At 39.5% G+C, this 72,089-nt stretch overlaps 3 protein-coding genes across 7 annotated transcripts in view; 1 reads left to right on the forward strand and 2 right to left on the reverse strand.

The window, feature by feature from the left end:
• Window positions 1-10,669: 10,669 nt before the first annotated feature.
• PLA2G12B (phospholipase A2 group XIIB) lies at window positions 10,670-29,524 on the forward strand. Of its 3 annotated transcripts, none has more exons than XM_040242486.1 (4): window positions 10,670-11,014; window positions 20,426-20,514; window positions 24,166-24,331; window positions 29,101-29,524. In XM_040242486.1, exons 1-4 carry the CDS (start codon window positions 10,804-10,806, stop codon window positions 29,220-29,222), a joined length of 588 nt encoding a protein of 195 aa, XP_040098420.1. In that variant the 5' UTR covers window positions 10,670-10,803; the 3' UTR covers window positions 29,223-29,524. The 3 variants fall into 3 exon arrangements, with proteins under 3 accessions (XP_040098420.1, XP_040098421.1, XP_040098422.1); XM_040242487.1 differs by having other exon boundaries at window positions 29,104-29,524; XM_040242488.1 differs by lacking the exon at window positions 20,426-20,514 and having other exon boundaries at window positions 10,932-11,014.
• Window positions 29,525-30,721: 1,197 nt separating this feature from the next.
• OIT3 (oncoprotein induced transcript 3) lies at window positions 30,722-56,871 on the reverse strand. Its single transcript, XM_040242492.1, has 9 exons — window positions 56,799-56,871; window positions 52,272-52,646; window positions 51,405-51,512; window positions 46,494-46,616; window positions 42,468-42,590; window positions 40,551-40,711; window positions 38,516-38,931; window positions 32,964-33,063; window positions 30,722-31,516 (listed from the first exon to the last, which is right to left on the reverse strand). Exons 1-9 carry the CDS (start codon window positions 56,857-56,859, stop codon window positions 31,343-31,345), a joined length of 1,641 nt encoding a protein of 546 aa, XP_040098426.1. The 5' UTR covers window positions 56,860-56,871; the 3' UTR covers window positions 30,722-31,342.
• Window positions 56,872-67,602: 10,731 nt separating this feature from the next.
• MCU (mitochondrial calcium uniporter) overlaps window positions 67,603-72,089 on the reverse strand; it is a 200,740-nt gene continuing 196,253 nt past the window's right edge. For 2 of the 3 annotated variants that reach the window (XR_005721363.1, XM_040242474.1), the window contains 2 exons: window positions 71,502-71,618; window positions 67,603-69,602 (listed from right to left, as the gene is read on the reverse strand). Coding sequence is in view for 2 of the 3 variants with exons in the window: in XM_040242474.1 (XP_040098408.1) it covers window positions 69,525-69,602; window positions 71,502-71,618 (195 nt within the window). In the remaining variant the exon portion in view is untranslated. The remainder of the gene's footprint in view (window positions 69,603-71,501; window positions 71,619-72,089) is intronic. The other variant, XM_040242475.1, reaches the window with a different exon arrangement.

Below are 72,089 nucleotides of genomic sequence, written 5' to 3' on the forward strand. Positions count from 1 at the left end.
ATTAAAGAAAGTTGAAATCAAATCAAGCATCTTTTCCAAACACAACGCTATGAGACTAGAAATAAACTACAAGAAAAAATTTGCAAAAAAGCAAACATGTGGAGGCTAAAAAAATATCCCACTAAACAACCAATGTGTCATTGAAGTGAAAGAGAAAATTTTAAAAATACTCGGAAACAAGTGAAAATGTAAGCATTGATCCAAAAATCTATGAGAAACGGCAAAAACAGTTCTATAAAGGCAGTTTATAGCAGTACAAGCCTACCGCAGGAAACAAGAAAAATTTCTAATAAACAATCTAACCTTGCACCTAAATGAACTAGGAAAAGAAAAAAAAAAAAAAAAGAAAGTTAGTAGCCAGGGAAGAAATAATAAAGAGCAGAGCAGAAACAAATGAAAGAGAGACTAAGAAATAATAATAATAAAGATTAAGGAAATTAAGAACTGCTTATTTGAAAATGTAAACAAAACTGGTAAACCTTTAGCCAAACTCAAGAAAAGAAAAAGAGAGGCCTCAAATAAAATCAGAAATTAAAGAGAAGTTATAACCAAACCATAGAAATAAGGAGTGTCATAAGAGAGTACCACAGTTATATGCCAAAAAAATGGACAATCTAGAAGAAATAGATCAATTCCTAGAAACACACACTATCCTAAGACTGAGTCAGGATGAAGCAAAATATGAAGATACTGACTACCAATAGTGAAAATGAGCCAGTAATAACGTGTTAGTCACTCAGTCATGTCCAACTCTTTGCAACCCTGTGGAGTAAGCCCGCCAGACTCCTCTGTCCATGGAATTTTCCAGACAAGAATACTGGAAGGGGTTGCCATTTCCTTCTCCACCAGTAATAAAAACAAACAAGCAAACAAACAAACAAAAAACCTCCTAACAAAAGTCCTAGACCAGACTGCTTCACAGATAAATTCTGCCAAATATTTAAAGAAAAGTTAGCATCTATCCTTCTCAAACTATTTCAAAAAAATGGAAGAGGAAGGAATACTTCCAAACTCATCCTATGAGGTCAGCAGCACCCTGATACCAAAACCAGAAAAAGACAACCCTCAAAGAGAAAATTACTGGTTAGTATCACTTCTGACACTCAAAGATGAACTTCCCAGATCGGTAGGATGCTGGGAAAGATTGAAGGCAGGAGGAGAAGGGAACGACAGGAACAAGATGGTTGGATGGCATTACTGACTCAATGGACATGAGTTTGAGCAAGCCCCAGGAAATGGTGAAGGATGGGAATCCTGGCCTTCCGCAATCCATGGGGTCATAGAGAGCCAGACATGACTGAACAACAACAATCACTCCTGAACATAGATGTAGAACACAGAGGAAACCAGAATTGAAAGAGACACATGTACCCCAATGTTCATCGCAGCACTGTTTATAATAGCCAGGACATGGAAACAACCTAGATGTCCATCAGCAGATGAACGGATAAGAAAGCTGTGGTACATATACACAATGGAGTATTACTCAGCCATTAAAAAGAATACATTTGAATCAGTTCTGATGAGATGGATGAAACTGGAGCCGATTATACAGAGTGAAGTAAGCCAGAAAGAAAAACACCAATACAGTATACTAACGCATATATATAGAATTTAGAAAGATGGTAATGATGACCCTGTATGCGAGACAGCAAAAGAAACACAGATGTGTAGAGTGGACTTTTGGACTCTGAGGGAGAGGGAGAGGGTGGGATGATTTGGGAGAATGGCATTGAAACATGTATACTATCATGTAAGAAATGAATCTCCAGTCTATGTTCAATGCAGGATACAGGATGCTTGGGGCTGGTGCATGGGGATGATCCAGAGAGATGATATGGGGTGGGAGGTGGGAGGGGGGTTCATGTTTGGGAACTCATGTACACCCGTGGCGGATTCACGTCAATGTATGGCAAAACCAATACAGTATTGTAAAGTAAAATAAAGTAAAAATAAAAATTTAAAAATAAATAAATAAAGTAAGAAAGAGACTTTAGATTAAAATATATATATATTAGAAAACCAAATTCAACAACACACTAAAAGTATCATACACCACGACCAAGTAGCATTTACTCCAAAAATACAAGGATGGTCCCATATCCACACACACACAAATCAATGTGATAAGACCATATTAACAAATTGAGTAATAGAAATCACATGATCATCTCAATAGATGTGACTAAAAGTTTCTGATAAAATTGAACATTCATTTATGATTTTAAAAAAGCTTACAGTGAATGTAGAAGGAACATACTTCAACATAGTAAAGGCTAGAAGTGACAAACATATAACCAACATAATACTCAAGGGTGGAAAGCTGAAAGCATTTCCTCTAAGATCTGGACCAAGACAAGGATGCCCACTATGAGCGTTTTATTCAACACAGTATTGGAAATTCTAGCCATAGCAATCAGAAAAAGAAATAAAATAAATCCAAACTGGAAAGGAAGAAGTAAAACTGTCACTATGTGCAGATGACATGGTAAAAACATCTTAAAGACACCACCAAAATATTAGAATAAATTAATTCAGTAATGTTGCAAAATATTAATATATAGAAATCTGTTGCATTTCTATACACTAACTGTAACTATCACGGGAGCTAAGAAACAATCCCATTTACGATTGCCTAAAAAAACAATAAAATACCAAGGAATAAATCTAACCAAGAAAGTATAAGGCTTGTGTTTAGAAAACTATTGTACAATGATGAAAGAAATTGAAAATGACACAAGGAAATGCACATGAAGTGGAAGAATTAATATTGTGAAACAACCATATTCCTCAAGGCAATCTACAGAGTCCATGCAATTCCTGTCAAAATACCAATGGCATTTTTCATGGAACTAGAGCAAGCAATTCTAAAACTTTTATGAAAACAGAAAAGATCTTAAATAAGCAAAAGAATCTTGAGAACAAAGTTGGAAACATTACAGTCCCTCATTTCAAACTATGCCACATTGCTACAGTAACCAAAAAAATGTGGTACAAAAAAATAGACACATAGATCCGTGGAACAAAATTGAAAGCCTAGAAATAAACCCACATTACATGGTCAGTTAATCCCAACAAAAGAGACAAGAATATACAAAGAGGCAAATACAACTTCTTTAATAAGTGGTGCTGGGAAAATTGGACAGCTGCATGTGAAGAATCAAATTGGACTACTTTATCACACTGTATACAAAAATAAACTCAAAATGAACTGCATTCAAATGTAAGACCTGAAACCATCCACTTCCTAGAAGAAACCGTAGACTGAATGCTCTTTGACAATAGTCTTAGCAATATATATATATTTTTTATATGTCTCCTCAGGCATGGGAAACAAAAGCAAAATAAACAAATGGGATTATATCAAACTAAAAAGTTTTTGCATAGCAAAGGGAACTATCAATGAAACCAAAAGGTAGCCTACTAACTGGGAGAAGAAGATATGTGCAAATGATTTATCTGATAAGCAGTTAATAACTAAAATACACAAAGATGTCATATAAATCAACAACAAAAAATAAACAACCTGATTCAAAAATGGGCAGAGAACCTGAATAGACACTTCTCCAAAGACGACATGCAGACGGCCAACAGACACAGAAAAGGTGCTCAACATCTCTACCCATCAGGGAAATGCAAACCAAATCCACAGGGAGATTGACAAACGGCTATTACCAAAAAGACAACGAATAACAAGTGTTGGCAAGGATGTGAAGAGGGCTCTTGTGCACTGTTGGTGGGAATGTAAATTGGTACAATCACTATAGAAAAGAGTACAGTTCCTAAAAATTAAAAGTAGAACTACTGTAAAAGTAGCAATTCTACTTTTGAGGATTTTTCTAAAGAAAAGAAAAATACTAATTTGAAAAGATATATGCACCCTTACATTCATCACAGGATTACTTGCATTAACTAAGATGTGGAAGCAACCTAAATATCAATCAATAGATGAACAGATAAAGAAAAGGTAGTATATGTGTATATATGTACACACACACACAATGGCATATTAGTCATAAAAAAGAATGAAACTTTGCCATTTGGAACAAGATAGATAGACCTAGAGGGTACTTATGCAAAGTGAAATTTAAATCAGGCATAAAAAGACAAATATTATATGATTTCACTTAGAACCTTAAAAAACACATGAGCAAACCTAACAAAATGGGAAGAGTCATGGATACAGAGAACAAACAGGTGGTTCTGGGGGGCAGAAGCGGGGGCTGGGTGGGGATGAGTGAAAAAGGTAAGGGAGATTAAGAGACACAAATATCCAGTTACAAAAACAATGAGTCACAAGGATGAAATGTACAGCATGAGGAGTAGAGTCAATAATATTGTGATAACTTTGTATAGTGACAGATGATAACCAGAGTTATCACAGGGATCATTTTGTAACGTATAAAAATATCAAATCACTATTTTGTACATCTGAAACTAATATTATAAGCCAATTATATTTCAATTAAAAAAACTACTCAGAAGCTGTAATCAAATCTTTAAATTGTTGACATCTGGTATCATTTAATGACAACACTAGCCATACCATTTAAAAATTTCGTATGTAGTAGAGAAATGTTTTGTGTATGGTTCCGAAACCATCTGAGCAGAGGGTCGGGGCAGGGGCTGAGAGAGGCGGCTAGCAAGCCTTGGCCTGCAGCAGAACGTGAGGGTGGGGTGCTGAGGCTCCGGCAAAGGTCCCAGGGAAAGGCTGGGGCTGGCGGCCGTGGGGATATGCTAAGAGGGCAACTCTGACATGGCCGTGGAATTAGATGCAACTGCCACTCCCAAAGCCAGAGAAGGTGCCTGAGGCAGCGGAGAAAACACCGCGGGTGCTGTTCTAGCCTCAGAGGTGGCAGTTTTCACAAGGCTGTGAGCAGGTGCAGGAACTGCTCACACCTTGCTGGGGCTTAAACAGTTTGGCCTCTCCTAGGGACCCACGAACTGCGGTCTTCTCTGGGAGAAATGGTAAAATGTCTATTTCTCACACCTTCTCTCTTAAGTTCCTGAAATATCTCTTGGAAATACTGAGAAAGGATGATGTGGAGAAAAGCGCCATCAAGGCCATCTTTAAGGACAGGGAGCCCTGGAGTGCTCTAGCCCATGGGGTCGTAGAGAGTCAGACGTGACTTAGTGACTGAACAACAAAAAAAAACCTTTAAAAAGTGAATTAAAATAAAACAATGCAAAAGTTTCATATGTAAGGAGAAATAGGTGGCTAATCAGGTGTAAACGAAGAATTGTAAAAAAAAAAATGCTTTGAATTTGCTGAGGTTCTTCTCTCTTTTGCTTATAAAAACTGAATTTTGATTAATCAGAAAAATGTTTCTTTTATCTGTTGATATATCTTACATCTGACATTGATTTGTAATGTGGTGATGTAGTCTCTTTCAGTAACTGAAATAATGAAGGAGCTGCCTTCATTATTTTTTTATTTCAGCAGAAATAAATGTGGAATCTAGCTTCCTTCTAAACCTCAAAAATACGGGGGCCTTTCCCTAGTAGTCCAGTGGTTAAGAATCCACCTTCCAATGCAAGGGACATGGGTTTGACCCCTGGCCAGGAAACCAAGATCCCACATGTCATGGGGCAATTAAGCCCATGCACACCAACTAGAGAGCCTATACACCTCAATGGCTGAGCCCACGTGCTGCAACAAAGACCCGAGCACAGCCAAGAAAAGAAAAAGGATCATACACCATGATCAAGTGGGATTTATTTGGGAGATGCAAGGATGGTTTAGTATCTGCAAATCAAGCAATGTGATACACCACACTGACAAAATGAAGGATGAATATCATGTAATCATCTCAAGAGACACAGAAAAGTAGTTGACAAAATCCAACATCCATTTATGATTAAAAACTCTCAAAAAAGTGGGTACAGAGAGAATGTACCTCAACATAGTAAAGGCCACATATGACAAATCCACAGCTAACATCATACTCAATGGAGAAAATGTGAAACTTTCCTCTAAGATTAAGAACAAGACAAAGATGCCTATGCATACCACTTTTATTAACATCGTGTTGGAAGTCCTAGCAGAGCAATTAGGCAAGAAAATGAAGTAAACAGCATCCAAATTAGAAAGGAGGAAGTAAAACTGTCACTATTTGCAGATGACATATTATATATAGAAACTTCTAGAGACTGCACACACACAAAATATTAGAATTATAGAGCAATTCAGTACATTTGTAGGATACAAAAATGAATATATAAAAATGTTGCCTTTCTATACACGAAAAACTATCAGAGAAATTAAAATAACAAACTCATATACAATTGCATAAAAAGAATAAAATATCTAGGAATAAATTTAACCAAAGCAGTGAAAGACAACTCTCAATATGGGAGAAAATAATAGCAAATGAAACAATTGACAAAGGATTAATCTCAAAAATACATAAGCAGCTCATGCAGCTCAATATTGGGAAAACAACCCAATCAAAAAGTGGGTAGAAAACCTAAACAGACATTTTTTCACAGAAGACATATAGATGGAAAAACACATGAAAAGATACTCAACATCACTCACTAGTGAAATGCAAATCAAAATTACAATGAGGTATCACCTCTCATCAGTCAGAATGGCCATCAAAGTCAAAAATTCTACAAACAATAAATCCTGGAGAGGATGTGGAGAAAGGAAACCCTCTTGCATTGTTGGTGGGAAGATAAGTTGATGCAGCACTATGGAGAACAGAATGGAGATTCCTTAAGAAACTAGGAATAAAACTACCTTATGACCCAACAGGTATGCACCCTGAGAAAACCATAATTTGAAAAGACACGTATATCCCAAGGTTCACTGCAGCTCTATTACAATAGCCAGGACATGGAAGTAACCTAGATGTCCATCAACAAATGAATGGATAAAGTTGTGGTACATACAAACACTGGAATATTACTCAGCCATGAAAAGGAACAAAATTGGGTTATTTGTAGTGATGTGGATGGACCTAGACACTGTCAGACAGAATGAAGTTAAGTCAGAAAAAGTATCGTATAGTAACATATATATGGAATCTAGAAAAATGGTACTGATGTAACTATTTGCAGGGCAGAGAGACAGACGATATAGAAAACAAACTTGTGGACACATGGAGGAACGAGAAGGTGTGATGAATTGAGAGAACAGCATTGACATGTATAGACTACCATGTATAAAATAGATAGCTAGTGGGAAGCTGCTGGGTAACACAGGGGGCTCTCAGCTTGGTGCTCTGTGATGACCAAGAGGGGTAGGATGGGAGTGGGCTAGGGGGGAGATTCAAAGGAGGGACTATATATATACTTATAGCTGATTCGTGTTGTAGTACAAAAACTAATACAATATTGTAAAGCAATTATCCTCCAATTAAAAAAAAAATTTTAAACTATAATGAGGTATCCCCTCATCAGTCAGAATGGCTATCATCAAAAAATCTACAAACAATAAATACTGGACAGGGTTTGGAGAAGAGAGAATCCTCTTACACTATTGGTGGGAATGTAAATTAGTACAACCATTATGGAGAATAGTTTGACGTTTCCTTAAAAAACTAAATATAGACCTGCCAAATGACACAGCAATCCCATTCTTGGACCTATATCCTGAGAAAACCATAATTTGAAAAGATACACTCCCTCCAGTGTTCACTGCAGCACTATTTACAACAGCCGAGACATGGAAACAAACTAAATGTCCAATGGCAAGAATACAGATGCGGTACATATATACAATAGAGCATTACCAAGCCATTAGAAAAAGGCAAAATAATGCCATTTGCAACGACATGGGTGGATCTAGAGATTATCACACTAAGTGAAGGAAGTCAGAGAAAGACAAATATATGATATCATTTAAATGTGGAATCTAATAAAAAAGTGTAACAAACTTATTTACAAAACAGACTCACAGATCTTGAAATTTACAGTTGCCAAACGGGAAACGTTGGATGAACCGATAAATTAGGAGCTTGACATTAACATACATACACTACTGCACATAAAATAGATAACTAATAAGGGCCTCCCATATAGCACAGGGATCTCTACTCACTATTCTGTGATAACCTACATGGGAAAAGAATCTGAAAAAAGAATAGTGTGTGAGTGTGTGTGTGTATACACATACATGTACACACACACATTATATATATGTGTGTATGTAAGATGGTAGAGGTATTAACTAACCCCTGTATGGCAATACTTGTACAATATAGATAGGTATCAAATCATCATGAAGTATACCTGAAATTTACATAATGTTATATTCCAATTATATCTCAATGAAGCTGAGGGAAAAAATCAGGCAAAGGAGGACTTGAATAGACACTTCTCCAAAGATGACATATAAATGACCAAAAAGCTCAAGAAAAGGTACTTAATATTACTAACCATTAAAGAATACAAGTTAAAACTGCAATGAGATACTACTTCATATTCATTAGGATGACTATTGCCAAGAAACAAAATGGAAAATCACAGGCATTGGTTAGGATATGGAGAAATCGGAACCCTCCTGTATTGCTGGGGGCAATGTAACTGGTGCAGCCACGGTAGAAAACAGTATGATGATTCCTCCAAAAGTTCAGTGTAGAATTACCACTTGATCTGGCAAAACCCATTTTAGCTAGGTACTCAAAAGAAATGAAAGCAGGCACTCGAACAGCGATGTATACTAATTTCACAGCAGCATCATATACACAACAGTAAGTACTGACACACACTTCAGCACGGGTAAACCTTGAAAACATTATGCTCCATGAAACCAGCCAGACACAAAAGGACAAACATTGTATCGGTCCATTTCTATGAGGTACCTTCTATAGACAAATTCATATGGACAGAAAGGATAATAGTGGTTGCCAGACGTTGAAGGAAAAGAATGGTTAATTATTGTTTAACATACACAGAGTTTCCTTGGGGATGATGAAAAAGTTCTGGAGATGGGGAGTGACGACAGCTGAACAACATTGTGAATGTCTTTAATGTACTTAAGGACACTGCATTATCCATTTAAAAATAGTTAAAATGGTAAATATGAATAAATAATGTCTACCATAATAATAATAAAATTTAAAGTATCAAAAAATGGGGAAGCGATACTTTTAATAACTCCAGTAACAGTTGGATCAGCAGAGCCTTCTTAAAATTAAAAATTATCAAAAAGTATCTGAGACCTTGCATTTGCCAAGAGCAACTGGCAATGTTTTCATTGTTTTCAATGTTGTATGAACTGAAAATGAAGTTACTAAAAGTATAAATTTTAATGACTTAATGAATTGGCAGAAAAGTCAAAAAAATGATCAATCAAGGTGTCATACATTAATAATAAAGTATTACATATTATATAAAACTATGACACCAAAAATATTTTTGCAATTTATAACTTTATATTGTTACTCAGCTATCACTATTACTCAATATTTATAACACAATAAAACATTTTTTTTAAAGGAAAAAGCTTTCTATTAAGGTCCTCTAATAGCAATTTCCCCCTGCTTTTTGAAAAGGAGCTCCACTTTTCATTTTAACTGGTTATGTAGCTGGTTCTGTCTCTCAGCTTTTAGCCTTGATAGCCTGTTTGTCTTTGACTGAGTCATTTCTATCTCAGTTTTCTCACCTCTCAAATGGGTATGGTATTTACCTTTCGTTGTAGAATTGATGTGAAATTAAAACACACACACATACACACAATGGTTTTTAAAAGTTATAGGTACTTTAAAATCTTGGTGGCATTGCTGCTGTTCATATGAAATATTTTATAATGAGTACCATTACTGGAGTCTTTAGACAAATACATTTCTTATCTAAAATGAAGAAATTTAATTCACTATTTTCTGTGGAGATTTCCAGACTTTTGACAGAGAAGCAAAATGACTCATTTGATCCATAGTTATTATTTTTTAGCCTAGTGATTTCATGGATAAAATTTATTTCTTCACATGACTAAAAGCAAAGTATAAACAAGATGACACCAAAACACTAGACTTCAGTCAACATTTTTAAAGCCTCAAATTTCAAATAGTGTTTCTGATAAACTCTCTTTTAAGCAACTCAACTGAGTGCTGAGTTCCCCGAGTTCTATCTCAATCTGTATACACCAGATACAGCTGAGTGTAAATACAAATGCTGCTGTCCATAAAGAGGCAAAAATGCCCCATGAGGAGCTCTGTCAGATTAGAGGACAGTCTGAGCGCAAAGCAGCCACTGACACAGAAGGTGGGGTGCTAAATCTGAACGCCCCATTCACAGACACTTAGAGCAGACTCTGACAGTAGCCAGACCATTGGTACAGGTGACACTGTTGACTCACCATCATTGGGGGTTTCCTGAGTCTTCTATACATCTTCCTGCATCTCGCTAAACACCAGCTGTAGGTGACTGGCTTAGGGGTGTGGCCAGGTCCTTTGTGTCAAGAGGCTGGTCCTGGGGGACCAAACTTGCAACCGATCTGTAGGTTAACCAGCTTGTTTGGGGTAGAATTCCAATTGCTCCACAACTTATGCCTCCAGAAGCTGGCTAACTTCCCTGCTCCAGGGCCGGGGAATCCTCTGTGAAGTGTTCGCTCTCTGACTAGCCGTTCCCCAGACAGGCCCTCCTACTGCCTAACCTTTGCCCTTTCTAATTGCCCTGATCTCATCCTAACCTCCATAGCTGTGTTTAAAGTCCACCTCTGGGGAGCACACAGATTGAGCGTTCCAGGTAATCCCTTAGTCCTGCCTGGCATCTGGCCGGTGGGCTGTGTACCTGGGCTTCCGGGGACACTGGCTGGGGGAGTTTGAGGAGGGACCTCAGCACCCACCTGGCTACAGGATGACGCGGGTCATCAGCTTTTTGATTTTGTGGCTCAGCCTGGCTGGTGGCCTGGCTCAGAGTGACACCAGCCCTGACGCAGAGGAGTCCTATTCAGACTGGGGCCTTCGGCACATCCGGGGCAGCTTTGAATCTGTCAACAGCTACTTCGATTCCTTTCTGGAACTGCTGGGAGGGAAAAATGGAGTCTGTCAGTACAGGTGCCGATACGGTGAGTGCTCAGCTTCTCTTCCCCTGAAACTGTCGCTGGTGGACCTGTGAACAGCCTGAGCAGGGCCACAATCTGTCATGCAGTTTTTCCCTGTTATCCCCTTCTTAGAGGGCAGTTGCCAGATTCAGAAAATTAAAATGTAGAATGCCCAGTGAACTCTGAATTTCAAATAAACAACCAATATTTATTAAAATATTTGAGATATTTGGAACATGCTTATAATGACAAATTACTGATTGTTTATTTGAAATATATATTTCACTGCACTTCCTGTGTTTTTTCTGGCAAACCTACTCCAAGGAGTTTTGCAATACTTGTTCCCTGGGGCCATTTCAATGGGTTTGTTTTGAGGCAGATAGATACTTAGCAAAAGGTGGCAAGGAGGAAAATGAATAGGGGATGTCTTTGTGAGGTGTTCCAAGGGCTGAAAACTGAAGCTGATCATTCAGGGAAAATTCTGCCAGAAAATTCTGAGCTTTCTCAGACACTTTGTGCCTGGCTTGGCAATGGATTCTCCTCTCCCTGTAATACGGTTCATACCTTCCTCCCAACTATGTCAGTCTCTGATCACTTTGCCTAACCCATCCCGCCCCCCACCCCACCTGGAACCAAGAGAGCTGTCCCTGCCTTAGTCAGCAATGGCAGACCTTCCGTGAGTAGGATGCGCATCTGCCAGCCGCCTCTGCCTACCAGGGATCAGGCCCTGAGTGACCACACTGTCCCTCAAGCCTGGTCTTGGATGTGGAACTGAATGGGTAGGAGTACTACCTCGCCTGAGTTGTAAAGAGGGAACATGGGAAACTGCGTGAAGGCCTAGCTGCAAAACAGCAGACCCTGAGGCCTGTTCTTGCTCTCCCCTACACTGGAATTCAGTGTAATGGGAGCAGAAAGAGGGGCCCTGGACCTTACAGCTAGGAGGCAAGGGGTAACTTCCAAAGAAAATGTTTTTGAAAGCAGACACAGTCTCCTAACAGCATCCATTTCAGTGTTTAGTTTATCAAATGTTTCAGCATGGGATTAAGAGATGAAATGGTGACTGAGCCTAGCAGGAAAACACTTGAGAAATATTTTCTCCAGACACAACAGATAAAACTCAGCTTGGAGAGAGACTCAAAAAAGCCACACGCTTGCTGGACTCAGCCAATGTCTTGCACTCCTTTCTTACCCCTGAGCAGGAGGAATCTCTTCTTACAAACTGAAAGTGACTAAGAGACTGTGGTTAGCACTCCAGAACCAAAATTTTTACAGAATAGAAGCTTCAACCTCAGAGGGAGATAGTGAAAAAAGGAAGCTGCAGCACCTCTGTGAAGATTCCATAGAGTAAACCTGTACTAGAGTAAAACTGCTAGCCACGTCTTTATCCAGGGTGTCTTGGACAAATGCAGAGATGCCTTGTCACAGGGACCATGCTCACCGAGTTTGCATGGATGGGGCAGGAAAGGGTTAACTCCAGGTATTTGATAAACACAGGTGCTCCTTTCCTTCCTAGAGGCAACACAAGACTTATTAAGTCTGTGGTTTACCAAATAGACAACACAGGATTTTTTCTTTTCTTTTCTCTTTCTTTAGGGAAACAAGACCCAAACCCTCTTTTCTAGTAAAATGGCATTAAAAGATTTCAGCAAAGTTTGGTTGCAAGTTTCCACCTGGGTCAGTCGATGTAGCAATCACTGGTGGGGGATGGGAATAGCCAACAGAGAGATTACAGGGTCGCAAGTAACTCCAGTCACTCTGTAAAATGGAACCTGTCCAAAGAGGGACCTGAAAACCATTTAGGAAAGAGGGGGTTAAGCCTTGTTACCTTTGGGATGCAGAAAGCCAAGAATCTGAAGGCTGCACCCAAACAGCACAGACTATCTTCTCAAGTTGGTTGAGAACCAAGCAGGCTTTTGAACAGATAGCATCTAATAACTAACTGTTTGTTTACAGTTTGCCTTGTGACACATTTCTTGTGCAAAACACTTTCTTCAAAGCACTGGCTCCCAAACTTGCCTGCGCTGCAAATCCCTTTAAGGGCTTGTTTAAAAAGGCTGCTTCACCTCGACTCCTCCTATACTGATTGGGAAGGTCTGGGGCGGGGCCAGAAAATCTGCATTTCTAAGAGTTCGCAGGTGATCCTGCTGCTGCTAGAGTCCTGGGATCACACTTCCGGTGGGGGAGCGGGGGAAGCTGCTTTAAAAACCGATTTTCTCTTTTTTTTCCAGAAGGAACAATTTAGCAACAGTTAGTCTACAAGAAAAATTGCCATTTGGTAGGTGCTTATCACCACTTAAAACAGTGGTTCCTGCCTCACTCAGCACTTAGAATCACCTGGGCGGCTTTAAAAAACACTTGCTGCCCAAATCAATTAAAAGGGAATCTCCTTAGGTTGGACCCAGACATCATTATTTTTAATGTTTCCCAGGTGATTACAAATTGCGGCTACAGTAGACAACACAATTTAAGGGATCATTCTGGAAGAACTTCAGCCCATAGTTGTTCAGACCGGCAATTTGTGCTTGTATCCTGCTAGCCTGTCAACACTGTTTGCTACACTTCATTTACCTACAGTTAGTTTTCCTGTTAACACACAAAATCTGAATTTACCAAAGGATTGGGCTAAAACATAGAGATTCAACACGAATCAAGAGTATACATGGTACATACACCTGGTTTAAGGAGTCTGCACGAATGTGAACACCCTCTCCCACCTCAGGGATTCTGACTCAGCAGGGCTGTGCTAGGGACAGCACAAATGGTCCTTGAACCAGGCTTTGATGGAAAAATCAAGGGTTTGATCTGGGGGTGGGGGTGCAGGACATCTCATTGCTAGTGACCTTGGACAAGTTACCTAACTTTCTCAACCTTTGTTTCCTCATGTTTATATCTAATGTTAATAATATCTATCTTGCAAGATGGTTATAAGAATTAAAGACACTGTATATAAAGAATTAGTGCTGTTAGAAAGTGAAAGGCACTCAGTTGCATCCAACTCTTTGTGACCCCATGGACTGTAACAGCCCACCAGGCTCCTCCCTCCATGGGATTCTCCAGGCCAGAATCCTGGAGTGGGTAGCCATTCCCTTCTCCAGGGGATCTTCCCAACCCAGGGATTGTACCCCCGTCTCCTGCATTGCAGGCAGATTCTTGACATCTGAACCAAGCTACAAAATGGAGCATGGCAGGTACCAAACAAATTTTATAAATGTTTGAGAAACATAGTCAACAAGTTAACTATGCAATCAGATTCTTCTGATTCTTTTTCAATATAAAATTAAAAAACACAGAAATCCCGGTGGCTGGAAAACACCCTCTCAGCTTCTGGAAGAAAGTATCAAATGATGATTTTTTCTGTGTCTTTATGAAGGTCTCTGGGGCAGAGTTTCTGTGTCTTATATATCATGATTTAAGATATTCATGCACACTGTCACACTTGGATAAAAGGATAATTTTCTTCTTGCGTTAAGTTCTAGGAAAGCAGGTATCCTTAAACATCAGCATTCTTATTTTCTAGAGAACTTTTTACCTGTTTGAGATTTTAGAGCAGAATTTTATGAACCTGTGAGTTTGTGTATTTTTCCAGGCAAAGAATTCACAGCCTTCATCAGATTCTTAGAGGGTGTATAGCCTGAAAAAAGGAAAGAGCTACTGACCTAGAGGGCAAAGGTTGTTCTCAGGAAAGGTGATGAACTGTTTGCCAGGATGAGGGGGGCGGTGGTTCCTGGGCCGAAGGACTTTAAATACTGAAACAGGGATTGTCCCAGACAGATCTCTGGGACCACTCGCTCACTTGACCTCATACAGTAACTGGATCTGTTTTAGCGACTGGAATCGAGTTCACTGCCTCAGTTCAATCGCCACAGTTCTGTTTTGCTCCTTGCTGGGTTCCTCATGCTGTGTTTGAGGGTTTCTGGCAGGAAGCAAAATGTGCGCTTAATTCGGCTCTCTGACCACCAGGTCGACCCCTAGAGGAGCGCAGAGCTGCCTCCCCTGGGACCAGCTGCGTGGGGAGAAAGTGCACACCCTCCTGTGTAGCCTAACCCTTGACCTGGGTGATAAACCCCAGACATTTTTACTGTGACAGAGAGAAAAGCCGGTTGGGCCCAGAAGGTAGTGACCTGTCTGCTGGTAGAACTCTCATTTCATGCCTGACTCCCTTATTTGTCTTTTAAGTGTTTTGTGGTGTTTCACTTTAGTCGGATGTTTTAAATCTCCACAAGTCTATCAGGACTTCATTTATATCTTCTGCATTTTTTGTCTTGCTTAAAGGACCATCCTCAAGATCAAAACAGTTTTTGGCTTGTTTTTTGTGAAAGCATCTGTGGCTAATATACTTAATGAATGAGTGTTGCTGTGTTCTGAAAAGAGTTTTTATGAGCACTAAAATTTTAATTTCAAGTTTAATATGTCACAAAATATTATCCTTGTTTTGACTTTTCCCCCAACCATTTAAAAATATAAAAATTATTTTTATCTGGCAGGTTATACAAGAACAGGCTGGACTTGGCCCAGTGTTTGCCAAGCTGATCCAGATCAGGTGGTCAGCCTCTCACTCCTATAGGTAGCCAAAACCCCAAAATAAAACTAGGTTGTGACATCGTGCATAACTGATGCCTAGACTAAAAACATCAAACTGAAAAGATGTAACACAGCTCAAATCTGCTCCAACTGTAACATGAGGATCTGGTACATAATTTCTGTCTGGACTCAAACCATCACCTTTTTTCTTAGAATTTTTATTTCAAGCTTCATTCCCCAACAGACTTTCTGCAACTATCATGAAACATTAAATACAATAAAAGTAACTGTCATCAACAGCAGGCTAGATAGGACGTGTCTGTAATTGGTGACCCATTATCTTTCAAACTGGGAGTTTTTATATTAAGTCGAAAAAAGGCAGAGGGTAACTCAGGAAACTGGACTGACTCTGCTGCAAAAACCCTTGATCAGAAAAAGAGCTAAATTTCACCATCAAATTTAGACATTTGTTTGTTTACTGAAATGTTCCTTCTGATTTCTATAAACCTAGTATAAGTAGAACATTTGTAAAATAACAACCCAAAGAAGAAATAAAATCACCATAGTCTCACTTCCGAGAGATAATACACATTTAATTGTGTGATTATTTCCATATGTATAATTTGATTACTAGTATTATTTAATACACTTTACCCATTCCCCTACTCCCAGTGCAACACACACACACACAAGTTAGTAGAGTATCAATACTAAGGTATATTTCTCAAGGCCTTTGAAAAGTGATGGAGGAATCACTGGTGGGCTGGCAGACTCCATCAACGAGTACAGGACACTTCCACTACAAATAATAAAAAAGGCTGAGTGGAAATTAAATATCAAAACAAATACATATACACTCAAGCTAGAATGAAATAAAGGGAAACCTTCAAGTTCCTGAAATGAAGAGGAAACACAAAGCCAAAGTGGTAGCAGGAGCTTGTGCTGCTGTGGTCCTTGGAGGTGTCAGTCTGGAACATTATATATAGACTCCATGGGCTGAGGAATGTGCTTTAACGCTCATACAGAGAGAGGGGAAGAACTGTAAGATTTGGGAAGTTGGAACTGAACAGTGTGCAGAAAGTTTGGACCCTGGGAAACTGTCTAGTCTGTTTAGAAGGGATCAGAAGTAGCAAGGAAGCTTTCTATCCAGCTGGGGGTGGGGCCTGCAGGAGGAATAAACACCCACTAAGAGGTCACTACCTGAAGCATATTCTATGCACAGATGAGGAATCTGAATTTCTTCAGCTGGCCTGGTGTGAGTATTCCAAGCTGAGAAATTAACAAATACCTGTGTGTCTCAATTATCCACAGTCTGCTGGAGCCACAGCCAAAGCAGCTAGGGACTACTCTGCAGTATGTGACTCAGGGCCCAGGAATTCTTTTAGAAAAACAAGCCCTTCCGAAAACAACTACATACCATTTGAAAAGATAATCCACCATGACGGAGAGTCAGTGGACATTAAAAAATGAAAGTGCATCCCAAGGATTGGAGATAAAAAATCATAACGTTTGAAATTATTAAAAATATAAAAGAAAGGATAGAAAATGTAATTAGAAAATAAAACAATGAAAACGAATACGTAGATTTGAAAGATTTAAATAGAACTCACAGAAATAAAAATTATAGTCATCAAAAGAATTCAGTGGATAGGTTACATATCAGATAATCTAGCAGCTAGTCAACCTAGAGATAATTAATAAAGTAGAAAATAAATTTGATGAAGCTAATAAAAATTCAGTACAGAGAGAAAAATAGGGAAAATATAAAAGAGAGATTAAGAGACAAGAAGGACAGGATCAAAAAGATTCACCATTCAGTAGAAAGAGGCCCAGAAGGAGAAATTATAGAGAATGAAGAAACTTAAAAATTCAGACAAAGGCTATGAATTCTCCAGAGGTGAAAGACGCAAAGCCTTCAGATTGTTCCAGATATATAGACCACTTATAGATACACTGTAGTGAAATTGTGAGGATTAAAGAAATTGGAACTTTTGTATATTTCTGGTGGAAATACAAAATAGTACATCTGCTGAAAAAAGCAGGCTGATAGTTCCTCACAACGTTAAACAGAATTACTATATGACCCAGAAATTCCACTCCTTGGGTATATAAAAATGAAAGAACTGAAAACAGATATTCAAACCAACACTTGTAGACAGTTGAACATAGCAGCACTATTCACAAATAGCCCCCAAAATGGAAACAGATACCATGTCTATTAATGGTGGATGAATAAACAAACTGTAGATCCAGAGAATGGAATATTATTCATACATAAAATAAGTACTGGTACATGCTGCAACATGGATAAACATGAAAGATGGAGATTTTTCTAAAAATGAGTATTGGGTTTCTTTCTGGGATAATAAAAATGTTCTAAAATTAGGTTACGGTGATGGTCTCACAGCTAAAACCCACAGAATTACATTACATGAGTGAATGTATAATATGTGAATTTTATCTCAATAAAGCTGTCGTAGGAAATGATGTAATGAAAAAAGATTCAAATCATAATGGCAACTGCAATAATTAAGTATTGCTGAGAAACAAGGGACCCCCAAACTTAGCAGCTAAAAATAACAACCATTTAACAACCATTTTATTGTGTCACACAGGATGGGAGATCTAGACGCTCTTCTGGGTGGTTCTGGCTCTGAGTTTCTAATAAAGGTTCTAGTCACACTGCCTGTTGATACTACAGTCTCTGAAGATATGACTGAAGCTGGAGATCTCCTTCCAAACTCATGTGGCTGTTAGCAGGAGGCTTTAGTTCTTTGCCACATGGACCTTTCCGTGACAGAAGTTGTAGTCTTTTATAATGTAATTTTGGAAGCAACATACCTCCATTTCTGCCGTATTCTATTGGTCACACAGACCAACCACAGGACAGTACACATGGGTATAAATACACCAGGACAAGGATCACGGAGGGCTATCTTGAACCACTGTCTTATAAACATGTTGTACCACAGTAACAAATACCCAAACAGACTATGGCAGAGACTGCTTATTATCCCCATTTTCTCTACATTCATAAGCCCTCCTTCCAATTTCAAGCCGGGCTCATGGCTGCCTACATTGAAAAAAACACTTCATTTCTTAGCCCACTTTTGCAAGTAGGTGTTGCCCTATGATTAAAGTCTGGCTAAAGGGAAGTAAGAGGAAGTGATGTGTGTAACATTCTGGAATGGGTTTATTAAAGAGAGGGCCTCTGACCTTTTTACCTCCTTCTTCCATTCTGCAATTTGTAATATGGATGTGTTGGCTGAAGCACCATCTTGGATCATGAGACCCAGGGCTACATTCCAGGGCTGGTAGAGCAGAAGATTAGAAGCAGCCTTGGTTCCAGAAAAGGGCAGACATCATTCCATCCTTCTGAGCCTTAATTTTAGATCCTGATATTCTTAATATATTCTATCTTGTTTAAGCATCTGAATAATATAGTTTATAGGAGATATAATAAACATATGGAGTAAATTATAACACTCTATTGAAAGACATAAGAAAGATCTAAGTAAATAGAAAGCTATATTAGGCTCATGTCTGGAAATTTAGAATATTCTAAGAAATCCAGTTGTCTCCAAATTAATCTGTATATTCAATGTATTTTCAGTAAAAATCTTGATGATGTCTTGTAGAATGTAATAAGTAGACTCACAAATTCATATGTAAGAGTAAATATCCAAGAGTAATCAAGAAAAATTTTAAGAATAAAAGGAGAGAGAGCTTTAAATCATAGACTTAGCATCTAAAACTTAAAACAGAAAGATGGGGTGTAAAGAGACTTCAACTATACTTATAACATTTAATCAAGCATAAAAATATTTATAGCAAGTTTGGCAACATTGACATTCATTGTCTCTGTGTAGTGGGTACATAGGTATTTGTTTCTCTGACTTTAGTTTTTAAATAGTTCATAACGCAAAATAATTAAGAATAAAATACCTGATAGGAGAAAATTACAGAAGAGAAAGAAGAAATGCCATGTGTCTCATTTGGAGGATTAATTCTTGGCTTATTTCCTGAGTCTTTGGCTGTCTTGGATCTCCTATAAGATGCAGAGGAATGAGGGGAAAGAGCCTGGGTTTAGGAGACAAACAGGAAAGCTGGATTTATATCCCAATTCCTCCCACTTTCTAAATGACTCAGGCAAGTCACTAAATCTCTTAGTCCCATATTTCTTATCTGGATAATGGCATAAAAATACTCACTGCAGATGACTGTTCTGAGGTCATCTAAAGTCAAGGTTATCTTTATCTATAATGACTACCCTTGATACACTGACAAGGCTTCTCTATATGTATTTGCAAGACTATAAAATAACTCAAAAGCCATGAAGGAGAAACCAAGAAATCCAAAGCTTTTCAGATAGTTTCGCCTTAGTTCTATGACACAAACAACTACAATATCGTATAGGCATGTTTTCTTTGTATTTTGGTAAATAATGGTTTGCCTACATTTATGGAATCTTGCAAAATTTCCTTCAAGTTATTCTAAAAATGTTTGTGGTATTATTTTAATTCTGATCCCTTAAGTGTATGATCAGGCGGTGGTCTTTGTGTATAGTATGTGGTCTTACAGTGGATAGAAGAATGGAAGATCTTAAGTTTTAGTTTGGTTTTGCCATGGACTTTATCTTCAAGGTCACCCATGTAAGAAATGTTAGCATTGTTAGTAAATAAATGCTCATAAAACTCTTCAAGATTGGGAGAAATATGCCAGTCTGGTCTGGAGAGTATTACTTTTTTATGATATCATCAGTCATCATCACTACCTAATTTAAGTCTGTGATGAGCAGTGACTTTTAAAGGAAAAGTTGAATATACTTTTAGACAATTTTTATTTGATGAATATTTCCAAATGCTTCATTTCTAAACACTTCTTCCTGCTTCTTTCCTCTGTTTCCCCTGCTAGGAAAGGCACCAATGCCCAGACCTGGCTACACGCCTCAGGAGCCCAACGGCTGCAGCTCCTATTTCCTGGGTCTCAAGGTACCAGAAAGAGTATGTACACCTCCATTGTTTTCTTAGTTGACTGGTTTTGACTAAGACTAATCTAAGAGGTCCCTCTAATGGAACTCATCACTTATGGAATATGGTTGAGCAATATAATTAGTATTTTAAACTGGATACAGAGAAAAGGAGATAATTTTCAAAGAAAGCATCTGATTTCCTTTTCTCAGATGCAGCTGTCCCTCAGATTAGCCTTTGGGTAGTGAACTTTGAAGTCATCAGCGCAAACATCAGCTGGGCCTTAGTGAACCAAGCATAACTTAATTTGAAATAGATCGGACAAGTGTGACCTCTTCAAATTGGTGAGACTTTCTAGAGATGTACTGGAGCAAGCTGGTACTGACCAGTGAGGGCTGATTGCTGTGTCCTCAGGACTTTTGCAAGTGGCCGACTTCATGTCTGAACTGTTAAATCAATTATGTTTGGAGTATTAGCATCATAGAAATCTGCAAACACACACACACATATCGTCCCCTGCCAACCAGCTGCCGCCTAAAACATTTTTCATTTTGCCACTGACTATTTCTCAAACTATCAGCTTCCTCTAAAAACAAGTAATAATTAATTTTTTAAAGACCTCTCAGAAACGCTTTTACCTTTTTCACTTTAGATAAGAAGCTAAAGTGATAGAAAATTTGGTAGAAGGATTTCATATCTTGTTTTGGATTCTAGGCTGGTCCTACTCTTGTGTGTTCTTGCCCCCAGTATTCACAGCTATCAGAACTAGTGTGTTTTTCTTTTGTGGGAGCTCTCAATGACCTTTTATATGTTCCATAGACACAGAGTCTGCCTGGTTGATCGTGTGGATTTAATCTGAGCTTGTACAGCTGGTGGGAAGGTTTTGGGTCTTCTTCCTTAGCCACACTGCCCCTGGATTTCAACTGTGGTTTTATTTCCACCTTGGGATATGGGTCGTCCAGTGGGGTTTGCTCCTGAGGCTGCCCTGGAGGACTGGGGTTTGCCCCTGAGAGGGCCAGGTGTGGAGGTGGTGCAGCTGCTTGGGTCACAGGGATTCCAGCAGCTCGAGGTACTCAGGGGAGTTGGCAGCTAGGACAGCAGGAAATATAGTGCTCTAGAAGGATATGAAAACCTCCAGGCAAATTCTTGCCTGGAGACCCTATCCTGCTTCCTGACAGAGAAGCCTGGCAGGCCACAGTCTACAGAGTTGCAGAGTCAGATGCTACCAAAGTGAGCCTGTGTGCACAGATGCAAGACTCTTTTTGCCTGTGGCAGCTCTGCCCCAGTGAGAATTGAGGATGAAAGTGGCACAGATGCTTGGCTTGTGGGGACCTTGGCGACGCCAAGTGTGTAGGGACACGGATTGCCTCCACTGCAGGAGTTACGGCCTTATCAGAATCTTTTTCTTGAGCCTCTTGTTGCTGGTGATCAGAAGGCCTCTTTAGCCAGTCTTTCTCCGTAGCTCTGCCCGTTCAGGGACTTAGAGGGCTCCCTTGCCTGGGGTCCTACTCTGTAGTTCTGCGCATCAGTCGCTTAAAGGAGCACCCTGGGTGGGGTCCTACTCTGTCCTTCAGTGCATCAGGTGTTTGATGGGCCAGCCTCTATCATTCAGCTGCCGATGCTGGCAGGTGGGGAGAGAGAGGCTATGGCGATGGCTCCACCACCGCCAGCAGTATCGCCTTGCTTCCATGGCTGTCTGGCTTTCCTCCACAGGCGTTTCCCACCACAGTCTCCTTCCTCACATCTGCCCCCCACCCGCTACCCCCATCTGTCTCTCCGCGGTCAACAGCAGCCCTCGCCCTGGTATTGCTCCACAATCCCTAAACTCCAGCTCCCAGCTCTATGCCTTCCAGGGGACCAGCGTCCCTGTCCGTGGTATGTATGGCTGCAGCAAGGCCTGTCTGATTCCCGTCCCCTTTAGGCTGCCACAGATCAGCTGTTTCACTCTCAGCATTAAATGTTTCTCCTACGACTCAGACAATTGCCCTGATGTGGGGACTGGACCCCTGCTTCAGTCCCCCCATTGGCCAGGGCAGGTCCAGTCCTACTAACTTCTCCCCCTAGTTCCTTCGTCCTACGGAGTTTTGCGTGGTATATATATTCTTTTCCTCGGAGAAGGCAATGGTACCCAACTCCAGTCCTCTTGCCTGGAGAATCCCATGGACGGAAGAACCTGGTAGGCTGCAGTCCATGGGGTCGCGAAGAGTTGAACGTGGCTGAGCGACTTCCCTTTCACTTTTCACTTTCATACATTGAAGAAGGAAATGGCAATCCACTCCAGTGTTCTTGCCTGCAGAATCCCAGGGACGGGGGAGCCTGGTGGGAGGCCGTCTATGGGGTCGCACAGAGTCGGACACGACTGAAGCGACTTAGCAGCAGCAGCATATATTCTTTCCTACTGGTCAGGGACTCCTGTCAGCTCTCAGCTGGTGTTCTGCATGCCTCTCTGTGTCTGAAGGTGTATTCCTGATGTCATTGTGGAGAGAGATGTTCTCCAAGTCCACCTACTCCTTCGTCATCTTATTCTTGATTACTTCTCTCTAATCACTTATTGCACCGTGTCCGTCCCCTCTTCAAGTGCATGCCAGCTAAGTTGCTTCCGTCATGTCTGATTCTTTGTGACACTATGGACTGTAGCCCACAAGGCTTCTCTGTTCACGGGATTCTCCAGGCAAGAATACACGAATGGGTTGCCATGACCTCTTCCAGGGGATCTTCCAAACCCAGGGATGGAACCTACATCTCTTAGGTCTCTGGCATTGGTGGGCAGGTTCTTTACCATTATGCCACCTGGGAAGCCCAATCAAATCTAACTTGTTACTTTGGAAGTCAAGGCCAGCTATCAACTTGTCTTTCTCCCTAATTAAAAAGTACATATAATAAAAAAACATATATCACACTGACAAGACCCTAGAATGACTAAACAAACTGGTTGACTTGCTTGTATATGATTTGCTTATTACTTCCTTTTTTGACTTGTTATATCTTAAGTATACCATCATCTAATAATCCTCTACAAAAGTTCCCATTTGATGTCTCTGCGTGTGGAAGTCTATGAACTTAGTTTATGATAGATTTATAATTGTTTATAGGATACTTTATAAATGTGTATGTGTATATATATGTTAGATGTTGTTTGATCATAGTCCCCTTGTAGGCAGGAACTATGTTCTATACCCTGCTCTGTTCCCCAACACATTACAAACAGATACATACACTTAAAACAGCGCTGCATGGAATGGGTCCCTGCAAAATCCTGGTGACCTCTTTGTGAACCAAGGCTTAATTTTTCATACTTCTGAGCCTTGGAATATTTGGTTAAAAAAAAAATCACACAAAGGTTTTAGTTGAATTTGAAAGTATTGAAGCTCTGCCCTCTTGCACTCACTTTCTGATTTTCTATTTTTAGCTCCATAGTGGCCTCTGAATTTAAAAAACTACTAAAATCTAAAAGAAAAAGCAGAAAAAGGGGCCATTCAAAGTTATTAAACTAATGACTAGATCATGATTAAAACAGCATCCTGTGACTGTCAACTTGATGTATTCTTCCCAGTCATCTGGTGCTTCTGAACTGACCTGAATCTGTAACAGGAATTTGAGAACAAGGTAGGCAAGTTTGCCTAAGGTCCTTGGTCTAAACGTGGCATTTTCTTCCTTCTCTTTTCTTCCTTCACTTTTCTCCAGATGGACTTGGGCATTCCAGCAATGACCAAGTGCTGCAACCAGCTGGACGTCTGTTACGACACTTGTGGTGCCAACAAGTATCGCTGTGATGCAAAATTCCGATGGTGTCTCCACTCTATCTGCTCTGACCTTAAACGGAGTTTGGGCTTTGTCTCCAATGTGGAAGGTAGGTATCTTAAGTGCATTGACCTGTGAGCAGAGAGTTTGGTACCTATTTTCACACAGAAATGTAATCAGAGCCCCTTTACTCAAAGGGACCATCAGAGTTCACTGATCTTTCTTTATAGAACTCTGTGACCAGTGAAGCAAGGGGGAAGGGAGACTCTGGGCAGTCCTCACTAAAGTTCTTGCTGTCCTGCCCAGGAGCTTCTGGCACCACTCCTGATGGACAGGGCCACACCAAAGCCTTCCCAGAGGATAAAAATCTATCCTCTAAGACCAGAGCAAGACTTGCCCAACTGGCTTTCATTATCCATTCCACTGTTAAATAATTTTCCATATCAGGAATTATTCTGTATAGGTCCATGTGGTTGGGTTGAAGCTTTTTTTTTTCTTATTTTGTTCTCAGTAAGAGAAATAATTTTTTAAAACCTATCTTCTTTTTGCGTAAAGTTCTCTATATCCTTGAGGATAATTATTTTAAAATGACTGCTTAGCTGCCTAACTTCTAGCAGTGATTCTATAATTTCTTTTTCCTAATTTATCTTAGGAAAATTGTAATTCTTTAGTTTCTGAAGCCCAAACAGTATATCCAGGTATTACTGTTACATACTTTTAGATGGTAAAGTTTGAAATTCAGGCTTATGAAGAGCTGGCTTTATGCTACTGGGAAAGTCAGCGGCAGGAAGAATCTTGGCTCCTATTATAGATCAATGTCTAGAGTGTTGTTCTAAAGTGAATGTGCATAGATTTGAAAATATGAATAATTAATGAGGCTCTGTAAATGGGAGTATCCTTCCATCTGTACCTATAAAAGGTGAAAAATGCCTGCTGCTAATCTAGGGTCAGGTCAAGTTACTCCCCACAATAAATTTTAGAACAATTTCATCACTCCACAAAGAAATCCCAGAGCCATTAGCAGTCTCACCCCACAATGTTCCCCTGTCTAGTTCTAGGCAACCGTTAGTCTTCTGTCTCTATAAATTTGCTATTGTAGACAATTCATATAAATGGAATTACAAATATGTGGTCTTCTGTGACTGGATTCTTTCATTTGGTAAGGGTTATCCATATTGTAGTGTGTATCAGTATTTCGTTCCTTTTTAATAGCTGAATAATATTCCATTATATGGATATAACAAATTTTCTTTCATCAGTTGATGCACATTTGGACTATTATGAATAATTCTGGTATGAACATTTATTTCAAGTATTTGTGGTGACATGTTTTCAATTGTCTTGGATATATATCTAGGAGGGGAATTTCTAGGTTATTTGGTAAGTTTGTGACAAATTGATTTCCAAAATAGCTACCCCAATTCACATCCCCACCAGCAATGTAGTAAGGACCCAATTTCTCCACATCCTTGCCAACACCTGTTATTATCTATCTATTTTATTATAAACCCTATTGGCTGTGAAGTTATATCTCATTGTGGTTTTGATTTACATTTCCCTATGGGCTAATGATATTGAGCATCTTTTCATGTGCTTATTAGCCATTAAATAATTGCTTTGGAGAAATGTCTATTCATTTGCCCTCCTTAAAATTGGGCTCTCTTTTTATTATTGAGTCATAAAACTTTTTGTATATATTCTGGATGTAAATCTTTTAACAGATGTATGACTTGCAAATGCTTTCTCACATTTTATGGGTTGATTTTTCACTTTCCTGATGATATAATTTGTAGTGCAGAAGTTTTACATTTTGCTTAAGTCTGTTTTTATCTTTTAAATTTCTTGTACTTTTGATGTCATGTGTAAAAGGGTTTTGCCGAACTCAAAGTCACTATGTTTTCTTCTAAAAGTGTTGTTTTAGCTAGCTCATATATTTAGATCTATGATCCATTTTAGTTAATTTTTCTGTAAGGTGTAAGAAAGAGATCCAGCTTCATTCTTTTGCATATAGATATACACCATTTGTTAAATAAAAGACTATTCTTTCCCACCACTTGTTCCTGCACCATTTGTTGAAAGAGACTATTCTTTCCCACATTCAATTGTTTATGTACCCTTGTCAAAAAAATCAGTTTGTCATAATTGCAGTGTTTATTTCAAGACTTTCAATTCAATTCTATTCTATTGATCTATGCCAGTACCACACTGTTTTCATTACTGTAATTTTGTAGTAAAATCTGAAATCAAGATGTGTCCTTCAACTTTATTCTTTTTCAAGATTTTTTCAGATATTCTGTATTTCTTTCATTTCCACATGAATTTTAGGTTCAGTTTGTCAATTTCTTCAAGAAATGGCAGGTGAGATTTTGATAAGACTTTTGTTGGCTCTGTAGATCCATTTGAGGAATATTGCCATCTTAAAATTATGTTTTCTGACCACTCAACATGGATGTATTTCCACTTATTTGGGTCTCTTCTAATTTTAAAAAAACTTTTTATTTTATATTAGAGTATTGCTGATTAACAATGTTGTGCTAGTTCCAAGTGTACAAAAAAGTGATTCAGTTATACATATACATTTATCTTCCTTTTCAAATTATTTTCCCAGTCAGGTTGTTACAAAATATTGAGCAGAGTTCCCTGTTGGTACCTGAGTTACAGTAGGTCCTTGTTGGTTATCCATTTTAAATATGGCAGTGTGTACATGTCAATCCCAAACTCCCTAACTATTCCTCCTAGCAGTTCTATTAATAAGAGGAAAGTTCATAGCAATAAACCTCAACATCAAGAAATAAGAAAGATCTCACATCAACAACCTAACTTTACACCCCAAAGAACTAGTAAAAGAAAGCAAATGAAGTCCAAAGATTGTAGAAGGAAGGAAGGAAGAAAGATCAGAGTGGAAATAAATGAAATGAAGACTAAAAGGACAATAGAAAAGATCAATTAGTTTTTAAAAAAAAAGACAAAATAGACAAAACTTTAGCTACATTTGCCAAGAGAAAAAAAGAGGATGAAAATAAAATCAGAAATAAAAGAGAAAACATTAAAACTAATATCACAGAAATATAAAGGACCATAAGAGTCTACTATGAAAAATTATACACCGACAAGTTAGATAGCTTAGAAGAAACAGATGAATTCCTCAAACAATCTATCAAGAATGAATCATGAGGAAATAGAAAAATTTGAACAGAACTGTTACTAATAAGGAGAATGAATCAGTAATCAAAAATCTCCCAACAAACAAAAAATTTAGGATCAGATGGTTTCACTTTTTTTAAAAAGGTGGAAATTTTCTATATATGTTAATTTAATTAGAGATAAATTTTACATGAAGTTAACAAAAAAATCAAATTTCAAAAAAAATGTTAATAAGCATTATTTCTTAAGAGAAGTCATTGAAATTTACAAAAAATTTTATTAAGACATGAAAAAACTTGCATCGTTATTTTGAAATTGATGCTTCAAATTTAGCCAAGAACATTATTCTCTACCATTTCCTCTCTCATCTCTGATTTCTGTTGTTATATCTGTTCCATGTCATACTGAAAGTATCTAACCCAAAAGATCTGGGTTATTAAAACTCTGCACATTCCCAAGAAATGGCTATTTTCTAGCCATTCTAGCTGATGACTAGCCAGCCCTTCATCAGCCCTGGGGAAGTGAATTCTTGGAAAATTCTGACTGATGAGATGTTTTGGATGCCTACGATCTTGAACCACACTATACCAGTTGGTCTGGATGGCTTATACAATCGTGTATTTTATGGTGAATACTTGCTTTCCTTCTAGGGGTCTGGGAGTACCAGTGACTGAAATCAGTCACATAAGTACCATATGCCTATGTAACTAATGCCCAATAAAATTCCTGGACTCTAGATTCAGGTGAGGTTCCTGGCTTCAACATTCAAAGAAAATCAGCTATTTAAGCAGCTTCAACATTTAAAGAAGAATTAATACCAATCCTTCTCTCCTCTGTCTATGGGATACTCCAGGCAAAAATACTAGAGTGGGTAGCCATTCCCTTCTCCAGGGAATCTTTTCAACCCAAGGACTGAACCTGGGTCTCTCTCATTGCAGGCAGATTCTTTACCACCTGAGCCACCAGGGAAGCCTTTCAAAAAGTTGAAGACAGGACTTCCCTGGTGGTTCAGTGGTTAAGACTCTGTGCTCCCAATGCAGGGAGCCCGGGAACTAGATTCCACATGCTCCAACTAAGAGCCCATAAGCTGCAACTAAAGATCGTGCATGTGGCAGTGAAGACTCTGCAAGCTGCAACTAAAACTGGGCACAGTCAAACTGAAAAAAAAAAAAAAAATTGAAGAGGAGGGAAAACTTCCAAACAAGTCTTATGAAGTTAGCCTTACCTATACCAACAGATAAGAACACCACACACACACATACACACACACACACACAAATTTACAGGCCAATGTCCCTGATGAATACCGATGCACAAATCTTTCACAAAATATTAGTAACCTAGTTATTTATCCCACACTTGAACAGGGAAAGCTATAGGAAACATAGCAATGTTATTTGAGTCCTCTGGAAAAAAAATGTAATTTTCCATGGAGTGAGCATAGTGATGTGGGAGATTCTGATTGCTAGTCATGGTTTTGACCTGGAGGCCCCATAAAAGGAGGGCATCTCAAAGTGTGTTCTGCTTTATTAGACTGGCTAGAAGCTTCTCTGAAAAAGCTTCTCATAAATCTTTATTTTTTTTCTTTTAATTCTGTATTTGGGTCACTGCTTCTAACTTTCCTCTGGGTATCATGTTATCCTTGGAAGTATGCTGCCTCTTCAACATTACTCAAACTACTACTTGGGGTAGTCTTGTATATTAACCCTTATATTTCTCTTAATCTTTTTCAAGTAGCCTGTGATTCCCTGGCTGATACTGTGTTCAACACTGTATGGACTTTGGGCTGCCGGCCCTTTATGAACAGTCAGCGGGCAGCTTGCATCTGTGCAGAAGAGGAGAAAGAAGAGTTGTGAGGAAGAGGTGATTCCTTCCCCATTTTGAGTGACACCACTCAAAGCTGTCAGTCTGGGAGATGGTAGGATGGCGGATGTACCTCATCCTTTTTCCCAAAGTTTGGATACCACAGAGCACAGAAAGGAACACTATTTTATAGCTGAAAGTGAGTCTTGACCTTTGAAAAGGAGGACTGGAAAAAAGACACCAAGTGATTTGAAAACTACTCTTCACTTTAACACCAATCTCCCCAGCCAGGACATATTTGGCTGGAAATTCAGTGCTTACTTTGAAGACTAAAATAAAGACTAAAATACTGGAATTCTTGGAATTGATCATTATATTAGTAAGTGAAATTTTGGAGAGTCCAACCATTCGAGAGGCAATGACTTTCCTCTGGTCCATGTTTCAGTTGCTAATAAGCATCTCACATATTATATAGTTTTTAGAAAATTTGAAAAGAGATGAATGAATTCCACTATCACCAATGGGCTTCCATTTCACTTAGAAGAGAACAGAACCCAACCTGGTAAGTTCCTCCAATGACGACAATTATAACCACTGGCACTGAAGAGTTAAGAACAAGACAAGGTCAGAGACTTACTTGATTAAAGCCTGTGGAGGTGCAGGTCAGACAGAGTGAGGTCTCTGGGGTTCTATTTTTTCCTTCATTGAACTAGTCCTGTTGAAATTCCCAATTACTAAGCGATGTTAGTGTTAAGATCTGAGAAGCATTTGGTAAAAACTGCTACTGAAGACAGCTAGGGAAAGTCCCTGGAAACTGAAGGGAATGAGAGACTGACTCCTGGTTGCTGATTAGAATCACCTGATGAGTATTAAAAACTGGTTCCCAGCACTGACTGTAGATTAGAATCACCTGAGGAGTATTAAAACCCTAAAGAACCTCTGGGCTGGTGCCTACACACTGGTATTTTAGAAACACTCCAATGATTCCGATGCCCTGGGAGGCCTGAGGACCGCTGAAGTTAGGGACTGACAAACAAAGGCCTGGGCCGTATCAGGCTTAGCGCCCAGTCGGGTAAAGTTCCAGCTGTTCCTGTGCTAGGACAGCCGAGCTGAGTAGTTGCGGCAGGGCCTGTGTGACCCGGGAAGCCTAGACTAGTTACCCTGCAGCCCTTTACAGAAAGAGTTTGCCAACCCCTGATTTAGATTGTTTTCTCCTTTTCCTTCCTTTTGTTAATGTTACTGGTTCCAATACAAGTTGTTGGTTGCAGCCTTTTCTAAAAAGAAAAGTAGAAAAACTGTTTTCTGATCTTCTGTAAAGCCATAAAACGAATTGGCATATTTAGCAAGAGGATTTAACTGCGGATAACATTTATCTCTGTGGTTTAGGATATTTACTTCAATAAAATGTATTAAGCACCTACAAAATAGAGTATGGTGCAGCTTTATAGCTTTTTCTATTGTCAGTCTGAGGGCGCAGAATGCCAAATAACAGGGCATATGTTACCATATTTTAATTTTGTCTACTGTTGAGTCACTGAACCACTTAAATGCATTTAATGAATTTATTAACATTTATTAATTGAAAATAGTTTACTTAAGACAACATAAAAACCCCAGAGGAAAATATTATGCAGGAGAAAATCCAAATAGTTTATTTTTAGTACATACTTACAGTGATAAACTTCCAAATCCCCTATAACTATTCTATATTTGAATGGAAATTTTAGGGTATAATTATTGTCTACATATTTAAGGCGTCAGTGGGTATTTAAGTCATAAGTTCAAGCCACTATTTCATTTTTTAAATTTCTAATTTGAAATGATATACCCAACTTCTGATTTTTAGTGGTGGTGCTACTGTATCCCACTCTAGGTGTTTTATTGCAGGAAAGAAATGGAGCATGGGAATGAGCTGTTTTGGGGGTGCATGGCACAGCTTTCCACATTAGGAGGATGAAGTTCCATCTGGAACAGGCTGGTCAGCAGTGAGGTGACTTTTCCTGACCTAGTGGGCTGGAGTCAGAGGGAGTCGGTTCTGGGGGTTTGTCTAAACCCAAAGTGTAAGGTTTAAAGCAGCATGGTATTCTAGAGTGTCAGCTGATGTTCTCAGAAGACGAGGGGAGAATTCCAGAGAGACAGGCAGTCTGCAGGAGGACTTGGGTGGTGGGTTGTCCTAGTCCTCCCAGTCGATGCTGATTGGCCCGCCTGTCAGCATCTGGCTCTGTGGACCAGTGGCATCCTCTCCTTCTCCTGCCTCACGACGCACTCGCCGGTGGCAGCCCTGAGCACAGCGAGAGCGCTCGTCTAGCATCCCGCAGACCAGGACCCGGCAGTGCAGGAACACTTCCTGGAAAGATTACAATGATAAAGAATAAACACAGTGAAGACAGCTGCCAGTTGGGGGTGCCTACTAGAAGCCAGACACTACCAAATGCTTCATATGTTTTATCTCATTTCATCTCAACCACCACCCTTTGAGACAGATGTGATCCCCGTTTTACAGATAAGGAAACTAAGAAGGTTAAGGAACTTGTCCAAATCCACACGTTTAGTAATGAGGCAAACATACTCAATCACATGGGTGATTTAAAACCTGACATCCACAACTTATGCCTCTGTGCCTGGACACAAGACAGCTTTGTGAGGACAACGTCTAATAACATTAACACCTTGATTCGTCACATCAAGGTCTGGGCATAACATGGGGTCCCACCCACTTCTGTGTAAAGTAACAAGTTCTTTCTGCAAGCTTCTTCCTATAAGTAACTTCCCAATGCATGCTGCCGAGTTGAAGAGGAAGATCAGGGTTAGCCATCATGGTTAGCAGTTATTTCGAAACAATGATGAAGCTGGATAGCACATGAATACACTTAGATGTGGTATGGAAAAAACTGTTGGCCTCAAACTTTCCTTTGCTTAAGTGTTTCAGCAATTCTACTAAAATAAAAAACCTTCCACCTTAACACAGTATTATCAATATATGGCCTCTTATAACCTCTATTTACTTATATACATTAAAAAACTGTTTCATATTCAATTTGCATTTAAATTTTTTATGACAAGAATTTTTTCATATCTCCTTTTTCTATATTTCTTTGTACATTAACTGCTTAATATTGCACCAATTGATGCACTGGTTTAATGCCTCTCTCATAACAGTACTCTATAAGCACATTCAACAAACCATGTTTTTATTTTTGTTTCTGAGAAGCTGTCAGAATTGAAATTTTTTGACTGATAATTTTATGGTTATTACACATTATCAGATTATTAACTAACTGTCAGGTTACTACACAACTTTCCAGAAAATATATCAACTTATATTGCTATTATACACATCTCCCTATAGCCTTAAAAGTTGGGATTTATAATTTTTAAAAGTTTCATATGTATAAAATAGTCATAATTATTTGAATTGGCATGTAAAACAGTGAAATGCTGTTTTCACTGAACATTTCATTATTTGTCTTTTTTGCAAATATTCTCTCCATATAGTTTGCCATGTGACCACTACACAGGCTTTTTCAATCACACCTGCTCACAAGGATTTTGGATTAGAATCACATCATATTTTCTTTGAACAAGCCTAGTTAATTTATTGGGAGGAGGCAGATGATTCTGACATTCATGGAGGTGTTAAGATTCTAGATGCCCAGTGTTATAGTATTTTTCATAAAGGTCATACAGATCCCAATGGTAGGCTTTAGAATGTGAACAAATTGGGACAGTAGGAAGGCTCAGGTTCATGAGGGGAGAGGGCAGGCAGCTCTGTAAGGTAAAGGTGTTCAGCTCACCTTGTGGTCTTTGCCCACAAACTTGAAGACGGGGACCTGAAAGTGCTTTGCGAGGTGATCCCGGGATGTGTACTGCTTTACTGAGTCATCTGAAACACAGCTGGAAGTAGGGCAGGATAGCACGTAAGACTTGATTTCTTAAACAGAAGTGGAAAAACAATCCAGTCCAACATGTTTGGTCCAAGGAGAGGCAAACGGGGTGGAGGAGGTTGGGCTGCACTCAAGATTTCTGAGAATGAAGGAAAAATGAAATCCCTTCCCTGTGAAGGCATCTCAGACACAGCTCTGCTCATTAACGCTCTCTGTCCCATCTCTCATTCACTGTACCCACAAACTGTGCACCAGGACCTCCTGTGAAGTCAATATATTGAAGTATTAGTAACAGCAACAACATTTATTATAAAGATATCTTTTGATATTGGGGTATCTTTTTAAGGCTGTAGTTTCATTTTTAATACATTGTAGGAATTCTGCATTCATGTACTTTATTACTGATTTGAGAAGGCTTTTCTTTATTTATCAGACACCTAACAGATACTCACACCTGAAGGGGATCCAAAGGTGAGCAAACCCCAATTTGTACAACAAGGAGCTGCATAACGATGTCAGTTTCTTAGATAATAACTAGACCTATGGGGGGGAAATAATTTACTTCTAAAATGTTTTAATACCTCTTTTCACAGATTTAATGCCAAATTTTAATTTTATAGGTTTTGAGATTTTAATCTCAGGTCTACCACTTGAAGTGAAACTCCTCGGCTCGCCTCAGGGTTAGCTGGGGGGAAAAGGGGGGTTCTTGATTCTCCACTTTGAGCCCAAGGATTAGAATAGATGAATCATTTTTCCTAAAGGCCAGGGCTCATACATATATTGTCTTTTCCATTCTGAATTCAAAAGGAACTTTTATCTATTTTCCTTTTCGTGGATGTGGATGCTTCATAGTTTCTGTCTACCAGGCCAGTAAAAAAGTGGTATCAGATATAAACATCTATAAAACTGGATACTTACTCCACATATTTACAGAATACTTTCTAGTTTATTGCTAATTGCTGTTTCAGGGCAGTCAAAAAATCCAATGAAATTGTTTAAAAATATGACACCTTGACTTGTATTACCATTGGTACCTTATTCCCCTAAACTGAAGAGGATCTAGAAATATAACGTGGTTTCTGTTATTTATTATATTTATGTACACACTGTCATTTTCCTGAGGTTAAATGAATCTATGCCATTCTGATTATGTTCTCAAATACCTATTGCATATCTAATCTGTGCTGCAGAGGACTTAGAGATGAATAATATGGTCTGTGACGTCAGGGAACTTAAAAGTCCAGTAACTGCCTCAGCATTTTCAATTTATCTTTACCTTAAATACTATTTTTATGATTTACAATGTTAATTTCTGATGTACAGCAAAGTGATTTAGGTATACACATATATGTTCTTTTTCATATTCTTTTCCATTACAGGTTATTACAAGATATTGACTATAATTCCCTGTGCTATAGTGTGTGGGTATGCTTAGCCATGTCTGACTCTTTGCAACCCCATGAACTGTAGCCCACCAGGCTCCTCTGTCCATGAATTTTCCAGGCAAGAATACTAGAGTGGGTTGCCATTTCCTCCTCCAAGGGATCTTCCCAACCCAGGGATCAAACCGGTGTGTCCTGGGTCTGCTGCATTGGCAGGTGCCACCTGGGAGGCCCCATGCTATACAGTAGGCCCTTGTTGTTTATTTTTTATATAGTAGTGTGTATCTGTTAATCCCAAACTCCTGCTTTATCCCTTCCCCAAATCCCAACTTACCCTTTGGTAACCATTAGTTTATTTTCTATGTGAGTCTGTTTCTGTTTGGTAAATAAGTTCATATTTTAGATTTGACATAGAAGTGATATCATATGGTATTTGTTTTTCTCTGTCTGACTTCCTTCACTTAGTGTGATAATCTCTAGGTCCATCCATGTTGCTGCAAATGGCATTATTTCATTCTTTTCTGTGGCTGAATAGTAAAAGAAATACTATTTTTACAAGAAAAAGTGTGACGGAAAGAGTTGTTGTAGGGTAGCACATTTCAGAATAGAACCCAAGACAAATTCTGGCTCTTGATTGGGTGTTGGCTGTGATTAGACAATTCTAGTTCATCAACTCCAAGTTCAGGTGCTAAAAGAAAGTAACAACAAACAGTACAGGATAAGTCCAAATAACTGATTACCCAAAAGTTGTCCAATACTGGATTTTGGAATTCAATGTTTCTTTTTCTGAAGATAAACTTTCTAATTCTACTTTGCTTAGGCTTGCATTACATTTTTTTGCCTTCTCAGAGCATATGCCAATTAAAACTAGAGGGAAGCAAATCAGATGTGTTAAATATCAGGGGAAACCAGCCTGATTTAAATTTTAAGCTGAGGACAATGAATAATCAACCAATTTACAAATATAAGTAAACAGCATTATGTTTATTTTAGGATTCTGAACTAGCCCCAAATTAGTATTATGAAAACACTCATTCAATAATTCATTAGACAAATAGTTAATGACATTTACTGTATGTAGGCAAGGCATTGAGGTCGACAAAAAGAAGATTTCTAGTTCTGGTTAGAGCAATCAGGGAAGGCTGCATGGAGGGAAAAAAAAAATCCCAGTGTGTCTCAGAGGACCAGTAAGAATCAGACAGGAAGAAAAAGGAAAGATTTCAGGCAGTGGAAATGGCAGCTGCAGAATCAGGAAAGTGTAAGGAGCAACAGAAGCTGTGAATTGCCCATAGTTCTCTTTGGCAGGAGCAGAAACCAGAGAAGGTAGAGGTCAGAGGGTGAGGCAGAGTGAGCCAAACTGAGAGCTGGATTTTATCTTGAGGGAATATCTCAAATGCACCATTACTGTTCTTAGCTAATACTGTACTATCCAATATTGCACTAGAGATGAAACTATTTGCCTATGTATAGTGGAAAAAGGTCCACATAGCTGTGTTTTTGAGTTCTGCTTCTGCTTTTGAACAATTTTAATATCTTCCATAGCATTGTTTTTGTGTGTGCTAAAGGCTGGAAAATTAAATAGCACATCTTCTTAGAACTGTATAAAATATAAGCATATAATCCTGAGGGTATGAATAAAGTTTATAAATAAACTTCACAAGCTTTATTGAGACTGTAGGTTACATGTTTTCCCAGTAAGTGAGTTAAGACTATATGTTTGCAAAAGTAAATGCAAGGGGCAGGAGAAAACTTGTGGTAAGAGAAATATTCACTGCTTTGATTGTAGTGATAGCTTCACCAGTGTGTAGACATCAGAACTTACCAAATCATACACTTAATCTTTTGGCCACACTGGGTGGCTTAGTTTCCTGACCAGGGATTGAACCCAGCTCCCTGAAGTGGAAGCGTAGAGTCCTAACTACTGGGCCTCAAGGGAATTCCCCAAGCTGTATACTTTGAATAGCATATTTATTGTATACAAACAGCACTGCAATAAACCTGTAAAAAATTTAAAAGTAACCAAAACTCACCCCCCACACAGTAAATCCATCCCCAAGTCCACTTAGCACTAATTATGTGACTGAAAAAAAAAACAGAAATAAAAATTGATGCTTCTATGTTTCATTTTAAAACCTTGAGATCACTTTAAGACGGCAAGAAACCCAAAGGCCTGTTATCTCCCATGAAACCTGCCTCTAGCCATCCAAAGCAGCTCAGATGCCTTTTCCAGATTCTTAAAACAAGCTAAGGAGGGTACAGAAATCTGAAGCTAGAGGTCCTCCTGCTAGTAAACAGCTAAATTTACCAACCAAAGAAGTCAAGAGCCATCAGTATGTTTTCAACAGGAATCTGACTATATATATAATTTGTTTTTCTTTTGACTGGATACCCAGGGCTCTGTGGAGATGAGACTTGAGAGCTGGGATGTAGGAGGCTGTGTTTGGAAGCTTTCATCTGTCCAGGTGAAAGATAATGAGGGCTGGAAATAAGGCAGTAAGAGTGGAGAATGTGCTGGGATATTGCTACTTTTTGAAAGGCTTTGCAGTTGATCCTAATGTGTATCAAAAGTTTAAAATCACTGTGCAGGAAATCGATAGCAGCAGGGAAAAGTCGCCTGTGGTGAGAGATCCAGGGGGTTAAAAGCAAAGGAGAAATTTCAGAGCCTATCAGGGTAATTAGCAAAGGGCATGAACCAGGGCACATCTGTGGTGCTCTTCACTAGGTCATTTGCCTTTCCTTAAGCGGCAGGTTCTGACCTGCTAGAGATATGTCCCATTTGACATTGAGGATGAGGAACTGATGAGATACAGCTATGAATTTAGGATGTGAGTGTAATTTTCCTGGGAATGTAAGCAGTAGATGTGGTAACTGTTAGGCTTTTAATGATACATGGACACATGCAAAGTTCTCAATCCAACAACCTCAACAAATATGGAACTCTCCTTTGTATAAAACAAGCAAACAGAAACAAAGTTCACTTGATCTCTCCTCTCCTAAAACCAACCAATTATTTCATCTCTCTCCTTCACGACCAAACTTCTGAAAGCATTTGCTGCTTCCATTTCCTTATCCTCTTGCATTTCTCATTCTCCATCTGCCACCCTTATGCGAAGAGCCTACTCATTGGAAAAGACCCTGATGCTGGGAAAGATTGACGGCAAGAGAAGGGGGCGACAGAGGATGAGATGGTTGGATGGCATCACCGACTCAGTGGACATGGGTTTGAGCAAACAGGGAAGCCTGGAGTGCTGCAGTTCACGGGGTCACAAAGAATCAGACACGGCTTAGAGCCTGAACAACAACCATGCCACCCACGCTCTACAGTCTCTCTGACCAGGTTAATCAATCCTATGTATGTATATTAAGTTGCTTCAGTTGTGTCCAACTGTGTGACCCAATGGATTGTAGCCCACCAGGTTCCATGGGATTTCCCAGGCAAGAATACTGGAGTGGGTTGCCATTTCCTTCTCCAGGGGATCTTCCCAGACCAGGGATCCAATCCATGTTCCCTGCATTGGCAGGCAGACTCTTTACCATTGCGCCACCAGGGAAGTCCAGGCATTCACATTAGATTATTTGGAATTATCATATTCAGTATTTTTACAGCAAATCTGCTTTTCAACCTATGTCCTTTCATCTTAGTTAAGGACATCTAGTCAGTCATACAAGTTAGACCCCTTGGAGTTATTCTGGACTCTGCTCTTCCTCACCAGTTTTTACCACCAAAATGTGCACAAGTGGTTTCTGAACTAATTAAGAGCAGGCAAGAGTGCTGCTTGGTTTTTATAAACTGATTGAAGTTGCTATTGTGTCCAGAAATCAAATGTGAAAGGGTTAGTCCCTCAGTCTGTCCAACTCTTTTCAATCCCATGGACTGTAGGCTACCAGATTCCTCTCTCCATGGAATTCTCCAGGCAAGAACACTGGAGTGGGTTGCCATTTCCTTCTCCAGGGGATCTTCCTGACCCAGGAATTGAACCCAAGCCTCCTACACTGCAGGCAGATTCTTTACCATCTGAGCCACCAGGGAAGACCCAGCTGAGAACTAAGGCTACTCCGTCATTCAAGAAGCCTACTTACCCATCCTGGATGAGGTAGTACTTCATGATCTCGTCGATCTTGGATGTGGGAGTGGCAAAGCAGCTCTCCACCAGGCTTTCTAAGCCATTCACGTGCACCAAGGGCTCAATACCGAAGTAGAGGGAATCTCGCAGCTTGAGAGTAGGCAGAGCTTCCCGGTAAGGCTCTTCGAACTCATGGTCCTTGAAGATCTCCAGAGTGAATGGGAAGATTCCATGACTGCGGCTCATGATTTCCAGCGGGGTGTTGCGAAGGTTGGGAACATAGCCTTCAGAAATGGTGTACAGGCGTGGAAACTCACAGGTCACGGGAATCAGCAGTTTGCTGGTTCGAATGATGATGTCACCGCTGCTCCCTGGGGTCTGCTTGGGTAGACCTGTCACCAGGTTGCTAGCCACGATCTTGTCGTTCACCACCTGAGCCAGGCCAGAGCCAGAAGAGGAAAGAATCTCTGTTTATTTCTACAGAGCACCCTACCCGCTGCCCACCATAACATTCTCCAAATTTCTTTTACGTCAAAACACATGAGAGATTCAGTTGCTAAAACCTGAAACTTTAAAAAAAAAAAAAAATCGCTTCTCCTCTTTTTACTAACATGTTTTGACTGTTAAGAGTTTTATATACCACTTCATGGTCAACCCACACATTCCTTTGGAGTATTAATCATAAAAACCTGAGCTATGCAGAATCAGCAAATTCAAAGCTCTGATAGTTTAGAAAAGAACAGCCTCTGTGTATTATGTTTTTCTGGAATCCTAGACTTGGTGATTGTGCAGCAGCATGACCTTGGGCTGAGCTCATCTGCAATGGGCTTCAGCTGTTGCATTTACTCAGATGATTTTCAGTTCTTCATCTCTAGCCTTGTCTCCTCTCCTGTGTACCAAGAACCCCTGGCTCATTGCAGGGCATTTCTATTTGATTATCCACAGATATGACGAAACACAATTTGCCTAAAGTGGGTCCTTCTCAAATATCTCCCCGATGTCTCATCCCAAGTCTAATTAGCCCTCTGACTTTTCTCTGTTTGTTTCCATAAATAAATACTTGTTTATTTGATTGCAAGGGCCTCTACACCAATCTCCTGGGTCTCGGTCCTCTTTTTTCTATTCATTTTGTCCACTTCTGATTTCATCATAACAGTGCCTGCTTCATCCCATTCCTATGGGAAAAAGCCAAATGTCTCACCCCAGCACACAAAGCAGATCTTTGAAAGCACAGTCTCCCTCCACCCACTTTTCCAGTTTCCTTTCCATTATTCATTCCTTGCCAGGCAGGTTGTGTTGCCCATTCATTCAGCATAAGCCTCAAGAATTCCCATCTCTGAGACTTGATCACTTGTTTCTCATCTGGAATGCCCTTTCTCCACCTCTCTGCCTGTATAAACCACGCATATGCTTCCACCCCAAATCATGTCTCACTTGTCTTGACTACTCCCGGGTTTGTCCCTTTCTGGCCTCCTATACCACCCGTCAACTGTATCCCTGACTCATATTTTGTGTGTATTGTCTTTTAGGAACCATGCATGTTCCTAAAAGTCAGGAATCTTATTTTGCATATATTTCACATATCGCTCAGCCTCCCCAGCACAGGGCTGTGCACAGATTCCTGGAAGGAAGAACAAATCTTTTACCTCCACCTGGTTCAATCCTTGGACTCATTTGTTATCTCATGAATTAATCATTGTTGTCTTCAAGTAAAATAATTGGTCAGAGGAGACACAGTAGGCCTCCTGGTACTGGTGCTGACACACTCAGGAAAATCTCTGTGCATATTGGAGAGATGGTATTCAATACTATTTGAGAACTGAAAGAGCAGAATTCTTTTTAACTTGCTGTCTTCCCAGTGTGAGGACCACAGCACAGCACAGATGCTCAATAACACATTTGTTAAATGAACAGCCTATGAATTTTTGAGCGCCAGACTTTTATGCAGAAATATGTCATCTATGACACAAGCCACAGCGCACACCTTCATCAACCAACTCCCAAAAAACTAGATTTGGTCATTCCCCAAGAGTCCTCCAGGAAGAACCTACATCAACCACTGTGCCACACGTCTTGAGGGAGAAGAGGATGTTGACGTGGGTGCCGTTGGACACGCCTCGGCAGGAGGTGTTGGTCAGGAAGAGCTCCAGACCGCCAACCAGGTCCCTGGGGATGCTCACTTCGATGGTGTTCGACTTGCAGAATACAGGAACTGCGGGGACAGGGGATGCTGTTAGAGCCGGAGAGCTGGACTGGGAGAAGGGGAAGGAGACTACTAGGAGAGACAGCTTCTCCCTCTTGCACTTTGAGCTTTTTTGTGGTCAAATAATGCTCATCAAATACTGTATTATTTCCCAAATGAAGAAATATTGTTCTGAAGTTTCAATTTAACAAACATTTCAAAGCGTGTCTAGCATAACTCCATGTATCAAAACACTAAAGATGAACTTTTAGCGGAAACACAATTTATAGGCAATACAGGAAAAGTACTGCTTTGATATGGGCTTAAATTACATAATGTTACTGCTTTGACTTCACCATTAATTATTGCCCCATAAAACAGTGGTAATAAAAACAGCATTAGTGTACTTGGGGAAGAGTTCCAAATCATCCTTGCATGGCTCAGTAAACCATAAACTGTGACTATAAATCCCACTTTAATTTAATATAAAAAGATTGCTTTTCTTAAGCATTCTCATCTCAAGACTGTACAAATATCCTAAAATGAGTACTTCTGAGTACTGTCAGACAAAACACGAGGGCAATATCAGTGTACGAGGGCACATAATAGCAATGACTTAGTATTAAGAAATGACAGATAGGTGCTTATTAAATATTTGCTAGATGAATAAATTAATATTCTGGACATAAATAACTAGATTTCCAGAAAAACAATGATCTGTTAGAAAAGAGGAACTCCATCTAAATTAAGTTTTGAATATTAGTTATACAACTAATAATAGAAATCAAGGTGAATAAAATCAAAAGTAAAAAGCAAAGGAAACCATATGTTCTAGCAATCCATTTCTGAGTATAGATCCCAAAGAACTGAAAACAGAATCTCAAAGAGATATTTGCATACACATATTCATAGCAGCAGGAGAAGGCAATGGCACCCCACTCCAGTCCTCTTGCCTGGAAAATCCCATGGTCAGAGGAGCCTGGTAGGCTGCAGTCCATGGGGTGGCTAAGAGTTGGACACAACTGAGTGACTTCCCTTTCACTTTTTACGTTCATGCACTGGAGAAGGAAATGGCAACCCACTCCAGTGTTCTTGCCTGGAGAATCCCAGGGACGGGGAGCCTGGTGGGCTGCCGTCTACGGGGTCGCACAGAGTCGGACACGACTGAAGTGACTTAGCAGCAGCAGCAGCATTCACAGCAGCATTATTGACAATAGCCAGGAGGAGGAAGCAATCCAAACGTCCATCAGTGGATGAATGGATAAATAAAATGTGGTGTACACACGCAGTGGAATAGCTTTATAAAGGGAAGAAATCCTGTCATACGCTACCTGCATGAAACTTGTGGACAATTTACTAAGTGAGATTAAGTCAATCACAAAATGACAAATTGTAGGAATCCACGTATATGACGTACCTAAAATAGTTGGCTTCATGGAAATTGAAAGTAGGATGGTGGTTGCCAGGGGCTGCAGGGAGGAAGGAAGGAGGGGTAGCTGTTTTTAATGGGTACAGAGTTTTAGATGCGCAAGATGAAAACGTTCTGAAGATTTGCTGCACAAAAATGTGAATGAACTTAACACTACTGAACTATGCACTTAACAGTGGTTTGAATGGTAAATTTTATGTTACATTTTTTAACTGCGATTTTTGAATGATTCCAGAGTGAACACACACTGCTGAAAGAGCCGGTATTGTAAAAGATGAGAATCTTGACACACTTGGGTGAGGAAGACAGGGAGATTTGGGGCAGAAGGAGTCAGAGCAGAGGCTAAGCATGTACTACCTTGGCAAGTGTGGTTATCCTCAGACAGCACCAAGCCCCGGGGACATTCACACTGATAGCCTCTCTCAGTTGTAAGGCAAGAATGGCTGCAGCCACCATTGTTACTGCGGCATCCTTCAATGTCTGCAATAAAAACCGAAAGAAAAAGGAAGGATCTTGTAGCCCTCTTCCCCAAGAATTCTGGTTCTTGGACTCATGGTTTGCATCAGGCATTATACTTGACTTACCATAGTATCACTGGGGCCCAGCTCAGTCAGTGAGGCATGCAGCAATGTCCACAAAGAAGTTTTGATTAAATATTAGAGCTACAAAGAGCCATCTTACAACACAAACACAGCTCTCACCATTTAAGCTGGTCATTTTGTAGAATCCCCTTCAACCCGGATTTGTCTGTTTTTCTCACAATTAAAGTATAATTTAGGGAGGAAGACCAGAAAGTCATTTCTTAATTGCTGTAACATTTAGTCCACCCAATTTTGAAATGTTTATTACTGATGTACAAGGAACTGACAGAATATAAATTCAAGCAGAGCAGCTAAATGGATCAGAGTTACTTAGAGTTATTGCCAATGGTTGGATCACCAGCCCCTCTCCTCGAATCTCTAGGAATAACAGCATTGGAGATATTTTTCTTTGGTTGACAGCACATTATAAAAATGAGACCTGGACAGCACACTGAGAGATTCCACTCTACTGAGCTCTTTCATTCTTCTCTTATGAGGTAGCTTTTTAAAGTTTTCTTTTTAAAAGTTTTGCATTTTCAAAAAGCATACTCAATCAAATGGGCAAAAAAGGAAAAATATTCAGTTGAAAAATGAAGAAACTACCACATAATGTCATAGTTAGCAGAGGAAAAATAATGACCTTTGTGAGTTCTGGATGCTATCTCCTAGATCATGGATCATCAAACTCTGGCTGCTATATGCTGTTGTACATAAAGTTTTATTAGCACACTCAGTCATGCTCATTTATTTCCCTCTTATCTATGGGGTGCCTTCTCACTACGAGGGTAGAGTTGAGTAGTTTCAACAAATTCCATATTAAATATCCACTGTTTGGGCTATGCATAAAAAGTTTGCTGCTCCTTGTTTTAGGGGTAAGGTAGTATTTAAAAGTCCTCTGGTGGCTCAGATGGTAAAGTGTCTATCAATGCAAGAGACTTGGGTTCAATCCCTGGGTTGGAAAGATTACCTGGAGAAGGAAATGGCAACCCACTCCAGTACTCTTGCCTAGAAAATCCCATGGATGGAGGAGCCTGGTACAGGCTACTGTCCATGGGGTTGCAAAGAGTCCGACATGACTGAGCGATTTCAAAGGGAAACCTATTTAAAAGGGAATGCCTTCAGGAATCCTCTGGTGGTCTAGTGGTTAGGACTCTGAGCTCTCAATCCCAACAGACCAAGTTTGATCCCTGGTCAGAACTAAGATCCTTCATGGCATGGTCAAAAAAAAAAAAAAAAAAGTGGGGGAGAATGCTTTCAATTCATTTAAGATGTTCAAGGAAAGATATTAGCCAATTTCCAGTTATAGCTATAAGTCTCAGTTCAATAATGATAAAAATATTAGTTCTTTGGAACATCAGTTAATTAAGTTGGAATGAATCTATTTTTGTGAAATAGGGAGAGAGAATAAATTTGCAATGAATTAATCTTCACAAAATTTAAGAGAAATTAGGTTATGACCTGTTTATAAATCTATAGTTAAAAAAGATAAAAGTATTCTTACAGGTTTTTTAAATAGCTGCAAATGATATATAATGATATAGAAGAAAGCATAAAATATGCTATAAAATGTTAAAATCAACATTAATAGGAAATTTTTTCTTAAAAGTGATGTTCCTTAAGTCATTTAATTTTCCTGGGTGTCAGTTTCAATAAATGTAAAATGAAAGTGTCGGATTAAATGTTCATTAAGAATATTTCCAGATCTAAGACTGCAACGCACAAAATAAGCTGAAATTCTTACTTGGATTGAAGAATTTTAAGTCTCTTACAAGGATATACCAAAATGTTTAGAATGGATATATCTAGCAAATGGGATTCTGGGTCCATATCTTTCTTTTACTTCTCTGTATTTTCCTCTATGAACATAACTCTCTCATAATAAAACAAACAATAAAAATTACTTAAAAATTAAAAAGAGCTTTTTATTTTAAAAAAGAAAATATGCTAATCTAACAGACTAGCTAAAGAAACAAATATGTTTTGACTATCAATAAAATGTAAGGATTTCCATAAAAACAAAAAACCCAAGAAAATCTCCAAAAAGGGCTTCAAATATGAATCTTAATCCTAAAGTGTAATTCATATTTAAACTCTATCTTCTGCTAAAATAATTTTCAGTTATGATTATTAGGTTTTAAAATTATATGAGGATTAACTGTAATATTTCCAATAAAATACTCATAATTACAAATGTTCCTCATGGAACATTTCATTAATATACAAATATGCAAAGATGGTTGTATAAAATAAGATTTAAGGAGGATTCAGGATATTACCCTTATCCAATAAAACTTAAAGTATATTTAGCCTTTTTATAAGAGACAGCAGTTTGATATACTGGTTAATGGACCCTGAGTTAATAATGCAAACTTTGTGGAATGAAATAAATTGTGACCACTAGCCATAATTTTTCCTTTTAGGGTAGCAGTTTATTATTTTGAATATAGATAGAATAAAGTGAACTCACAAGCAGTGTTGTAATGTGTTATACCACACATTCAGTTACCCTCTGGGACATATATGTCCTCTGTAAATAATGATAAGCAGCAGCAGCAGCATCTATCTCTTCATATAATCTGCAGAGTTTTTTTCTTTTCTTGGTCTCTCAACTCTCAATGTCATGAGATTCAGATTTATTAAAGTAGAAATTATAAAATTTCAGCCCAGATAATTTGCAAGGGCAAATGTGCCTGAGAGAAGGGATATTATCAAAGCTTCATGTCATAATAGTAGACAATTTCCATTTCAGTTATTCAACATACATTTCAAATTATTTTTTATTACTTAATTATACAAAATATATACAGAATTTTTGGACTTCCCTGGTGACTCTGTTGGTGAAGAATCTGCCTGAAATGCAGGAAACCACTGCAATGCAGGAGACCCAGGGTCCATCCCTGGGTTGGGAAAATCCCCTGGAGAAGGAAATAGCAACCCGCCCCAGTACTCCTGCCCAGGAAATCCCATGGACAGAGGAACCTGGTGGGCTAGTCAATGTCCAGCTCTACAGTCCAAGAGTCGCTCATGACGTAGTGACTAAAACTGTTGCCATACAGCATTTCTACTATCAAATCAGGTAAGTTTACTTATCTCCAAACATGTGTTAATCTCTAATAAATGCAAAGCATATGAGTAAAATAAATGACTTCATAAAAACCAGTTTCCCAAACTTCCAAGATGGTAAGACTCACGTAGGAAACTTGGCAAAAACATAAACTGTAAGGCCCCGCCCACCTCACTGAACTAGAGTCTCCAGGAGAGAGACCTGGGAAGGGCCAGCTTTAAAAGCATGCAGGTGATTCTCAGCAAGGAAGTCTGAGAAACTGCTATAAACCATTTGTTCTGCCACCTGCCTCCATTATCTTGCTACTTCAGATGTGCTCCCTGGGTCTGCAGCATAGCCAGCACCTAAAAGTTATTTAAAAATGCAGGATTTTCACCTGACCCCAGACCTACTGAATCAGAACCTGTATTTTAACAAGCTGCCAGGTGATTCGTGGGTGTATGAAAGTTTGAGAAACATGGAATACCCAATTTTTATATCCCAAACTAAAAATGCAGCTCTCTGCCTCTTGCAACATGCAACAGCTCCCTTCTGCCAAAGCTTGGAGATAAAATCAACACTGCATTCTGTCTGCAACACAAGCATTCTGCAGTGATACTCAGTGATGATGGTTTGTGGTTTCTTTACACAGCCAAATAGTTACTCTCTTCTAACCCTGGACAGTTTCATAAATGTCCAAAAAATAAGCCAGTGGCTTAGTGGGGGCTCTTGATGTGAATCCCTTCTTGCCCATCTCACCTTCACATGTCTTGCCATCACTTCTTAGCACACGGCCAACCCCACACTCACAGCGATAGGAATTTTTGAGGTTTACACATATCTCACTGCAGCCACCATTGTTTTGCTCACATTCATTTTCATCTGTAGAAGAGAACACATCATTTACACAGTGCTGAGCCATGCAGTCTTATCCCAAGCCCCTTAGCAGAATCCCTACATCTTTTCAGATCCTGTTCATAGACTTTCCACAAACCATCTCCAATATAATCACTTCTATATTAACCTGGTCTCCTCAACCAAGTCATTTGTTCCTCTGCCCTCTGCTGGCGTGGAAGGCAGCTGGTTGTTTGCCAGTTCCCTCCTCAGGGCAAAACTGCTGGGGAAATGAAATTCCCTTTTTATCTGGTTTTACTTATTTGCTTGTATTGGCGAGTCTCATTTTCTCCAATTCCTGAAACTTATAAATCAAACTGTGTTTTAAATGCATTAAATAAATTTACACTGCAAAAGGATAGTTCTGATTAACTTTTTTGTGAAGCAGTCTTCCTTAATATATATATATATATTTTACTCAAGTATAGTTGACACACAATGTTTCAGGTACACAAGGTGATTTAGTCATACATATACACATATATTAGTTTTGAGATTATTTTCCATTGGGGGTTGTTACAAGATATAGACTATGGTTCCCTGTGCTATACAGTAAAACTTTGTTGATTGTTGCATATCTATTTTTTTAAAATAAAAATCTAGCATTCCATTCATACTAAATCAAACAAGTGGAATCAAAATGTTATGAACTGTTTAGCTATGCAAAATTCATGCTTTCTAAAATATATGTATTGTGCATACTATTAGTGAGGCAGTCTTCTATTGGGTTGGCCAAAAATTTTGTTCAGTTTAAGTAAAACAAGACACATTTTTCATTTTCATGAAGAACTCTATTGACTCTATTAACTAATTGAACTAACTTTTTGACCAACCCAACATTATCAACACTGCCTTTAAAATCTGTTTTAACTATTGGAAGGGCCTTCCCTGGTGGTCCACTGGTTAACACTTTGCAGGCAGTGAGGGTTCAATCTCTGGTCGCGGAGCTAAGATCTCAGGAGCCTCGTGGCCATAAAAACAAAATATAAAACAGCAACAATGTTGTAACAGGGCTTCCCTGGTGACTTAGACAGTAAAGAATCTGCCTGCAATGCAGGAGACCTGGGGTCAATCCCTGGGTTGGGAAGAGCCCCTGGAGAGGGGAATGGCAACCCACTCTAATATTCTTCCCTGGAGAATTCCATGGACGGAGGAGCCCGGCAAACTACAGTTGAGGGGGTTGCAAAGAGTCAGACACGACTGGGCAACTAACACAATGTTGTAAAAAATTCAGTAAAGACTTCAAAATACTAAAAAACCACCTTTAAAAAAATAAACATTGGAATATTCCCATATTGTACTTACGTAATGATTGTTATCCTTTTTAAGAATCTGATAAAAGATAATGATTCTTGTTATAAAAAATGTACAGTTGGCAACAAATGTCAATCCACTTCCTTCTACACAAAAAAAATGGGGAGCCTGAAGAGCTAAAGTTGTCATGGGTTGGATATAAGATATAAACTAGGGACTGGGATTGAAATACCCACTAAATGACAGAAGGCATGGCCACGGGTCCCTGAGAGAAGAGGAGCTGGAACTGAAACCCTGCTCAAGCCCGGGACCTTGGAAAAGGCATCCCCATAGTGAAAGGGGGAGAAGAAGGGCTCTGCTCTGAGACCAGGGTAAGCAGTAAGGAGCTCTCTGCCTGAGGTTCTGAGAGAGAAAAAAGCCTTCATAAAAGCCAAGTCTGGCTCTGCCATGGTTGAAGTATGAGGTCACAATTCCCACATCTCCTGGGGATCTTGAAACTGAGAAACTGATGTGAACTTTGACCTGGATTGGTGGAACTTTTGTGACAAAAGCATCTGAAACACTGCTGTGTAGTAAAAACAAAACAAAAACCAATTTCTTCAAACCAGGTGATAAGAGTGGAGTTCCACAGAAAAAACAATCACAATAGAAGATGGTTTACCATGAAACCCTACATAGGCGGAGACGATCCGCTATGAGAAAGCTGATAAGGTAACGACTGGTAGTCTCTGAACGATAGAGAACAGAATAACCCCAGAAAATACGTAATACAAGGATTTTAAAAATTACTAAACAGATACGAGGCCAGTAACCAAATAAAAGAATGTGTAGGAAGACAAAGCAGAATTGAAACCAAATACACAGAACCTGCAGAAATGAAAAATCCAGTTGATAAGATCAGGCCCTACTGCCTGGACAGTGGGTGAATAGGGGTGCGGCAGCCTTCCTGGGTACGGCCACACCGGTGCTTGGGTCCAGTCTCTGCCCAAAGCCTGGACTGCTTACCTTGAGACTGATTCTTTTTACCAGAGAGAGAAATACACTTCTATTTATGTAAGCCATTGTTATTTGGGAGTTAATTGTCTGTTACAGCCTAACTTAGATACTCAATGCCCCAGCAATTCCAATTTTATAGGTATAAAATGAAAAAAGTGTGGAGAAAAATCTCACAGAAGAGTTAAGGTTCTTAAAACTATGTTAATTTTAAGAACACACAAAACAGGGCTATATAGTTAGTTATATATGTTATCTTGTGATTGTTATTTATTACATAAATAATAAAAGCATAAAAACAGGGACCAGAAGGACATACACTAATTTCAAAAATACTAATTCCCCTGGGGGGTAAGAGAAGTAAAAGAGATGGCATGAGATGGCTTTATCTGTGTCTGTAAAATTTTATTAAAAAAAAAAAAGAAAAATTTAACTATAAATCTGGGTACATGAGGGTCTGTTATATTATTTTTCTTTTCTCTCTCCCTCCCCCAAATACATAATTTATAATAAATAATTAAATTGTTATATATATTTTTAAAAACTAAAGTAACATTGACATAAAGATTTGCCTCTAATTTCAGGGAATTCGTGATCTCCCTGAAACCAGTAGACAGACCCCAGGTAGACACTGGCAGCTTTTCCCTGTGTCCTGACAGGCAGAAACATCCAAGGTAAGTTGCTAAGCAAGAGATAATGTATGGTGTGAATAACAGGTGACCTTTGATTTAAACAAGAGCAATAATTAAATGTGTATATTTTTATTTTTATATCTGCCTGAAGAAATCCTGGAAGCATACATAAGTAAATAATGTAGGAGTTTACTTGGGGTGGAGTTGGAGGACGGGAAATGAAACAAATGGAGGACACAGAGCTGGACGTTTCACTGTATACCTGTCATGAGCCAGGTAACCTTCAACCTCTGAGCCACCAGGGAAGCCCATTTAAATACACTGCCTATTCAAAATTTATATTAAAATAAAGGCAGAGAAATGAATGAAAAACCCCTGCCTTAAAAGGAAGTCAAATATTTTCCAATAGATACGTGTGTGTCTGTATGTGTGTGTGTGTGTGTGTGTGTGTGTGTGTGTGTGCCTGTGCAGTGTGAGAGGTTGGGGGGATTGTAGGAACCATTATCTCCCACACCCCAAATCTGTTGGCAATAAATCACATAGTCAAAATCGACCATGCAAGAGCCGTAACAGCTGTTCTGGGAGGGCCTAACCATGCTCCATAGAACAGTGGGTGGGGGTGGGGGGAAGCCAAGAAACAAAAGCTTTTCTAAAATAAGAACCCTTTGATAGCCCTTTCATCCTGATCCCTATCCCACCCTGATCTTGTTACTACTCTTCGGGAAGAGGCAGGTGTGGGGCAGTGCTTCCCTTTGTCTCTAGACTTGTTTTAAATCTCTTTGAGTCTGAATGCAAAAAGCTTCATAACATTAAACAGAAAAGAGATGACCTTCAGTCCTGGGTTTTTCAACTCTATTTTCTCCCAGTTATGGACAACAAAACATATATACAATTAGACAACTCTGCATTTCCAATGAATAACTTGACTCCCCTTTCTTGCCACTCAGACAAACCAAAATTATATCACTGAAGCTATAGGAGTATACCTGTAGGTAATTCTAAACCAAAGCTATCCAATAGAAATACAAAGCAAGCCACACATATAAAATTTCCTATTAGTCACATTAAAAATTTTGTTTAAAGGTATTGGTAAAATTGATTTTAATAACATATTTCATTTACTCTAGTATTTCCCAAAATGTTTCATTTTAATACATAATCAGTATTAAAATCATTGAGATATGTTCTTTTAACTAGTCTTCAAAATCCAGTGTATATTTTACACTTACAGCATGTCTCAATTTGGATGATAAATTTTCATCAGAAATATGTGATTTGTACTTTAGAGTCCTGAAGTTTACAGTTCACTCAAGTTGTTCCACATATTTTTATTTTCTAATGACAATCAAGTATTAGCTTTTAAATTAAAATTATGTAAAATTACAGTTCAGTTTTCCAGTCACAGAAGCCACACTTCAAGAGCTTCATAGTTACATATGGCTAGTGGCTACTAGCTGCCTTTCCCTGGTGGCTCAGATGGTAAAGCGTCTGTCTACAATGCGGGAGACCCAGGTTCGATCCCTGGGTTGGGAAAATCCCCTGGAGAAGGAAATGGCAATCCACTCCAGGACTATTGCCTGGAAAATCCCACGGACAGAGGAGCCGGGATAGGCTACAGTCCATGGGGTCACAAAGAGTCGGACACGACTGAGCGATTTCACTATTCACTATTCACTATTAGTGGCTACTAGATTGGACAACATAATCCTAGACTGTCCCAGTACATGATATGAATTTGACTTGAGGCTTTAGTTATGAACTAAAAAGGCAAACCCCATTCTGGTGTTCAGAGACACAAAGTGGAAAAATGGTGGTGCTATGAGTCAAGAAGAGTTTTTGATTTGATTTGTCCTTTTGCTCCTAATAGCCTGTTTCTACTGCAAGATGAGTTTCTTACCAAAGCATGTCTGTCTGTCGGGGCCTAGCACGGTTCCCGGAGCACACGTGCACTCGCTGGTACCCAGGCAGCTGCCATGGCAGTCGTCATCACAGATGTCATAAAAATCTATGGAAGGATAAAGATGACCTTTCATGAGGGGTGAGGGTCAGAGGACACTCTCATCCAGGAGAAAGCCTCACGAGTTCAATCATGGGGTATGAATTCCTAATCAACATCAAGAGAATTCTCACTGTTCTGGGTTTATATAACCCACTGGCAAGAGGTACTGTCCAGGGGCATGGGCATGTTCTGTCATTGAGATCCATGAGTCCTAACTTCAGATCCACAGACCCCTGGGTGACCCTGGTGTTTTCTGCAAAACCTCACCAAACATGAGCTGTAGATTAAATAGCATTATGTTCTACTCTTCTATGCAGTCTATTTTTAAACGTATACAGACTTTGATGGGATTAATAACATGAAAATTCATTTGAAAGTATTACTGATCTCAAGTAGCTTCTTCCCGTTATACATCATTTCTAAAGAGTATCAGTGGATAGTAAGCACAATGCTCCCATATGGATGTCTGAAATATATCTAAAGAGGGGGTCTTCCGTGCTCAGAAAGGTTGGAAATCCACACTAAATTACATAAAAGACAAAACTGATCAAAGTCATAGCTCCTTTCCCTTTCTATTCTTAGGAATTTTTCAGAAATCTTAAGAGCAGACCCCAGAAATCATGAGCTAGAGATATCTGTGCTCCTAAAGCAATATTCTCCAGGCACTGAGATACTACTACAACAGAATTTCCTATGGCACTATTCTCCTTGATGCCATTTCTGTGACCTTTGAGGGGAAGGAAAAGAGTCCAGGGAAGTACTCACGGCCACAGTAGACATGAAAGCAGACGCTGGGCTTGGTCAGACGATACACATAGTAGCCTCCAGGGCAAGACTTGACCTCCACAGTGGTGTTCCATAGGCAGCAGTTGCCGTTGAAGCTCGCACAGGCCTGGCGTTGCACAATGCCATCGCCTTCCAGAGGGTGGCTGCCATTGAGCCAGACAGGTGCATGGGTTCCGCAGTGGTTTTCTGGTATGCAGAAGGTGGGCATAGCATCCCCCGCCATGCCCGTGAAGCGGTACCACTCTCCGTCCACACTGTTGTCACATAGAGGGGAACCTTGAGACTCGTCGAATTGGTGCTCAGTGTTCCTCCACGGCTCGTTCAGACTGATGTAAGCAGAACAAGGGTCTAGGGCTGGGAATGAAAAGGACACCTCAGAGGCACCTTGATGGTTTTGATCACAGTGGCAATAGCCTGAGTTTACTTTCTTGATCTTAGATTTCAAGAAAGAAATAAAGTCCCTAAAAGCAGTTAAGATTCTTCAAGTTGATGTAAACATATTTCATAAATGCCTTTTACCTTTGAAAAATTATATCAAATCTACTTAAGGGTCTGTGTTTGCATTGGACTAAACCTTCTATCCACAGTATTCCTCTGATAGGATTGTTGTTCAGACCAAAGGAAGTTACAATCTTACTAAACACTGCACTGGTCACACTGGATTTTGAGTACTGTGTTCATACCTGGAGGCTATACTTTATGAAAGTAATGGACAAACTTGATGTCCAGAGGATAGTGACCAGATTTAGAAGGGAGCCTAATAATTATTTACTGGGGAAGAAGTTGAGGACTATCATTTGGAGAGAAAAAAAAAAAAAACCCTGCATATTATGTATTACTTTTCAAAAAATCTGGAAAAGGCTTGTGAAAGAGGAATTAGGTATTCTGTTACAATGACAAAACAAATTGTTATGGGGAAGTGCATTTCAGTTCAGCTATCCAGTAATGGTGGTTTGATTGCTTGTGACCCCATGGACTGTAGACTGCAAGGCTCCTCTGTCCGTGGGATTCTCCAGGCAAGAATACATGGAGCAGATTTCCATGCCCTTCTCCAGGGGATCTTCCCAACCCAGGGATTGAACAGGCGTTTCTTATTATGTTTTCTGCATTGGCAGGTGGGTTCTTTACCATGAGTGCCACCTGGGCAGCCCAGTAATGGAGAAGCTGTGTCACAGTGTGGTAAGCTCTTCATCTTTGGAAATTCTGAAGAAGACTGGATGGTCCAACTAGATGGTCATTTATAAGCAAGATTGTGGGTGGAATTTTGTACTAGTAGGTAGTTTGGCTTGATAATAAATATGTAAACTTATTCTGCTGAGAAGTAAAAGGCCTCTGGCATATGCTTTGAAATATACAGTATAGTGGCAAGGGTAGTCTCCATGTGAGTGTTCGTACATGTTCCACCAGCTTATTGAAAATATCATGAACTTTGTGTCTTCACAATTAGCCATGGCATCACTGTCTAGAATACAGCAACATTTCAAGCATGCATTTTTAAGGCATAAATAACATAGACAAGTATCTTATCAAAACCATTTTAATGACTGAAGACACCAATATCTCCAGTTTTCTCACTGCTTCTCTCAATTTCAGAAAAACGCTGAATTAACATAGGCAAATTTTGCTTATAAAGAATCTTACAATAAAATCAAGAAATTCTAGAAAGGAGACCTAGCCGGAGGATACTATCCTTCTTAATGCATGTGAGGCTGATTTAATTGACATTGTAGGCAGGGAATTCATAGCAAGGCCAGTAAACTTTGTGGACAAGAAATTCAGCTTTAGTAAATACTGCACAATAATTAAATGTGATGGGCCTTGTTGATAAGTTGTCAAGAAAATATTTTGAATTTTCCCAGTCTACATTTCCAATTCAAGTTTACTCTCAAAACTTCAGTCACATGTAGAGGAGGGCGTAGCCTAGTACCCCGCTGAGAATACGAGAGGGACAAGAAATGAGTAGAACATTGCATATTCTAAAAAAAAAAAAAACACTTTTGCAGAGTTATACATGGAAGGCACAAGCCTCCTTAAAATGTCCCTGAGGTACCCCAACTGTGTCCTAGACCATGGTTTGATGTCCCTCGAGGGGAAAAAATGTCCACATATGGACTGTCTACCCTCTGAAAAGGGAAACGTTCCCTCATCTGCTCTCCTAGCTGTGGTTCTCTTATGAAGAAAGGTTTCCAGGGCAATTTCACAGGTGATTATATATTCATAGAAATATTTGGTTCATCTCCTTGGCTCTAATTTTACAAGAAATGGTTAGGCACTCAACTGGTAATGGCTTTTACAGAAATTCCTAAACCTCCCTCAATAACTATTTAATGATTTATAAAGTTTTTCCTTAAATATAACTATCATTTCTTGTGCTATTTGTTAAAAGTTTATTTCTTCTCTTGTAGGGATATATGGCACAAATAGAAATTTACTATCTTCTGTAAAATAAACATATTAAATGTTACTCATGCAATATTTTCTAACATTAAAGAAACCCATTCCACTCACCCCCCTTTTAAGGGAGTACTTCAATCCTTTAATAGTCTGGCCGCTGGTGTCAATTCCTGTTTTCAGACTCTCAGTGTGGAGGCCAGAATTCAGTATTGTATGCTGCGTCCTGAATTGCTGATGTATGTACACACACGCATACATACGCTCCTCAAATGAAAACAGCCGGGTGGATTCCTCTGAAAGTCCAAGCCAGGGGGCCTGGCTGGCAGAGAGCCGGTCAGCCTTTACCAGGATTCTCGCCCATCAGCCCCCTGGCCAGCTGCCCTCCCGTATCCCCCGAGCCGGGAAGCGGCGCGGATGTCCGTGCGACCCGGGGCCAGCACCTCTCAGCGGCCCAAAGCACAGAGCAAAGGTCAGCATCGCCGCCCTTGCATCCCCGGGGACCAGGAGTCCTGGACCGTCCCGGTCCGCACCCCCGGCCCCGCCCCTGGGGTGGTCGCGGTTGCCCGATTCTGCGTCCTCTCTCTCTCAGGCTGGAAACCCACCCTCTCTTCTTTCCCTCTTCCCCTTCACTTCCTTCCCTGCCACCTCCCCTCTTCTCTGGCTCTTCTTTTCCTTTTTACTCACTTCCCCTCTCCTCTCAGGCAACCTCGCCCCCACCTCAAAAAGTCCCCAGCCCCTAAAGTTTTCCCTTTTTATGGCTTGGAGTCAAACGTCCTAGAAGTTCTGGGGGGAAAAAATTAATAAAATAAAAAAGATTTAAGAAGGGTTCCAGAGAGATGATATGGGGTGGGAGGTGGGAGGGGGCTTCAGGATTGGGAACTCATGTACACCCGTGGCGGATTCATGTCAATGTATGGCAAAACCAATACAGTATTGTAAAGCAAAATAAAAAGAAGAAGAAGAAGAAGGGAGAACGTGTCTGATGCGAGGGTACAGGAGGTAATGGACAGTTAAGCCAGGGAAGAGAGTGGGGAGAAAGCCGAGAGGAAGTGGAGGGAAGGACGACTTTGGCTCAAGCGACTCTTGGTTACTTACTGGCAGCAGATACAGGGTGATTAAACTTGGCCCAAATCTATCTTTAGGACTATTTTTTAGACCAGTTTTAGATGTAGAGAATAGTTGAGAAGACTGTATAAAGAGTTCACCTCTGCTGGCACCCAGCTTCCCCTCATGAAATAACCATATACTAGTATGGTCATCTTTGCCAAGGTTAATGAACCACTGTTGATACCTTAACTCAAGTCCACAATTTCGATTTCTTTAGTTTTTGCCTATACCTTTCTCGGTCCCAGGATCCGATCCTGGAGCATGACATTTAATTTTCCATGTCTCCTTACTGTCTCAAGCCTAGTTTTAATGCTTATTCTTAAAGGTACTAGAGCAAGGCCTTTGTTACCCCAAAGAAATAGGGGCAGTTAAACACTGAGCTTCCCCCAAATGCCAAGAAGTATGGTTCTCTTCATCTCAGCCTCTTCTCACTCTGTCTTCTAGTTAGAACTTAAATTCTAATGGGAAAAGGAGAGAGAAAATTCTTACTAACTGTAATGAAAACTTTGCTTTGTTGGCCTGTTTTGTAACAAAAGCTGAGTGGGGAGAGAGTTTAAGATTCACTGAGTCAGTGCGAAAGTCATATTTTAAGATGTCAACCCTAAGAAGTCTGATTTATCCAGATCTGTGCCTTTATAGGCAGTCAGTCCCTTGTATTGTTAAAGGAAAAACTCTATCCTCCACTCTGAAAATCTTTTTTTTTTTTTTGGCTCTTAAAGTTAGGACTATAAAAGTGCCTAGAAAATAAAGAGGTTAGAATTCCTTTTACACAAACTCCAAGAAATATTTAGCTCGTGGAAATTTTGGATGCCAGGTGAGAGGCTAAATGGAACATGAAATGAAATTCTCTGAAAACATGTCTCCATAGGTTATCAATGACTTTTCTTATACTATTCTAGAACCAGTATTTAAGATAGTGGAATCTTGCTCTTAATAACCTGTACATAACAGCAAATTCCTCCAAAGCCAGAAACTATTGTGCCAAATACTTGACACAAGACTTACCCCTTGGGGACACTAGCGTTACTATGATGAAGAGGCAGGCGAAAAGCAGGAACTGAGGCATCCTTCTGGACCAGCCACCAGAGACAGACTGGAAAATCCTCTTGATTTCAGTTTCCCTTTGTCTACTTCTTTTTCAAGCACTTTAAAAAAAGGCCTCTAGGCTCTTATGAAAAAGACTTTTTAGTACTGGTTGGGGCTTTATCAGAGGAAGAGGATGACTGGGATAAGGTGTCCATTGCTCTGGCCTTGACCCCAGATAGAGGCACTGTTTTACATTGTCAAGTTATTTTATTGATATTTTTCTTTAGGGGAAAAAAAAAAAACAAACCCTCACAATCCCTCATCCTCCTATTGTTTTTTTTCCCAAGACTTCCCTGCAATGAGGCCTCCAGTATCTTATCCAGAAGGGAACTCTAATAAAAGAGGGACATCCCCTCACGTCAAAATCTTGTTTTGTGACTTTAAGAAATTGATTTCACGATATTGAAGCCAGAGCATAGCATACTAAACGAGAATGTGATAAAGTCTAATTCTGGAAAATGACCTTTAGAAAATGTCTTTGTCAGATGGTCAAGGAGTTGATAATAGCACACAAAAAAGCAGTAGGATCAGTATGGAATGAGGACAATGTTCTCTTAAAGCAGGCTTCCACGTCTGGTTTATTATGGTCTTTGGTATCAAAACTTACTAAAGAAACAAAGTTTAAGCTGTGTTTGAGGAGCGGTATCTCATGTTTTCACAGAGCCTTTCCTCTCTGAATTTAAAATGGCTTAATGTTATTTCTTTTACTAATTCTCCCTAAGATAGGGGTTGTTGTTCAGTCGCTCAGTCCTGTCTGACTCTTTGTGACCCCATGGACTGCACGCCAGGCTTCCTGTCCTTCACTAACTCCCGGAGCTTGCTCAAACTCATGTCCATCGAGTTGGTGATGCCATCCAACTCTCCTATCCTATGTCATCTCCTTCTCCTCCTGCCTTCAATCTTTCCCAGCATCAGGGTTTTTTCCAATGAGTCAGCTCTTTGCATCAGACGGCCAAAGTGTTGGAGCTTTAGCTTCAACATCAATCCTTCCAATCAATATTCAGAGCTGATTTCCTTTAGGATTGCTTGGTTTGATCTCCTTGCTATTCAAGGGGCTCTCAAGAGTCTTCTCCAGCACCACAGTTTGAAAGCATCATTTCTTTGGTGTTCAGCCTTCTTTATGATCCAACTCTCATATCTATACATGACTACCGGAAAAACTATTGCTTTGATATATGGACCTTTATTGGCAAAGTGATATCTCTGCTTTTTATTACGCTGTCTAGGTTTGTCATAGCTTTTCTTCCAAGGAGCAAGCGTCTTTTAATTTCATGGTTGCAGTCACCGTCTGCAGTGATTTTGGAGCCCAAGAAAATAAAGTCTGTCACTGCTTCCATCTTTTTCTCTATTTTCCATCAAGTGATGGGACCGGATGCCATGATCTTCGTTTTCCGAATGTTGAGTTTTAAGCCAACTTTCTCACTCTCCTCTTTCACTTTCATCAAGAGGCTCTTTAGTTCTTCTTTGCTTTCTGCCATTAGTGTTGTTATCTGCATATCTGAAGTTATTGATATTTATCCCAGCAATCTTGATTCCAGATCGTGCTTCATCCAGCCTGGTATTTCACATGATATACTCTGCATATAAATTAAATAAGCAGGGTGACAAATACAGCCTTGATGTACTCCTTTCCTAATTTGGAACCAGTCTGTTGTTCCACGTCTGATTCTAACTGTTGCTTCTTGATCTCCACACAGGTTTCTCAGGAGGCAGATAAGGTGGTCTGGTATTCCCAACAGTTTAAGAGTTTTCCACAGTTTGTTGTGATCCATACAGTCAAAGGGTTTAGTGTAGTAAATGAAGCAGAAGTTTTTCTGGAATTCCCTTACTTTTCCTATGATCTAGCAGATAATTGGCAGCTTAATCTTTGATTCTTCTCCCTTTTCTAAATCCAGCTTGTATATGTGAAAGCTCTCAGTTCACATACTGTTGAAGCCTAGCTTGAGGGATTTTGAGCATAATCATGCTAGCATGTAAAATTAGCATAATTGTGCAGTAGTTTGAACATTCTCTGGCATTTCCCTTCTTGGGATTGCAATGAAAACTGACCTTTTCCAGTCCTGTGGCCACTGCTGAGTTTTCCAAATTTCTGGCATATTGAGTGTAGCACTTTAACAGCATTCTTTTAGGATTGGAAATAGCTCAGTTGGAAATCCATCCCCTCCACTAGCTTTGTTTGTAGTAATGCTTCCTAAGGCCCACTTCACTTCATATTCTAGGATGTCTGGCCTAGGTGAGTTACCACATCATCGTTGTTACCCAGGTCATTAAGATTTTTTTGTACAGCTCTTCTGTGTTTTCTTGTCACCTCTTCTTAATATCTTAGGCTTCTATCAGGTCCATATTGTTTCTGTCCTTTATTGAGCCCATCTTTGCATGAAATGTTCCCTTGGTATCCTAATTTTCTTGAAGAGATCTCGTCTTTCCCATTCTATTTTTTCCTCTATTTCTTTGCATGGATCACTGAGGAAGGCTTTCTTATCTCTCCTTGCTATTCTTTGAACCCTGCATTCAGATGGGTATATCTTTCCTCTTCTCCTTAACCTTTCGCTTTACTTCTTTTCTCAGCTATCTGAAAGGCCTCCTCAGACACCCGTTTTGCCTTTCTTTTTCTTGGGGATGGTTTTGGTCAGCGCCTCCTGTATGTTATGAACCTCCATCCATAGTTCTTCACACACTCTGTCTACCAGATCTAATCCACTGAACCTATTTTTCACTTCCACTGTATAATCATAAGGGATTTGATTTAGGTCATACCTGAATGGCCTAGTGGTTTTCCCTACTTCCTTTTATTTAAGTCTGAATTTGGCAATACGGAGCTCACGATTTGAGCCACAGTCAGCTCCTGGTCTTATTTTTGCTGACTGTATAGAGCTTCTCCATCTTTGGCTGCAAAGAATATAATCAGTCTGATTTTGGTATTGACCACCTGGTCATGTCCACGTGTAGAGTTGTTTTTTGTGTTGTTGGCAGAGGGTGTTTGCTATAACCAGTGAATTCTCTTGGCAAAACTCTGTTAGCCTTTGACCGGCTTCATTTTGGACTCCAAGGTCAAACTTGCCTGTTACTCCAGGTATCTCTTGACTTCCTACTTTTGCATTCCAGTCCCCTATGATGAAAAGGACATCTTTTTTATTTTTTTGGTTTTAGTTCTACAAGATCTTGTAGGTCTTCACAGAACTATTGAACTTCACCTTCTTTGGCATTAGTGGTTGGGGCATAGACTTGAATTACTGTGATGTTGAATGGTGCCTTGGAAACAGAGATCATTCTGTCGTTTTTGAGACGGCATCAAAGTACTACATTTTGGACTCTGTTGACAACAAAGACTACTCCATCTCTTCCAAGGGCTTTTTGTCCACAGTAGTAGATATAATGGTCATCTGAATAATTTTGCCCATTCCCGTCCATTTTAGTTCAGTAGGAGTTTCAAATTTGGAACTACTCATTTAATTGCTGACACTTAAAAGTAAGTGACAAAGTTTACTAGAGTTTCATTTTTAGACAAAAGAGAGAAAATGTAGGGTCCCGTATATTACATGTCACTAGATATAACCTTAGTAATTACAGGTTTGGAGTTTGCCAGCCCCCTGACATCCTACAGTGTGTAGAACGAGAACTTGTAATCACTGAAGATAATGTGAAGGGGAAGGATACAAAGAAGCATAGAGAAAAGGGTTTTGTTTGTTGTTTTTTTAAATACTACATTAAACAAGGAGCCAAGTGAAACCAAATTTTCACTCTCCTAATCTTACCTTCACCTGATGCTTTGGGCTTCTAATATTTCTTATTTTTCCTCATCAATGTTCTTTTTCTAATACCTGAATTTCTAATGCCTGGCAAAGGAATAGTATTATCTTTAGGTAGTAGTCCCTAAACTTATCTCCATAATCTTTCAGCACATTTTCTTACTAAGTAGCATTCAAATTACTGTGGTCTCTTTCCTCTGGGGTTTCAGTTCAATTAAACATTAGTGCTTAATAGGGGTCAGCTAACATGCTGGTCACAGGTATTTGACAGTGATTAAGGTAAAAGTGGTGCCCACAAGCAGAATTTACAGTCTGGCAAGGGGTTTCTATTGATTTAACTTGTAGTTAGCTACTTCATCCCTAATGCTAGCAGGACACAGGCAATTTGACCATTAGCTTATTAACTTGAAATCTCATGGCAGCAATGGATGACTCTGAGACTGAGAAATTGTTTCATTGCGGAGTAGTGCTGCTAAGAGGCAATAGTCTTAACAGAAAAACAAAACCCTGCAATCTCCTGCCCCTGAGAACCCATCTGACTACTTCATATGGGCTGCAGAGAAACAGGATGTGTGCATGAGATAAGCTCAGATTTGCTGCCAGGATTGATTGCCATAGTCAAGGACTTTTACCAGATATCACTTTGGTTCTGTAAACAAGCCTTCCCTGGATAGTAGGATTTTTTTTTTTTTTTTTTGCTTATTCCTATTTTTTCCTTTTTAGTTGACTTGCCCTATCAGTTTAATTTTTTATGATGAAAAATTTCAAATATATACAAAGTAGAGAACAACAATGACAGCCCTGCTACAATACTAGTTAACAATTCATCAGTCTTATTGCACTTATACAGCAATACGCATTTCTAACAAATGGTCTTTCTCTTTTACATAACCATATTATTCTTACAACTATGGGAACTAGCAGTAATTCCTTAATATCATCTAGTGCTCATTCCATAGTTAATTTCCCCAGTTGTTTCAAAAACACAAATTTCTTTGTATTACTGATTTGAGTCAGGATTCAAACAAGAGCCATACATTGCTTGTGGTTCAGTTCAGTTCAGTCACTCAGTCGTGTCCGACTCTTTGTGACCCCATGGACTGCAGCACTCCAGGCCTCCCTGTCCATCAGCAACTCCTGGAGTTTACTCAAACTCATGTCCATCGAGTTGGTGATGCCATCTGACTATCTTATCCTATGTCATCTCCTTCTCCTCCTTCAATCTTTCTCAGCATCAGGGTCTTTTCCAATGAGTCAGTTCTTCGCATCAGGGGCCAAAGTATTGGAGTTTCAGCTTCCATCTCTTTCAGAATTTTCCAAAGTTTATTGTGATCTACACAGTCAAAGGCTTTGGCATAGTCAATAAAGCAGAAATAGATGTTTTTCTGGAACTCTCTTGCTTTTTCAATGATCTAGCAGATGTTGGCACTTTGATCTCTGGTTCCTCTGCCTTTTCTAAAACCAGCTTGAACATCTCAAGTTCATGGTTCATGTATTGTTGAAGCCTGGCTTGGAGAATTTTGAGCATTACTTTACTAGCGTGTGAGATGAGTGCAATTGTGTGAGTTTAAAGTTGGCTTAAAGCTCAACATTCAGAAAACGAAGATCCTGGCATCTGGTCCCATCACTTCATGGGAAATAGATGGGGAAGCAGTGGAAACAGTGTCAGACTTTATTTTTTGGGGCTCCAAAATCACTGCAGATGGTGACTGCAGCCATGAAATTAAAAGACACCTACTCCTTGGAAGAAAAGTTATGACCAACCTAGATAGCATATTCAAAAGCAGAGACATTACTTTGCCGACTAAGGTCCGTCTAGTCAAGGCTATGGTTTTTCCTGTGGTCATGTATGGATGTGAGAGTTGGACTGTGAAGAAGGTTGAGCGCCAAAGAATTGATGCTTTTGAACTGTGGTGTTGGAGAAGACTCTTGAGAGTCCCTTGGACTGCAAGGAGATCCAACCAATCCATTCTGAAGGAGATCAGCCCTGGGATTTCTTTGGAAGGAATGATGCTAAAGCTGAAACTCCAGTACTTTGGCCACCTCATGCGAAGAGTTGATTCATTGGAAAAGACTCTGATGCTGGGAGGGATTGGGGGCAAGAGGAGAAGGGGATGACCGAGGATGAGATGCTGGATGGCATCACAGACTCGATGGACGTGAGTCTGAGTGAACTCCGGGAGTTTGTGATGGACAGGGAGGCCTGGGGTGCTGCGATTCATGGGGTTGCAAAGAGTCGGACACGACTGAGTGACTGAACTGAACTGAACTGAACTGAACCTGAGCATTCTTTGGCATTGCTTTCTTTGGGATTGGAATGAAAATTTACCTTTTCCAGTCCTGTGGCCACTGCTGTGTTTTCCAAATTTGGCATATTGAGTGCAGCACTTTCACAGCATCATCTTTTAGGATTTGAAATAGCCCAGTGGAATTCCATTGGTTCCACTAGCTTTGTTGATAGTGATGTTTCCTAAGGCCCACTTGACTTCACATTCTAGGATGTCTCGCTCTAGGTGAATGATCACACCATCATGATTATCTGGATTGTGAAGATCTTTTGTGTACAGTTCTTGCCACCTCTTAATATTTGTATTCTTTGTATTCTTAATATTTGTGATCTTTGTATTCTTGCCACCTCTTCTTAATATCTTCTGCTTCTGTTAGGTCCATACCATTTCTGTCCTTTATTGAGCCCATCTTTGCATGAAATGTTCCCTTGGTATCTCTAATTTTCTTGAAGAGACCTCTAGTCTTTCCCATTCTTTTGTTTTCCTCTATTTTTTGCACTGATCACTGAGGAAGACTTTTTTCTCTCTCTTTGCTATTCTTTGGAACTCTGTATTCAAATGGGTATATCTTTCCTTTTCTCCTTTGCTTTTCGCTTCTCTTTTCACAGCTATTTGTAAGGCCTCTTCAGACAGCCGTTTTGCTTTTTTGCATTTCTTTTTCTTAGGGATCATCTTGATCCCTGTCTCCTGTATAATGTCATGAACCTCTGTCCATAATTCATTAGGCACTTTATCAGATCTAGCCCCTTAGATCTATTTCTCACTTCCACTGTATAATTGTAAGGGATCTGATTTAGGTCATACCTGAATGGTCTAGTGGTTTCGCCTACTTTCTTCAATTTAAGTCTGAATTTGGCAATAAGGAGTTCATGAATGGCACCCCACTCCAGTACTCTTGCCTGGAAAATCCCATGGATGGAGGAGCCTGGTAGGCTGCAGGCCATGGGGTCGCTAAGAGTCGGACACGACTGAGCGACTTCACTTTCACTTTTCACTTTCATGCATTGGAGAAGGAAATGGCAACCCACTCGTGTTCTTGCCTGGAGAATCCCAGGGATGGGGGAGCCTGGTGGGCTGCCGTCTCTGGGGTCGCATAGAGTCGGACACGACTGAAGCGACTTAGCAGCAGCAGCAGCAGATCTGAGCCACAGTTTGCTTCCAGTCTTGTTTTTGCTAACTGTATAGAGCTTCTCCATCTTTGGCTGCAAAGAATATAATCAATCTGATTTCGGTGTTGACCATCTGGTGATGTCCATGTGTAGAGTCTTCTCTTGTGTTGCTGTAGTTGTGTCTCTTAAATTTTTTTTTTCCTTTTTCTTAAATTCTTTTAATTCATAAGAGTCCCTCCAACCCCCCATGTTATTTGTTGAAGAAACCCAGTCCTTTGTCCTATAGAATGTCTCACATCCTGGGTTTGGCTGACCACTTCGTGTGGTGTTTTAGCTTCCCTTCTCCCACATTTAATGTTAAGTCTTTGTGTATTTTCTTATTTTTCTAACAACATATGTGCCATTAGAAATTACAAATACCCTGGTGACACTGAACCAATTTAATGCTCAGGCAGGAATGCTGAAAATCGGTCAGTTAGGAGGTGGATTAACCCATCTGCTCTTCAGGAGAAATCTGAACTAGAATAACAATTTGAGAGCTACCAGTTTATAAAAGGTAACTGAAACTGGGATTGGGGAGAATGGATGAGACCATCCACGGAAAATGGGGTCCAACATGGGAGCTTGGAGAAACCTAATATAAAAACGTGGGCAGAGAATGTTGCAAAATGACTGAAAAGCCTTCAAGAGATGCGGGTTATAGTCCATGGGGTTGCAAAGAATCAGATATGACTGAGTGACTGGGCATACAGTCGCCACAGCAGCTGAGGGCGGCTTCAAGGTGGGTGGATTGTTCAGTGGATGACGCATTTATAAAACGTACATAAATGAAAATCTATAAAGTGGGTCATTTTATATTCAGTAGCACATGTTAAAGTTAACCTATGTATTTATCCTAAGGAAAGAACCACACAGTGCATTTTGGAAAATAAGGAGTTTGGACTTATTTGGGAAAGCAATGAATTAAAGGTTATTGGTAGTGATAAAAATGAATTACAATCCTTAATAATTTTGGTGAACTTGATTTCTGAAATCAAAGAAGTTTCACTTTTCTGTGAAATCCAGATAGAGTAAAAAAATTCAATTTATTTGTTTCTAATGTGCTTACCACTACACCTTCCCACGCAAGATACAACAGTATGTACATGTGACTCGATCGTTGCCCTTTCCATTTACCGTTATCACCGTACTCACCAATCCTCACTTGTTCCGGTTGTCTGATCACAGGATTCACTGATGAGTTGTGACACAGTTACCCTCTTTACGTCTCAGGCTCCTTCCCTTTAGAGCAATGGTTTGATGAGGTCAACGGTTTGCATCAGTCACTATGAGCACTTTTTAAACACAGATTGCTGTTGTCTAACTCCTTGTTTGATTCAGTAGGAAGGAGAGAACTTGCAATTCTGGAGATGTAAGTTGCTGTTCCAGGTACCATATTCTGAGAATCATTTTATTAATACTTTTTTCAGCTCCAAGTTTATGATCCCTTTGCAAAACTGCATTATCTACACTCATGAATAAATTTAATACTGTTATTCTACAAAGCATAACAGGATATTGTGGAATATGTAGTTATTATTTGTATTTTAAAAATTTATTTTTATTGGAGTATAGTTGACTTAACAATGGTGCCAGTTTCAGGTGTACAGCAAAGTGAATCAGTCACACACACATATATTCTTTTCCAGATTCTCATGTAAGTTATTACAGAATATTGTGCTATACAGTAGGTCCTTACTATTAATAGTTACCTGTTTTATATAGTGTATATATGTTAATCCTAAATTCCTAATTTATCATCTCCCCCAACACATCCCCTTTGGCAACCATAAGTCTGATTTCAAGATCTGTGAGTCTATTTCTATTTTATAAATAAGTTCATTTTTATCACTTTAAAAAAATCAGATTTGACATATAAGTAATATCATGTGATATTTTTCTTTCTCTTACTTCATTTAATATGATAATCTCTAGGTTCATCCGTACTGCTGCAAATAGCATTATTTCATTCTTTTTATGGCTGAGTAATAGTCCACTGTATATATGAACCATCATCTTCATCTATTCCTCTACTGATGGACATTTACATTGCTTCCATGTCTTGGCTATTTTAAGCAGTGCTGCAATGAACACTGGGGTGCATGTATCTTTTCGAATTACAGTTTTCTCCACATAAATGCCCAAGAACAGGATTGCTTGATCATATGGTAGTTCATATTTAGCTTTTAAAGGAACCTCCATACTGTTCTCCATAACGGTTGTATCATTTACATTTCCACCAACAGTGTAGGAGATTTCCTTTTCTCCACACCCTGTACAACACTTGTTGTTTAGAGGTTTTTTGATGGCCATTCTGACTGGTGGGAGGTGATTCCTCATTGTAGTTTTGATTTGCATTTCTCTAATAATTAGTGATGTTGAGCATCTTTTAATCTTTTTGGCCATTGCCTATCTTCTTTGGAGAATGTTTATGTAAATCTTTTGCCTATTTTTTGATACGGTTTTCTTATTTTGATATTGAGCTGCATAATCCATTTATATATTTTGGAGATTAATCCCTTGTCAGTTGCTTAGTTTGCAAACGGCTTTTTGTTAATGGTTTCCTTTGTTGTACAAAAGTTAAGTTTAGTGAGATCCCATTTGTTTTTGTTTTTATTACTCTAGGAAGTGGATCAAAAGATACATTGCTGCAGTTTATGTCAGAGAGTAGTCTGGTTTCCCCAAAGAGTCTTATGCTAGCTATCCTTACATTTAGGTCTGTGGTCCATTTCAAGTTTATTTTTCTGTGTGGTGTTAGCAAGTGTCCTAATTTCATTCTTTTACATGTAGCCGTCCAGTTTTTCCAGCACCACTTACTGAAGAGACTATATTTTCTCCATTGTATATTCTTGCCTATTTTGTCTTAGTTGACCATAGGGGCATGACTGTAGTTGTTATTTGTTGAATGCAAACAACAGCTTAACATTTTCAATCTTATCTTCTTAAGCTTTATGTATCTTAGGAATGTCTGTGTCAGTGGCTGTGAGCTGACTGGAGGCAGGACCGTGACTGTGGAGGCTCTTAGTATATCTCACACTACACTTAATGCAGAGATTTAACATGTGCTTTTCAATACGCCTCCATGGACTAGGCAGCATGTGGTATCTTCCCATTTGGTAAACATTGTAAATTTGATACAAACTCTTAAAATAATCAGAATTTGATCTTAGTTCATTCTTGAACAAGCTTCTGGAGTCCAGGAGACACACTGGTGTTCTGATACAATGGAGATAGCTCCTGTTAGCCAGGAGATAAGGATGTTAGTCTCAGTGTCTTCTGTCAGTGCTCTCTGGGTTGTTGATAACTGAACTTCTGGTGGCTCTGAAAAACTAGGAAAATGTCAACCATCTTAAGTTTAGGAAGACTTTGTGAAATGCCTTTTAAAAATACAGGCTCTGGGTACAAAACAATTTCCAAATTGTATTTTTATAAAGATTAATTTTAGAGGTTAAAACCTTCCCACTTTGAATCAGAAGAAAACAAGCTTGTTTTAATTTCTGATTTTGGTTGCTTTGCTTTAAAGAATGAGATGCTATAGTTCAAAAATTGAATAAGTATTTATTGTTCCAGAAGGTACATTGCTTTTTATACATATTTCATAAATGATACAGGATTTTACACATGTTCAATATTTTGCTATTTGTTTAAAGGACTTTTTTCTTCACGTTCTCCCCTCCCTAGCCTCCCACACAACCTGAAAGGATTTGCTCATTGCACTGTGCTGTTTCTTCTTAAAAACCCTGCAGTACAAACAGGATAAATGGTTTAAAAATAATTCACAGAAATAAATGAGGGAAGGGGGGTGAACAACTTGGGGGCGGATGAGGAAGGAAGTGAGAGGAGGGGTGGGAAGTGGGGACATGCATCCTTTCATTCCGTCACGCCAGTGGAAGGGGGGGTGGCGGTGGCGGCAGCAGCAGCAGCAGCAGCAGCAATCCTGGCTGGCCTTCCACCTCTGCAAGGCACCTGGAGCCTGGGTTTGTCACTTAAAGTGTTTCTCTTCATACACAATGATCCCGAAGAAGGAAGAAAAAGAGAAAGAAAACCCTTGCCACAAGGAGGAGGGATGGATCATGTGAAAGAACAAAGTGAATCGACTAGCTGTGTGGCAAGCCCCAGCATCCTTTCATCCTGCCCCCACAAGTTGTTATTAATAAAAACAGGATATTAGACACAGATTCCTTTGACTCTCCAAGTGCAGATGTCATCTGGAAATACGATAGAAAATATTTTGATAGAGTATAAGATTATTTCCTCTTTCTCTCAATTTAAGATAAGAAAAAATAGGGTGAAGAGGGTAGGCTGAAAGAAACCATAGAAATGTATTCCTATATAAAGATAAATTGCGCCCTTTGAGATCCACTCACTTGATTTACAACTAAGTGGTGGAGGTGGGAGGGTTCACAAACAGCATGGAAGTGTGTATCCTTCAACACTAACAAAGCCTCCAGACAAGGCAAGGCCATCTGGGTGGCCTGGAATGCTGTCATACAAGCAGATTAACAGCAATGAAACTATTCGGGTTCTGAAATGGCTACAGAGCCATGATTTTTAGCCAATTTGTAAACCTTACATCTTCCTGATTCAGTAATATAGCTAAACATTCCCCCTCTGGCTTGAGCTGTGGAGGGAGAGAGGAATATCAATGGGATAGTTAAATAAAGGAGGGAAATTTGTCTTCCTCTTAAAGATTAATTAGTAAAAAACAAAACAAAACAAAAGAAACCTCATGCAGTGTTGCCAATGATTTCTAGATAGTGATTCAGAGCACTGAAATATATAGACATTTAAGAAGGTATGAAGGGATAATCCAAAGTGTCAATTATCAAACAGTCATAAGTTGGTTCCAATTATCATATGGATAAAATTAGCATATCAACAGGTGTGGGAGGTCAGAAATGTGCACAAATGGGAGAGATTCCTGGTAACTTTGCAGAGACTGGGTCCAGTCTAAAATAAAAGCTAATGACATGGGCTCAGACTCTGTTTGCCACCCACATATCTTGAGGTTTTGCTTTTCTGGTGGATTTATTTACTCCTATCTCAAAATTAAGAAAAGTTAAATTAAAAAAGAAAATTAGAGTTGAGTGGGGTGCTGGTGTGTTCCTGTTTTGCTGACCCTGCAAAGAAGATGCAAGAGACAAACACCCCCAGCATCAATTTTTCTTTGTGAATCTAATCTCCCAACTATATAGTGCATCGTTTTCATCCAGAAACTGAGATGCTTGATTAAGACAGTATTTCACTAAGCCCTTTGAGCTTATATTCCAAAAAGCGTGATCCTCAGATTTTTAACACTCCTTTTTTTTCCCTAAGATCTTTTTGTTTTTGTTTTTTAATTAAAGGTAAAAACCCTCTACCCCAACATGGCTCCCAGCTTCCACCTGCAATGCTTTAATTAAAAAGGCCATAGTTATAAACAGGTGTTCTTTCTGCCGGGACTCAGCGGCTCTTTGCAGATCAATCTTTTTCACCAATTTGTCGGAGGGGCAGATGTACTTGTAATGGGTCTCTCAGTCTCTTAAGGTCCATTTCTGCCTAAAATAGAAACAAAAGGTGAGGAAAAACTGGCTAGTCAAGCTTTCAATGATATTACTGCCTCCTGAGAAAAGGAAATTGTCCTTCCTCCATCATTATGAGTCAGAGAAATCATCTGAATCACTCTGAAAGTACGAGTGCCTCAGTGGCGAAGGGTGTTAAAGGCGCAGGACAGTCAAGGGGTATGGAAACAGAAGCTGGTCCTGGTAGTTTCAGCTGTCAACAGAGCCTCCAGAAAAGGCTGTGCAATCAACGGGGCAGGACTCAGGGCTCAAGAATGCGAGAGCATCGGATGTACCTTGATGGCATTTCTTCAGAGAAGCCCTTGCGCAAACTTTTGTATGGAGCCAGAATTTATGTATTTTTGGAGCCAGAATTTAAATTATGCTGCTCAAGACTTTAGTTATTTTTCTAGTTGCTGTTTAAGCTTTTCATTTATCAGTAATTTTAAAAATAGGGATGTGACAATGGAGTATTACTCAGCCATTAAAAAGAATACATTTGAATCAGTTCTGATGAGATGGATGAAACTGGAGCCATTATACAGAGTGAAGTGAGCCAGAAAGAAAAACACCAATACAGTATACTAACACATATATATGGAATTTAGGAAGATGGCAATGATGACCCTGTATGCAGGACAGCAAAAAAGACACAGATGTGTATAGCGGACTTTTGGACTCAGAGGGAGAGGGAGAGGGTGTGATGATTTGGGAGAATGGCATTGAAACATGTATAATATCATGTAAGAATTGAAATGCCAGTCTATGTCTGATGCAGGATATGACACGCTTGGGGCTGACGCGCGGGGATGACCCAGAGAGATGTTGTGGGGAGGGGGGTGGGAGGGGGGTTCATGTTTGGGAACGCATGTACACCTGTGGTGGATTCATGTCAATCTATGCCAAAACCAATACAGAATTGTAAAGTAAAAATTAAAAATAAATAAATAAATTAAAAAAAAAAAAAATAGGGATGTGAAGTCAACTGCAGCACTTTCAAAACTCACACATGCTTGGGCCTCACCCTCAGTGTGGGGACGGGGCTGAAGCACCTATTTTTGTAATAGCTCCAGAGACCACTCTGCTACATTCCCTCCAGTTGACAACTACCACACACAGCAACAGAAGGTAAGAATTCACTTAGGCCGAGGCAGGAAGACAAATTAAACCTATTCAGAGCACAACCCCATCACCACAAAGAGAGAGAAAAGGTGGAGAAGGTCCAGAGAAGATAATTAAACTTTGAAGAGAAGGGAATGGTTTCCTGAGGTTTTAAAAAACCTCTAAAGTAATGAAAGACTGCAAAGAAAAGGAATGAGTATTTCTTAACCCAAATCAAAGATATCAGAGTGAGGGGGAGGCATAATCAGAAATGCGTAAGAGGTAACTGTTATAAGAAATAAAATAGCAATCTTTTAAACAAGCGTCTAGTAGCTCAATAAGCTCTGCCTTGCACCTGGCAAAGATTTCTAGTAGTCTCTCTTTTACCTGGATTTTATTTTTGCCCCATTGCTACCACACATTTTAGGGGAGAGATCTTGGGGGTCAATTGTAGAAAGATTAAAAAAGATAAAAGCAGACAGAAAGGTAAAGATAAACAAAAACTAAAAAACTAAAAATAGGTCCAAAACTTTCAATATGCTAGTGTTAACAGGATAGATGGGACACATTATTTTTTCTTGTGTTATATAATACCTGCTTGTGTTACATAAAAGTTCCTAGAGAGGTGTATGTGTTAAAACAGTCATTTCTACTGGTTGAGGAATAATTTGCATAGGAAGAAGAGGACTGGATCATTCTTTCAGAGTTTACCCATTTAAGTAGTGTGATTATAGATGATGATGCCGCCACTGTACACGATGGGGCTGGGGTTTACTTTCATTTTTGGAAAACTTACCTGAGCAATTGCATCCTTGAGTTCATTGTATTTGTCTAGGTCAAAACGTGACTTTTTGGCTCCTTTATGGAAGAATAATAAGTATTGTCTGTCTCTGGCTTCTGGATAAACATATTCCTACAAAAATAAAAGAAAAATTAAATTGTTAGTCCTTAGCACACTATCGTCACAAAATAAGCCCTTACTATTGATTAGATTCAGTACACATGATTGCATATAAAGATATACTACTGACATGTGCTATGTTAAATATTTATATTTATTTCTTAAAACTTTTTTGTGTGAAAACACTCACAGAAGAGTACACAAAACAAAAATGTACTTCCTAAAGAATCATCAACACATAATAAATGTTAATCATCACCAGGTAAAGAAAATAGAATATTGTCAATAACTCAGAAGCCTCCTTCCTGCCCCTGTCCAATCACTCACCCTTTCTTCCCCTGCAAAATAATCACCATCGTGACGTTTATGGTGTCTGTTTTCTTGCTCTCTTTATAGCTTTCTCACTTAAAATGCATCTTCCTGAGCTCTACAGATCCGTTTCACCTGGTTTTTAAAATTCTCTATTAATGAAAATGGAGTCAG

Source organism: Oryx dammah, unplaced genomic scaffold (assembly GCF_014754425.2).
Source record: "Oryx dammah isolate SB20612 unplaced genomic scaffold, SCBI_Odam_1.1 HiC_scaffold_6, whole genome shotgun sequence".
Taxonomy (NCBI): Eukaryota; Metazoa; Chordata; class Mammalia; order Artiodactyla; family Bovidae; genus Oryx; species Oryx dammah.

What these genes read in the sequence shown, in the direction of transcription:
- PLA2G12B (XM_040242486.1), top strand. Translation starts at nt 10,804, where the DNA reads ATGACGCGGGTCATCAGCTTTTTGATTTTGTGGCTCAGCCTGGCTGGT. An exon ending in TCAGTACAGGTGCCGATACG is followed by an intron (nt 11,015 to 20,425) that starts GTGAGTGCTCAG and finishes TTCCCCTGCTAG; the next exon opens with GAAAGGCACCAATGCCCAGA. An exon ending in CTTTGTCTCCAATGTGGAAG is followed by an intron (nt 24,332 to 29,100) that starts GTAGGTATCTTA and finishes ATCTTTTTCAAG; the next exon opens with TAGCCTGTGATTCCCTGGCT.
- OIT3 (XM_040242492.1), bottom strand. Translation starts at nt 56,859, where the DNA reads ATGCCTCAGTTCCTGCTTTTCGCCTGCCTCTTCATCATAGTAACGCTA. An exon ending in AACGCTAGTGTCCCCAAGGG is followed by an intron (nt 52,647 to 56,798) that starts GTAAGTCTTGTG and finishes TTTCATTCCCAG; the next exon opens with CCCTAGACCCTTGTTCTGCT. An exon ending in TACTACCTCATCCAGGATGG is followed by an intron (nt 33,064 to 38,515) that starts GTAAGTAGGCTT and finishes CCCTACTTCCAG; the next exon opens with CTGTGTTTCAGATGACTCAG.